The sequence below is a fragment of the Electrophorus electricus genome, chromosome 18 (assembly GCF_013358815.1).
Source record: "Electrophorus electricus isolate fEleEle1 chromosome 18, fEleEle1.pri, whole genome shotgun sequence".
Taxonomy (NCBI): Eukaryota; Metazoa; Chordata; class Actinopteri; order Gymnotiformes; family Gymnotidae; genus Electrophorus; species Electrophorus electricus.
In genome coordinates this window covers 14261564-14333652 of record NC_049552.1, presented here as the reverse complement: position 1 = coordinate 14333652, position 72089 = coordinate 14261564, and the positions used below count along the sequence as shown (strand labels likewise).

Genomic DNA, 72089 nt, shown 5'->3' with positions numbered 1-72089 from the left:
CTGTGGTCTGGATCTGGAATACTGACGATACCACAGCAGATAATCAGTTGTAGACGATCCATTGTACCGGCAGGAGAGGGTAACAGGATTTCCTTGTAGGACGTTTACAGTAGAAGACACTGGTTCTATTCCTTCTCCAGAACTATAACCTGCTGAAAAGCGTGAAAGACAAGAGCAATTTAGTGCAATTTAGGACTAGTTCGATTTAGTAAGTGTAAACCCTTCTTTATTATTTGAACTCTTCCCCAGGATGTTCAGTAGAATGTCCAGTAATCATGTGCATCTTACCTAAAATGAGAAACAGAACCCATTGTCCACCAATATATGCCATGACTGATCTGCAGATTCGGTTTCTGCTACAGTATCTTCTTTTCTTCAGCTTCCCTTAGACCGACCCAGTGTTACATCACCTGCAGTTTCTAGATGAACTCTGCCCTCTTCTGGAGGGTTTACAGAATTAATCTGTATCACGAGCAAACACTGACAAAGACTGGTCTGTATCATTATCTTCACACAGCACAGAACAGTAATTATAGTATCAACTAATTCCACCACAAACAATTGAACACTGAACTGGTAATTAGGAAATCATGAAAACACATAGAAGCTCTGCATATGTGCTAAAATACTGTTGAATACAAATGTGTCAGTCTGTCTCACCAGAGGTGTTGAAATGATTACAGAATGAAAAATAGGTTTATATGACATTTGATACAAAATTGCAGCAGACAGTGCAAGTATGATAAATACAGACAACATGGCAGCACATGCTATAAACTGAACATAATGTTATTAATAAACTATACGCATATCTATACAGTAGATTAAACAATCCCTAAGTACAGGACACATGCCTGATGTTCCAGTGTTTTCTGTATTTATGTTTCAGTCCTCACCGGCTTATTGAGTGTATAGTTGGTCTTTTTGTATGCACTGAGGTCACTACACCTGCATGTCTCTTCTTTGGCTGTATCTGGTTTCCTGAACTCACTGGAGAACCAGGGTTTGTAATTCAGATTAATCTGAATATACACATTATCTTCTAGAGATTCTGCAGTGTTTGGTTGATTTGTATGTATATGCGATGTACACTATAGTTGAACCATATGTAGCGGTTTTAACACTTTAATAAATCACAGTTGATATGGTTCATTGGAGCACCACCCTGATTAACAAGGAAATGCCCTGTTTTTAACTAATTTATTAATGATTAATCATTCTTAACTCATGAAAGTTACCATTTCGATAACGTGACTATTTTTTGTCTACCAAAAACTAAAGCATATGGTCAGGATGTGAATATGGCCCTCATTCACACTCAAAATATATGATATTCATCACTAAAGTAACTTCATGATGCCTGAAAACTTGATACATGTTCTAAAATAAATAATAAACTAAAAATTAATTGTTCTTGGATGCTATAAACAAATAGTTCAGTCAGAAAGGCTGATTGACTGGGCTATGTTGGAAGCCATTCTCAGTATTTGCAAAACTCACTGCCACAATAAATGGATTTTGGATTAATGCAGTCCTTCATTGAATAGACTAATCTTTGTTTGTCACGTTATGGCCCCTCCCTCTCCTGAAACGTCTTCGTGTGTTCGTCTGTTGCCAGGCCCTCTCATGTCGTCCACCTGTTCTGAATTATGTGTAATTGTTTTGTGTGTATATATGTCTCCTGTGTTGTAGTATGCGTTGCTGGTGTTTGAAATATATATAAGTCGAGCGTGTTGTGTTAAACGTATCGCAGGTGTATAAACAATAAATGTCTGTTTGATAAATGTCTGTCGTGCCTCTTCCCCACATCCTATTTGCCTCAAAGCGTCACCTTGTTGTTGTGTTGCTTGGCAAAAAAGGCTTGTTATCAGACTACATTGCCTGGTGCAATAATGGTTTATTGTGAATATTGTTAATAATAAATTAAATCATTTATTGAGGACTGGTGTATTTTGTCAAATGGTTTTGGTGGTTATCTTCATTATCCACTATCTTTTCTGTCTCTCTTTCTCAAGCACACACACACACGCACACACACACACACACATAGGTTCAAATCTGCTAGGCCCAATAGAGGGCCTGGGCCTAAATTTAATTACTTGGATCTTAAATAATTATAGGACAAATAGTGATGATTAAGAAGATTAAGCAGTGATGATTAATATTAATACACAATTAGCTTTTTTTTTTCCAAGAAAGGGAAATATCAAATATAAATATGAAAAGAGGCCCAGGGCCTAAGGCTTAAGTTCTATGCAATAACTCTGCTAGTCCTGAGGCCTAAATCAGGAAAACAGATACAGTAGAACATTATATGCACTCATGCTCACTCACTCACTCACTCACTCACTCACTCTCTCTCTCTCTCTCTCTCTCTCTCTCTCTCTCTCTCTCTCTCACACACACACACACACACCCCACAACAGCACACTCACATAGGCTCAAATCTGCTATGCCCAATATAGGGCCCGGGCCTAAATTTAATTATAAATAATGATAAGAGAAAAGTGATGATCAAACAGATATTAATACACTATGAGGTTTGTTTTCAAGAAAGGGGGAGTTGATAAGAGATGAGAAGGTAAGAAACAGGACCATGATTGGAGGAATGACACTTCCTCCAGATAATAAAATAAGAGAAAATCATCACTGGAGGATAGAACTCCCTGAGGGGGGAGAAAAGAAGGATTAAAGAAGAATTCTAACTTAAGGATTAAGTTGTTCTTGAGGCTCCATTGTTGTATACAAATGGTGTCTGTGAAGTTCATCTGTTTTTCTCTACCATCCTGGCTGACTCTCATTGCCTGCTGAGTTGGATTTAATTTTTTGCATTCTTCACCTCACTAGTGCACCAACTGTAAACTAGTTTGATTAAAAATCTTACAATGCTGGTAGCAATTAGATATTTTTCACACTAGCAAGACTACAGTTTTTCAAAAACCTGAGGATATGACATTGACATTTGGAAAATGGGGAATTGTGTTGGCAGATATGCCCATGAAGATGTTCTTGCTAAAGCTACCAAACAAAAAATTGTATTTAGATTGCTTTGTTAATTACCTGTCAATCAGAAAACAGGCAACTAAATATGATCTTTCATATTTCAAAATTGGGGTTCTTAATCTTCTCACAATGCAAAAAGTTTAACTACCACATCTTCCATCCAAGCAATGACTTCAACATAAAAGTGCTAGAAGCATTCTTTAGTGTGAATGTTTGGTTTGCTCATTCTGGACTAGTGTAAAAAAATGTAGCCAACAGCAACTTCTCTGTGGGAGGATAGAGGAGTACCATTGTACACAAAACCAGGAAGTAATCACAATATTTAAATAATCCTCACCAAAATGATTAAATTGGTATGATTTGTGGACTGAACATAGGCTACTTCCTATTTTAAGCAAATACCAAGGTACATGGTACTTGCAACTTACTCAGATTAAACCTCACCCCAGTGTGCATTCAAAACATTCATATAAACTGCTCTGCACCTGCAAGTGACCTTCTGAATCAAATGCTGATTTAACGGAGAAGAGTTTGGTGTGAGAGATCACACACAAACACACAAACAAACAAACAAACACACACATACATTAAATTCGTGTGTGGAGAGGGGAGGACTGGAACACAGAGAGGTTATGAAATCCACTCACTGTGGGAAACCTCCAGATAGACATCCATATAGATACTCCAGATACACATTCATGTATATACTCCACATACACATCCATCACATCCATACACAGCACTGGGATATTAACAACACCACTGTACTGTAGACTGTTCCTGCAAATATAGTTTAGTTAAGAAAACAAACAAACAAAAAAAAAATTGGCATCACTCTATTAAATACTTTGTCATTGGCTGAATGATGATATAGCAGTAACAATACTGAATATCAATATGAAGATAATCAATAACATTTCGCATGGAACTTAAGAATGAGAGTGAGTTGGGATCTATCAAAATCCTGACCTATCAATGAACACTAGAATTAAGTAGTTTTTTTGTGTTACCACATGCTTGTAATGGGTTTCCTTGTTTGTAACCAGCTGTGGTTTGATGTACAAATACAAAGGAGATTGTGTAGTATTGTTTTCTACAGCCTCTCAGAAACTTTGCATCACTGGGCCCCTACTCTAAGAGCACAGTAGTAAAGAGCTGAATCTGCCAAAGTTTGGTTTTGTAATGGTGAGTTCAGTGGAGGTTCTGGTTGTTGTTGACTGGAACCGAGCAGGTGGGGCAGACCCAGATCCACTCCTTAACCGAGCACCTTTCCGCACTAAAAACTGAGATGCTTGGTGAGGATGTTTTCTGTACCAGTAAAGATAAACATATTCACTGCTTGGTTCATATGTACAGCTAAGTTTTACAGACTCTTCCTATGCAATATTCAAGATTTCTTCTTTTGGTCCAATTTGGTCTTCACAAAATATACCTGTAAATGAAATTTAAAAGATCATATTTTACAGTTCTAACAATTTTCCTTCAATGGATTATATGATTATGTGTTTATGAGTATTTCCTCTTGAACCTTCACATACCTGATACTAAGGTGAGGATGAGGAGTGCTCTCTCCATGATGAATAAAGACCCTCCTGTTTTTCTACTTTGTGTTTTTATTAGGCTCTCTGCAGGGGAAACTGTTATGACCGATGAAATGTATTCATGTAAGGAACTGTTTTTATGATATTGCGTCCTGCAATCACAATGTGCTCTGAAGCAAAGTAATATTTTGTAACACAAAGAGCCTTATTGCCTTTGGACCTTGTATTTGCATATTTACCTTCTATGTGTGTTTGCCCCTGTCACTACCTTCCTGTGTGTGTGTGTGTGTTTATATAAACTATATGGACAAAAGTATTGGGACACCTACATATTACAGCTACAGCCACTTTTATGACATCCCATTCTAAATCCAGACAATAAAATGAAGTCACTGCTTTGCAGCTGTAATAGCATCCACTCTTCTGGGAAGGCTTTCTACAAGATTTTGTAATGTGTCCATGGAAACCTTTGCCCATTTATTCACAAGTATTTAGAGAGTAGTATTTGATTAATTTTACTGTCAACTTTTTAAATGAATGGAGCACATGTGAAAATATGTAATATACTGTAATAACAGTATGTAATATAAAACTGGGACAGATATGGAAGCTGTTTAATAATGTTATTGGTATTCATTAAATTTTGCAGAGCAATGGATATTATTTTTAGGCTACTACAATTTTCAACTGTCAGGTGATGAAGCACAACTGCAGCTAGTAATGTGTGTGTGTGTGTGTGTGTGTGTGTGTGTGTGTGTGTGTGTGTGTGTGTGTGTGTGTGTGTACAAGAATCCTTATTAATGCTTCTTACAAATTAAGTAACAATATACTTTAGTTACTCTTCATCACAAAAGAAAACTAATGTCATTGCATTTTAACAAGAATGTGGGCAGTGAAGTGTGAGCATCAAATATATTTTCGTTGTTTTAGAATAAAAATAAATTAATTAATCTCACCCCCATTCTCCTTTTGGTGCTTTCTGATACATGATTTAAAAATTCATTTTTTGTCAATATTAGACATGCAGAAACTTACAGAGTGCTGCCACCTTTTGACAGGTGGCTTACTTACAATTTAAAGGAATAACACATTCTCAGGCAATAAACACATATAGATGCAAGCTCATAGAATGTATATTATTTTTGTTAAAATAAATATCAGGAAAACTTTATTTGTGTTATCAGTAAGTTTACCCTTTTTAGTTCTATTATGTTTTATTATTTAGTATGTATTAGGTGATTAGTATGATTGAAATTTGACAAACACAAGTGTCTTTTTTTTTTTTTTGAAAATCCTTATTCTCCCTCATTCAATGGCTTTAAATTTCCTCTTGCATTAAAGCAAACCAAGAAATGTATTCACATCTCCACAGGCATCCACAATGAAATATATTCAAACAGATTTTTGTACAGTGAATGATGTTTTCCTGTCACTGTCGGCCGTAGGGTACAGTAGTACAGTGCAGAGTCTGATACTGCAGCAGAGGAGATTTTCAAATCCAAACGCTTGACACTCTTATAAACGTGAGCAGACAAACGAGGATCAGAATCAGCTGTTTGATTTTGTCCATATTCAGTCACTAAAACAATGAACTGAGGCCATGAATTGGAATATTGGCGATACCACAGCAGATTGTTCGCAGACTGAGTGAAGCTGTAGTTACAGGAGAGTGTAACAGTTTGGTCTTCTTTAAAACTGATTACAGTAGATAAAGAGGTGATGCTGTCCTGTGTGCTGTCACCTGAAAATGATCTTCAGTTAGTCACACAAACTGATCCAATGCAGATTTATGATTTCTCCAACAGGTTCATATTGAAGGTAGTAACATAATATTTAACAATACATACATATTTACATGTAAACATTTGTAATATATAAACATGTAAGTAAGGTATATTTTGTAAATGGAAGGAAGTCTTACCTGTGAGTATTATTAAAAGCATAAATAAACAGAGAAACATTGTGTAATACTTTGCCGTCTGTCTTAGAAGTAACTTAGAAGTCTCACATTGACATTCTTTCTGTACATCATACTTCAGCTCCTCCTCCTTTTCCTTTTAGTAACCAATGAGAGAACAGGAAGCCGAGTATAAAACACAGATTATCTAGACCATCCACATGACTCACATTGTTTCCTCCATTTCTGATAATTTAAGATTCAAAGTTTAGATATTTTGTGTAGTAGATTTTAGTTTCCTGAGGACTCCAAAGGGTGCTGGTGAAATCTTTGTTTCCTGTGTTCAATGGTCTAATCTCAAATCATAGAGCAAAGTGATTATTGTTTGTTTTATTTTATTTTGTATCACTACCTGTGATAAATTTCTGTTATGTAGCCTTTAAGTCTCTCTGGTGGCTCCAGTGTTGCACGGAGCAGATATACGGATCACAGGCCTCATCAATGACAGGTTTACATTTAAAATGTTGATGTTGTATGATACACTAAGATCTTTAAATAAATAAATAAATAAATAAACTTTTTGCAGGTTTTCTGGAGGATGTTTCTGCAGAAATGCATGCTTTTTGAGCATGGTATATTGTATTTGATTTATTTGTCTAATCATGGAGGGAATCATGGTGACCATGAGCATATAGAGGGTTAAATGTGTATGTCCAATCATGATCAAACAAATAAAACTTCACAAAAATCCTATTTTTAACATTTTTATTAATTTTGTATTCATGTTTCTCTAAAAGACATTGACATGTTTTCACTTTTCAGATACATATTTAAATCATATACATCATGTATATTATACCTATTTAATCTTATCTGTGTAGTAGGAGGTTTTTGTACATTGTAGCTAGGATTCCTCACACTCTGGGCACCAGGGCACAGTAGTACAGTGCAGAGTCTGATACTGCAGCAGAGGAGATCAGCAAATCTACTTGTTTCAGATTTTTATCAACATTGGCAGATAGACGTGGAGGGAGAGGTTCACTTTTAGTTTCACTTGGAAAGATGTAAAGGAGGAATTCTGGTCTGGATTGTGGATATTGTTGGTACCAGTGGAGATTCTCTACAGTACCACTGAACTCTTTGTAGCTGCAGGATAGAGTAACATTATCACTCTGAAACACAGTTTCATTGGGGAAAATTGGTTCTATTGGATTTGCCATAGGTGTCACCTGCCATAGAGAAGAGAACATAAAGTTAACAGGAAGACAATAAAACAGGCTGATCAAAGAAACAGAGCAAGGAGAGAAACACAAAACAATAATCAGGCAGGGGGAAACAGTCTAGGCTCAGTAGAATAACAAGGTAAGACATCCGACAACAATGTCAGAAGAAACACTTAGGCAGACACGGCGATTAAATACACAGACTAACAAGAACTAAATAAGAAAAAGGAGAAACTAATGAGAAGAGAACTAAAGGAAAACAAGGAAAAAAATCAAAACAAAGTCACGAGACAGGAAACTATAGAAAACAGAACTCGAGTAGTGTGTTTCAGTGTCGAGTGGAGAGTGTAACAGTTTGGTCTTCTTTAAAACTGATTACAGTAGATAAAGAGGTGATGCTGTCCTGTGTGCTGTCACCTGAAAAAGATCTTCAGTTAGTCACACAAACTGATCCAATGCAGATTTATGATTTCTTCAACAGGTTCATATTGAAGGTTGTAACATAATATTTTAACAATACATATTTACATGTAAACATTTGTATTATATAAACATGTAAGTAAGGGATATATTGTAAATGGAACCAAGTCTTACCTGTGAGTACTGTTAAAAGCATAAATAAACAGAGAAACATTGTGTAATACTTTTCCTTCTGTCTTAGAAGTAACTTAGAAATCTCACATTGACATTCTTTCTGTACATCATACTTCAGCTCCTCCTCCTTTTCTTTTAAGTAACGAGTGAGAGAGCAGGAAGTGCAGTACCAAACCTAAATTATCTATACCATCCACATGTAGACTCTGGTTTGTTTAGTCTATTTCTGATTATTTGAAATTCAAAGTTTAGATTTTTTTGTTCATTAGAGTTTAGATTACTGGGGACATTTGATTACAGTTAGGAATATCAGATAACCCACATAATAACTCAAAAATCTGATATTATCAGTATTTAATTTAGAATGATAAAAGTATGCTAATTGCCCAAAAGCAAATAACAGCTAAAACAATCAATGTATTTCTCTAATGCACATCTGATAATAATTTGCAGTTGTATTCAATCCTGTTTCTGATATTTATATTCAAGCCTGTTTACTGATATTAAAGCAGAAACCTCCAGATATACATTCTTGTAGAATATGGAACTTCATGTAGAATATAGAACAGCAATATTAACAATATCACTATAAACTGTTCATTCACAGAGTATAGTTTTAATTAAGTAAAAAAAAACATGGTTGAGGAATTAATTTAACTTTCTCAAAAATGTCTGCCTGAGACTTTGAGGATGACATATTAAATATACATAATAACAATATGAAGAAAATAAATAATACATGTCATGATTAGTCCCGCCCTGTTTTTCCTTGTTTTGTGTATTTTAGTACCATGCCATAGTTTCATTTTCTCCGCCCCTCGTTTGATTTTCCACACCTGTCCCTTCATTTCTAGTCTTGATGAGTTCATGTATTTTAATCCTGTCTTGTGCCTTTGCTCTTGTTGGTTCATTATGTTTCTTTGAATCTGATCTGCAAGTTTATGTTTATTTGCTGGTTGAGTTTGTATTAGGTTCATTGTGTTTGGTTTAATATCTGGATGATTGAAAGCTCATCTGTTTCAAAGCCTTCGTTTGTTAGCCTGTTTTGTTATCTTAGCCTTCATGTTTCCTAGCTTCTGTTATATCTTGTTTTCTCTGTTTGCCTCTGTGTGTTTTGTTCGTTTGATAATGTATCCTTGTCCACTCTGTATAGGCTCTATGACCCTGGACTGCCCTAACGACTCTGATTTCGGATTTGCCCATAATAAATCTCGCTCTTCTCTGCATATGCGTCCGCCTCCTTACCGCTCACAGTTACAACAACAATTGACATTGATGTAACAACAGGCTGGCCCATCAACAAACACCAGAATGAAGTAATTTTTGCAGGTGTTACCATATACTTGTAATGGGCTTTCTTGTTTGTAATCAGCTGTGGTTTGACGTACAAATACAAAGGAGATTGTCTAGTATTGCATCACTGGGCCCCTACTCTAAGAGTACAGTAGTAAAGAGCTGAATCTGCCAAAGTTGGTTTTGTAGCAGTGAGTTTAGTGGAGGTTCTGGTAGTTGCCGACTGGAACCGAGCATGTGGAGAATACAACTCCTGACTCCATGACAGAGTGCTCCATGTCTGCCAAAATGGCTCAGCTATACAGTGTATAATTCATTTGTTCAAGTCCTCTGTGGAAATGTGCAAATGTCAAAGTTTTACAGCTTGGGGAAGGCATCCAAATCTCAGTTGTGTACCTACACTAGTTTATTCTACTAAAGCTTTCTTTGTGTGGGAGGTTTTTGTACAGTGGAGTTGGGTTTCCTGTCACTGTGGGCACCAGGGTACAGTAGTACAGTGCAGAATCTGATACTGCAGCAGAGGAGATCAACAGATCCACTTGTTTCAGATTTTTATCAACACTGGCAGATAGACGCGGTGGGAGAGGTTCACTTTTAGTTCCACTTGGTAAGATATAAAGTAGGAATTCTGGTCTGGATTGTGGATACTGTCGGTACCACTGGAGATTATGTACAGTACCACTGAACTCTTTGTAGTTGCAGGACAGAGTAACATTACCACCCTGAAGCACAGCTTCATTGAGGGAAAGTGGTTCTATTGGCTCTGCTATAGAGTCACCTGTCATAGAGTAGAGACCATAAAGATAACAGGTTTAGTTCATGCCATAGTTACATAAGTCTCTCTATCACGCTGCTCTTTTAAAACAACACATAATTTGACTCATATTCTACACTTACACTGATGTAATTAATATAATTTAAACAATTTAGTCTAAACTCACCCAGTGAAAGCCACACACACAGGAGTGTAATGGTGAACATGAGTGGTCTTGTCAGAGTGATAATCTTCTGAGATATTTCTTTACTCTTATAACCTTTTATCTCTATAAAGCTTTATGAAGCTCCTCCCCACAGCTCTGCGTTAAAAGAGGAGTGAGTGAAAGCCAAAGCTGAAAGGGATTCATGTAGTTTTCTAGTGAGGTAGAGAGCTCCACCCTTACACCACCTCACACTGATAATCACAATATGTTTCTCTCAAGATCCATTTGTTCCCAGTTAGGAATAGCAGGTAACCCACATCCTAACTCAAAAGTATGATATCATCATTATTAAATTTAGAACGACAAAAGCTAATAATACACTAAAATAAATCAATGTACCTCTGTAAAGCACCTCTGATAATAATTTGCACTTAAATTCAAGCTTTTTTTCTGATATTACAGAAGCCTCCAGATATACATTCTTATAGCATAGAGAATATGGAAGAGCAATATTAACAATATCACTGTAGACTGTTCACAGAGTATAGTTTTAATTAAGGAAAAAAGCTGCTGGAATCAATTTATCTTTCTCAAAAAAGTCTCCCTGTAAGAATGATGACATCATAAAAAAATGTGGTCTTCACAAAATATACCTTTAAATGTAATTTAAAAGATTATATCTTAGAGTTCTTCGAACAATTTTCCTTGAATGGATTATATTATTATGTGTTCCTTCTTTAATCATCACATACCTGATAAGGTGATGATGAGCAGTGCTCTATCCATGATGAATAAAGACTCCTGTTTTGTGTTTTTGTGAGGCTCTCAAAGAAAGCCTCAAAGAGCGCCTTATTGGCTTTTGTGCCTCATATTTGCACATTTACCTTCTATGTGTGGTTGTCCCTGTCACTACCTTCCTGTGTGTGCATTTATATAGACTATATGGATAAAAGATCTGGGACAAATACAGATTACAGCAACAGCTACTTTTATGATATCCCATCTTAAATCTATAGCTATTAATATAGAGTTGGTCACTGCTTCGCAACTGTAACAGTATCCACTCTTCTGGGAAGGCTTTCTACAAGATTTAGGTATGTGTCCATGAAATGTATGCCCATTCATCCACAAGTACTTAGATAAAAGTATTCGATTAATTAACTATCAACGTTTTAAATAAATGGCTAGTAACGTGTGTGTGTGTGTGTCTGTGTGTGTATACAGAATCTTCATTCACGCTTGTTACAAATTAAATAACAATATATATTAGTTGCTCTTCATCGGAAAAGAAAACTAATGTCATTGCATTATTACCAAAATGTTTGTAGTGAAGTGTGAGCACCATATACATTTTCATTGTTTTAGAAAAAACAATAAATTAATTAATCTCACCACCATTCTCTTCTGATACAATCCTGATTTAAAACTTCATTTTTTGGCACTATAAGATATGCAGATACCGACAGAGTGCTGCCACCTTATGGCAAGTGGCTTACATACAATTTCAAAGAATTTCAAATTATCAGGGAATAAAAACAAATAGATGCATACTCATGGAATATATATATATATATATATATATATATATATATATATATATATATATATATATATATATATATATATATATATATTTTAATAATTAAAATATCTGAATACATTATTTATGGTATCTGTAAATTTGACATTTTTAGTCCTATTATGTATTATGTCTACATTGAGATTTGACAAACAAGTTTTGTTTTTGGTTTTTTTGGGGGGGGGGGTTTAGAAAAATTTTAGTTCTCTTCATTCAATGGCTTTACATTTCTTCTTGCATTAAAATAAACCATACACATCTATCTATTCACATCTCCAGAGAAATCCACAATGAAGTTTATTTCTACAGGTTTTTGTACAGTGAATGAAGTTTTCCTGTCACTGTGGGCTGCAGGGCACAGTAGTACAGTGCAGAGTCTGATACTGCAGCAGAGGAGGTTTTCAAATCGAAATGCTTGACACTCTTATGATTGTGGGCAGACAGACGAGGATCAGAATCAGCTGTTTGATTTTGTTCATATTCCATCACTAAAACGATGAACTGAGGCTCTGAATTGGAATATTGGCGATACCATTGCAGATTGTCCACAGACCCAGTGAAGCTGTAGTTACAGGAGAGTGTAACTGTTTGGTCCTCTTTAAAACTGACTGCAGATGATAAAGAGGTGATGCTATCCTGTGTAGTGTCACCTGAAGAAGATCTTAAGTTAGTCAGTTAAACAGTGTCACACAAACTGATCCAATACAGATTAATGATTACTCCTTAACTGGTTCATACTGAGAAGAGTAACATAATATTTAACAAAACATAAATATTTCTAACAGGTAAACATATGTAATATATAAAAATGTAAATAATGGATATATGGTAAATGGAACAAAAGTCTTACCTGTGAGTACTGTTAAGAGCATAAATAAACATAGAAACATTGTGTTAAACTTTGCCCTCTGTCTTATAAGTAGCTTAGAATTCTCACTGACAATCTTTGTGTACATCATACTTCAGCTCCTCCTTTTTCCTTTTAGTAACCAGTGAGAGAGCAGGAAGCCCAGCAAAAAAGACAAATTATCTAGAACATCCACATGGCTCACATTGTTTCCTCCATTTCTGATCATTTAAGATTCAAAGTTTAAATTTTTTTTGTGTGGTAGATTTTAGTTTTCTGAAGACTCCAAACGGTACTGGTGAATTATTTGTTTCCTGTGGTCTAATCTCAAATCATAGAGCCATGGTCTAAGTAATCTGGGATTTTTGTTTTGTAGTTGGTCAAACAGACTCATACAGTGCACTATGCACTTTCAAAGTGATTATTGTATGTTTTATTTTATTTTGTATCACTTCCTGTGTTCAGTTTCTGTTATGTAGCCTTTAAGTCTCTCTGGTGGCACCTGTGTTGCATGGGGCAGGATCACAGGCCTCATCACTGACAGGCTTATATGAGGTTGTTAATATTAATATTAACTATTAGTTAATATTTATTTAAAATGTTGATGTTGCATGATACTCTTTGAGCTTAAAAAAACAAAACAAAACAAAAAATTTTTTTTGCAGGTTTTCTGGAGGATGTTCCTGCAGAAATGCATGCTTTTTTTAAGGTAGAACATTATTCTATGTAACGTCTGCCCTCTTCTGGTTGACTGCTGTCTTCACAGTGAGATGGAAGGGAAAAATATTTTGTGTTGATGCATCAAAGTGTTGGAGATGAGCAGACTATTGTCATTTTAAAATGAATAGTGCACGTCTACCCATGATATCGTACAAATAAAACTACACAAAAATCCCATTTTTAACATTTGTACTGCTTTTGTATTCATGTTTCTCTAAAAGACATTGATGTGTTTTATTAGCATATATCACATTATGACACACTATAGTGACTATCAAATATTTCAGTCATCACTTTTCAGATACATATTTAAATCATATACATCATATATATTATACCTATTTAATCTTATCTGTGCCGGTAGGAGGTTTTTGTACAGTGAATTATGTTTTCCTGTCACTGTGGGCTGCAGGGCACAGTAGTACAGTGCAGAGTCTGATACTACAGCAGAGGAGATCAGCAGATCCACACGCTTGACACTCTTATGAACGTGAGTAGACAGACGAGGATCAGAATCAGCTGTTTGATTTTGTCCATATTCAGTCACTAAAACAAGAAACTGAGGCTTTGAATTGGAATACTGGCGATACCACTGCAAATAGGCTGTAGTCCCAGTGTAGCTGTAGTTACAGGAGAGTGTAACAGTTTGGTCTTCTTTAAAACTGATTACAGTAGATAAAGAGGTGATGCTGTCCTGTGTGCTGTCACCTGAAAATGATCTTCAGTTAGTCACACAAACTGATCCAATGCAGATTTATGATTTCTCCAACAGGTTCATATTGAAGGTAGTAACATAATATTTAACAATACATACATATTTACATGTAAACATTTGTAATATATAAACATGTAAGTAAGGTATATTTTGTAAATGGAAGGAAGTCTTACCTGTGAGTATTATTAAAAGCATAAATAAACAGAGAAACATTGTGTAATACTTTGCCGTCTGTCTTAGAAGTAACTTAGAAGTCTCACATTGACATTCTTTCTGTACATCATACTTCAGCTCCTCCTCCTTTTCCTTTTAGTAACCAATGAGAGAACAGGAAGCCGAGTATAAAACACAGATTATCTAGACCATCCACATGACTCACATTGTTTCCTCCATTTCTGATAATTTAAGATTCAAAGTTTAGATATTTTGTGTAGTAGATTTTAGTTTCCTGAGGACTCCAAAGGGTGCTGGTGAAATCTTTGTTTCCTGTGTTCAATGGTCTAATCTCAAATCATAGAGCAAAGTGATTATTGTTTGTTTTATTTTATTTTGTATCACTACCTGTGATAAATTTCTGTTATGTAGCCTTTAAGTCTCTCTGGTGGCTCCAGTGTTGCACGGAGCAGATATACGGATCACAGGCCTCATCAATGACAGGTTTACATTTAAAATGTTGATGTTGTATGATACACTAAGATCTTTAAATAAATAAATAAATAAATAAACTTTTTGCAGGTTTTCTGGAGGATGTTTCTGCAGAAATGCATGCTTTTTGAGCATGGTATATTGTATTTGATTTATTTGTCTAATCATGGAGGGAATCATGGTGACCATGAGCATATAGAGGGTTAAATGTGTATGTCCAATCATGATCAAACAAATAAAACTTCACAAAAATCCTATTTTTAACATTTTTATTAATTTTGTATTCATGTTTCTCTAAAAGACATTGACATGTTTTCACTTTTCAGATACATATTTAAATCATATACATCATGTATATTATACCTATTTAATCTTATCTGTGTAGTAGGAGGTTTTTGTACATTGTAGCTAGGATTCCTCACACTCTGGGCACCAGGGCACAGTAGTACAGTGCAGAGTCTGATACTGCAGCAGAGGAGATCAGCAAATCTACTTGTTTCAGATTTTTATCAACATTGGCAGATAGACGTGGAGGGAGAGGTTCACTTTTAGTTTCACTTGGAAAGATGTAAAGGAGGAATTCTGGTCTGGATTGTGGATATTGTTGGTACCAGTGGAGATTCTCTACAGTACCACTGAACTCTTTGTAGCTGCAGGATAGAGTAACATTATCACTCTGAAACACAGTTTCATTGGGGAAAATTGGTTCTATTGGATTTGCCATAGGTGTCACCTGCCATAGAGAAGAGAACATAAAGTTAACAGGAAGACAATAAAACAGGCTGATCAAAGAAACAGAGCAAGGAGAGAAACACAAAACAATAATCAGGCAGGGGGAAACAGTCTAGGCTCAGTAGAATAACAAGGTAAGACATCCGACAACAATGTCAGAAGAAACACTTAGGCAGACACGGCGATTAAATACACAGACTAACAAGAACTAAATAAGAAAAAGGAGAAACTAATGAGAAGAGAACTAAAGGAAAACAAGGAAAAAAATCAAAACAAAGTCACGAGACAGGAAACTATAGAAAACAGAACTCGAGTAGTGTGTTTCAGTGTCGAGTGGTTATTTTTTTCCTTTGTCCTGGTCCTGGGTTTCACGTTTTATGCACCTGCATCAACGCACTGCAGTACATGTATAGTAGTCGAGACCAATTTTGTTCCCTCACAAAAAGTATAACATGACAAATACACAATGCAAATACACAAATACACAATGCACAGCACTGCACACAGAAGGGTCATTAGCAGGACATGAGAGACACCTATAAATCTTCAAAGGAATCATGTAACTTGAGTGGTCTTCTGTGTATTCTGTGTCTTACTGTGTCATCTGTCTTATTCAGTTAGTGTTGAGGCCTGCTATCTAGCAAGCTAATCTGCTACATAGTATGGCAAAATATTAGTCTACTTTGTGCTTTGAAATTGTTAGATAGCCACAGCTTGCAATAAATTATTAGCATTGCTAGATTAATAACAGTAAACTTCCTCATGATCAAAATTTGAATAGTGTCCTGGCCAGTGACTCAAACTTTCCAACACCTCATCTACAGATGGATACCAACCAACAATAGCAGTTTTCCTAATTACAGTCTTTATTGCACCAACTAACTGAGTTGGGCTTGACTTTACTTGACAAACCCAGATATATTCATGAATCATTTTTAGCTTTATCAGTTATATTTTAATTTTCTTCATAATGTGAATGCTGAATATCTAATAATGTCATACTGTCACGGTCTACCTGGCATCCCTGCCCAGGGACATGCCGACTCACACACACACTCACACACACACACACACACACACACCGCCCAGTCCCTCAGCACACACACACACACACACACACACTGCACTTGTACCATTCACAATATGCTGATTACTGATCATGTTCAACTTTTTCTTCTTTGTTCCCTCTCCCTGTATAAAGCCCACAGGTTCTCTCCGCATTACTCATCTGCTGCACCACTAGACTGTCTGCTGCTTTGCCATGTCTAAAGCATTCAGAGTTCGTTCTCCCAGCTGTTATATTGCTTTTTTGTTGTGAACGCTTGCTGCAGTGCATTTCTGTTTTGTTATCATGGAGACAAAAAGAAACTCCATATCCACACTTGCAACTCACACCCATCCAGCATCACACATACAAAATAAGTTGTTACTTAACGAAATGTAAATGGAATAGAGTAAATGCATTTAAAGTGGATAGAGACATCCCATAGCCTTCACACTAGATGTGTCAGTGTATACAATAGAAATTCAGCATGTCTGTGTTTTATTTTCAAGCCTCAGATAAGAATACAGATAATATCACCACAAGCCTTTTAACTCCCCACGCAGTTTTTGTAAAGCATTGCTGGGTTTTTTGTCACTGTGGGCCATAAAGCACAGTAGTACAGTGCAGAGTCTGATACTGAAGCAGAGGAGATCAGCAGATCCACTTTTTTGTTATTTTTATGAAGTTTGATAGACAAATATGGGTAAGGTGGTTCAGCTTTTACAGTATATCTGTCATCTTCGTCAATAAGCAGTAGAAACTCTGGTCTTGATCCAGGTTTTTGTCGATACCAGAGGAGACTAAAAGGTGATCCATCATATGTGCAGGACAGTGTGGTGCTGTGTTTCTCATTTGTAGACATGGTGGGTTGGTCTGGTCTGATAGTTTCCAGACCTGTGACTAAAAGCAAAATAATTAATAATCTCCTTGAAAAGTAATAACCTCTTTTGAAATCATTAAATGCAATAATAAAAGTGCTCAACCCTCGAAAATATGAATAGCAAAAAAATAAAAAATTGTCACTTTAAGTCCTGTGTAAGTGCATTACTTACCCAAATTGGAGAGAGCAATGAAGACACAATAGAAGAGTATCATGTTTATTTGGACTGTGAATTCAGATTTCTAGCATTACATGTAAATGCCAGGCTGTTACTGTCACGAATGGCCACCCTCCTGGCATCACTGTTTCTTCAGTTTCCCTGTCATGTCTGGTTTCCTTTACTTCACTGTTCCGTTCCTTGGTTTCGTTTTTTCTGCCCCCGTCTGTTCCACATTCCACTCCTTGTTTTAGTTTTCACTGTTCGCATGTTCACCTGTATCTGTTTAATGCCTGATTGTTTTGGTTATTTAAGCCCTGTGTTTTGTTCCCTAGGTTGTTGGTTATTTTGGTAAGTTAGGTTCTGTTGTGTCTTGATTACGCTCACCATTGTTGTCGTCGCCCTTGCTTTTCCATTTGCTCTGTTTTTGTAGTGTTTTTGCCCCAGTGTTTCCCCCTTGCCTCGGTTTATTTTACCCTCCGTATTTTGTTACCCTCACTTATTAAACCACCTCCTGCATTTGCATTCTGCCTCTTGCCTGTTCCTGCTGAAGCGTAACAGTTATAGACACATAGTTACACATTAGCACATATAGCTCCACCTATTCAAATCTCCTCACTGGCAGAAAACCAAAAGCAGACAAACTTCTCATGTCACATATTCAGTGCAAATTATCACAGAACTGTTATGATGCTTAATAGTAATGTTTAATAGTGGGATCTTTAAAAAGGGCATAACTAACACGAGTAGACAGGCTAGATTATGGTTTTATTATCATTGCCCAGAAGTATTATAGTGTTTGGTATTATCACAGTAAATATACTGATGTAACAGGATGGGCAGAAGGAGGTAAAGAGCTGCCTATCAGAGAGAATGAGAAGGGAGGACTGAAACACAGAGAGGTTTACAGTATCAATGGAGACTGTTCATTCACAAAGTCACTTTATCATTCTCATGAAAGTCTCCCTGAATGATGAAATAAGAAAATATACATAATAACAGTTTGAATATAATAAATAAATAACAATTGACATGGCTGTACCAAAAGCCTGGTCTATCAAAGAACACCAGAATTAAATATTTTTTTTTTCAATTTTTGCAGGTGTTACCACATGCTTGTAATGGGTTTCCTTGTTTGTAACCAGCTGTCGTTTGATGTACAAATACAAAGGGAATTATCTAATATTGTTTTTGTACAACCTCTCAGAAACTTTGCATCACTGGGCCCCTACTCTAAGAGCACAGTAGTAAAGAGCTGAATCTGCCAATGTTGGTTTTGTAATAGTGAGTTCAGTGGAGGTTCTGGAAGTTGTTGACTGGAACCGAACATGTGGAGAATACGCATCCTGACTCCATGCCCGAGAACCTTTCCACACTAAAAACTGAGGTGCTTTGTTAGGATGTTCTCTGTACCAGTGAAGTTCAACATATTCACTGCTTGATTCATATGAACAACTGAGTTTTACAGTCTCCTCCTCTGCAATATTCAAGACGGCTTCTTTAGGTACAATTTGACAAAATATACCTGGAAACGAAATTTCAAGGATCATATTTTGAATGTATTTTATAATGATGTGTTTATGTGTATTTCTTCCTTAACCATTGCATTGAACATTGTTTGTGTTGCTGTGAATCCATCTGGTGAAAACTGCTGTAATGAGAGATTGAAGAATAGATTTGTACTCCTGTAAGGATCTATTTTTGTGACATCATAGCCTGCAGTCACAATATTCTTTGAAGTAAAGTAGTTTTCTATAACACCAGGAGCTCCTTTTTGGCTCTTGGTGCCTTGTATTTACCTTTCACATGTGTGTTTGTCCTTGTTACTACCTTCAAGTGTGTGTGTGTGTGTGTGTGTGTGTGTGTGTGTGTGTGTGTGTGTGTGTGTGTGTCTGTGTGTAAGTGAGTGAGAGTGAGTGCGTGAAAGAATGTGATCCTGTATTTTTCCCATGTCTTTGTGTCCCAGGCAAATTGTTCACCTGTGAGTGCGAGTAACCTGTAACAGAATTCTCAGAATCCTTTGGTCCAGTTCCTCCTCATGTGACCTTCCCATAGTGATTTTACGTTGGTGGTTTTGTGTAGCCAGTTGATGCTGTATCTCCTGGAAGTTGAGGAAAATACCTGTGTAATATTACAGCCAGATCTCTAGATATCTTAACATTTAACTTAAATATTCCTGAAGTTGTAATACCCAAAAATTCTGATTTGCCCTTCTCTGTTTGAAATGTCTCATGAGATACTGTTGACTCATGAGGTCTATTTTTTGCACCTGCAGGTGTTGCCACTAACTTTATCTGTTTTTGAGTAACAGATTGGTAGGTGTAATAAAGAAATAACTTTAATCTTCTGTGGTTTAATTAATTTTATCTCTTTCAATGTTTTTGTACAGCTTGTGTGAGACTTTGTATCACTGGGCCAACTACTCTGAGAGCACAGTAGTACAGAGCTGTATCTGTGAGCAGTAGTCCACTGGTAGTAAGTTCAGTAGAGCTTTCTGTTGTTGTTGCCTCAAGCCAGTGGTCAGCAGGAGTGCTCTTCTGACCCTTGTAGGACTTTGCACCTTGATGCAGTAAATATTGTGGTGCTATGTTACCTGTCCTGTCCTGTCTGTACCAGTACAGAGAAATGTAAGTGCTGGTTGACTCATATGAACATGTGAAAGTCACAGTTTTAGTTTCTTACTTTACAATGTTTGTGTCTTCCTTGCTCGGCCCAATCGTATCTGCATACACACCTGTATTATGGAAGAGTGGAAAGAAAAATGTATGAAAAAACTATATTTAAACAGATTTAGAAGGTAAATAAAGACATTACCATCTTCATGTTCAATGACATGAATATTAGTTTTGCGATAACCATGAATGACCTGATGCCACAGTGACTGTCAGTAGTATGTATCTCCACATGTGCAGTAGGCTGTATAGTTGAGCCATTTTGGAGCACAGCTCTGTGAGGATTCTCTGTGTAATAGTGATGTATGTTCTGAGCACTTCACCTGAGGAAATACGTCCCTGGAAACCCACACAGGATGTGTATCTGTTACACCACGACTTTCTCATTTTAGACCAGCCACAGTAAATGTAAACTGAACCCCAGTATACTGTTTTTCACTGAGCCACTGAAGGTCAATGAGATAATGACACTTGTCCTTGCATGTATATATAAGCCATCATATAGACATGAAGACTGTGTGGATTTATAAGACTCTATTTTGTGGCTCTCATATTTTCATTATGGCATTTTATATTATTCAAGAATTGTGAGGTCGTATTGCTCAGATGGACATTGAAGTAAAGGATGTTTTCTCCTGTGAAAGTGCTAAAGATTTGTGGTTCATACACTGACTAATCCAGCTAGGCTTAGTGATTCCTCTGTTTGATGTTTCAAAGTGGACATCAGAGCACAGTAGTACACAGCAGTCAATCACATGCATCTTCTGAATCCTCAAAGGAACAGAACTGGATTTGGAATCCAGATTTTCACTAAATTTTGCTTTAATCTCAAGTTCGGTGTGCCCTTGTCCAAATGTTAAGTTCATTAGAACAAACTTTGGAAATCCATGCCTCTGTTGCTTGTACCAGAGGAGACATGGTGATTGATCTTCAGTGTTGTACTCACACTTTAAAACTGCTGCATCTCCTTCAATGGCAGTCATTAATTCCTCAGATTGTTAAATATAGTCACATCCCCTGCAGACTGAAAAACTAAGAAGTGTTAACTGCAGCAAAAGAATGACTACAGTAATGCAATTTGTCTTCTTTTCTAACCATTCACTCCAGTGTTCAACTCTCTTACCAGAAAGAAAATTGTACTAAAGTGTACTGCTTTTAGTCCAGTATTATATTGCTAAGAATATGAAAATTAGCTCAGTGTTTTTGCTCTGAAAACGTTGTCTTGATTTGCACTGTTTCTTAGGAGCCCGACCTCTGAGCTAATAGTCAGCTGCCCTCCTGTAATTCTCAATTCACTATTGCCCTCTTGTGTTGATCAAGCACATTCTCCTAGTTCAACAAATTTGGACAGACCATTATACAATTGTAGAAAGTATTGAATTTCTTTAACATTTTGGAGCTTCCAAATATATCATCAGACACATATGTCACACATGTAGACATTCAGAGATTCAGGCTTCTGAACAGCATTCACAGTACAGTAGTACACTGCAGAGTTTCTGGATCTTCAGTGACTTGATGAGGAATTAAATTAATTTGATGAGGTGTCAACATGAGTATCAAATCTTTCTCTGCTAAATCTTTTTGACTTTTACCAACACTGAATCTTTACAGTGTGATCTGAAAGACATTGTCATGTTTTTGTTCAAAAGTATTTCTCTACATCTAAAGCATAAATACAGTTTGAATGGCTACATTTTCTTCATCAGACATCACTTATGCTTCTTTATGTTCTACAGAATTTTCATTCAAACGTTACAAACTAGATAAATAACAACATAACAATATAACAACATTAGTTGCTCTTCTTCAAGAATATTTGCAGTGAAGTGTGAGCAGGATATACATTTTAAAGGGTTCATGCATAAACTATAAATTTTTAAATAAACTAATTAATATATCATATCTTTCTAATTCTTAATGAAAGTTCTTATTGAACTTTCTAACACAGTACTGATTTAAAAATTAATTCTATTAGAATATATGTATTTATTATTTTTAATAGTTAACTAAAAATAGTTAAATAGTTTAAACATCTGAATATATTATTTGTGGTATCTGTAAGTTTAACGTTTAAATTTGACAAAAACAACTTTCTTTTTTTAGAAAATCCTTAGTTCTCTTCATACAATGGCTTTAATTTTCTTCTTGCATTAAAGCAAATCAATACATTTATTCACATCTCCACAGGTTTTTGTATAGTGTAGCTGGGTTTCCTCTCACTGTGGGCTGCAGGGCACAGTAGTACAGTGCAGAGTCTGATACTGCAGCAGAGGAGATCTGCAGATCCACACGCTTGACACTCTTATGAAGGTGACCAGACAGACGAGGATCAGAATCAGATGTTTGATTTTCTCGATATTCCGCCACTAAAACAATGAACTGAGGCTTTGAATTGGAATATTGACGATACCACAGCAGAGAGGCTGTATTGGCAGTGTAGCTGTAGTTACAGGAGAGTCTAACTGCTTGGTCCTCTTTAAAACTGACTGTAGTAGATAAAGAGGTGATGCTGTCCTGTGTGCTGTCACCTGAAAAAGGTCTTCAGTTAGTCATATGGACTGATTCAAATCAGATTAATGATTAATCCAACATGTTCAGACTGAAAGTAGTAACATAATATTTAACAATACATAATATTTACAACATGTAAACAAATGTAACATGTTAACATGTAAATAAGGACAATATGTTAAATGGAAGCAGAGTCTTACCTGTGAGTACCGTTAAAAGCATAAATAAACAGAGAAACATTGTGTTGCACTTTGCCCTCTGTCTCAGAAGTAACTTAAATGTCTCACATTGACATTCTTTCTGTACACCATAGTTCAGCTGCTCCTCCTTTTCCATTTAGTAACCAATGAGAGAGCAGGAAGCCCAGAATAAAACCCCAATTATCTAGATCATCCACATGACTCTGTAGAGTCTGTTTAGTTTGTTTGTTTAGTGTATTTCTGATCAAAAGTTTAGATTTTTTGTCAAGTAGAGTTAGACTCTTGGGGACTCCAGCAGGTGCCAGTTAATTCTTTCTTTCCTGTGTTTAATGATATGATGGATTTCATAGTACCATTTGAATGATGTAGATCATTTGTTTGTTGCTTTCTGTAGTGGCTCAAACAACAGACTCATACAGTGCACTATGCACTTTCAAAGTGAATTCTTATGTATCACTACCTGTGTTTAATTTCTCTTATGCAGTCTTTAAGTCTTTTTGGTGGCTCCTGTGTTAAACTGGATCACAGAAAAGCCTAATCACAAACAGGCTTTGTAACTTTATAGTTGTTTATGCTGTAAACATTACATTAATAGAACATTTCTTACTTGCAAATTATTTCCACCATGTTTTAAAATATGTAATTCCTCTCCTGTTGCATTCATACAAGCCAATTGTGATGGCCCAATTGCCACAGGGTAAGGAGTAGGATGCAGAGACCTCTCTCGACGCAGACAGACATGTATTAATGTAATAATCAAACGATGAACAATAAACATTAACAGCACTCACATGTAACAGTCCAGTGCAGCATGAACATGGGCACAGGCAACGAACATGAACAGCTACCCTGTACCATCTACACAAACAATGACCAACAACAAATTACACACATACAGGGGTTTAAATACATACATAAAACAACAAACCAAGTGCAAAAACAGAAATGAACCATCAACAGTGAACTCCCACTGCACATGGCAGGCTGTACCATGTGATCAGTGGGAAGGGGTGCATACCGTATTTCCATCCCATTTTGTGACTGTGTGCTCAAACCTAAATATTTTGCAGGAACAGGGTTAGTGTTTGGGCCACAGGGTTGACAGCAGCATTATGGTTACTGACATGACCATTTGTTTACAGTATTAATCCTTAAACTGGATTAGGGTTGGATTGAGAGGGAGAGAGAGAGAGAGAGAGAGAGAGAGAGAGAGAGAAAATGACCATAAGTCTCCCTGCAGCTTGTAAATTAGGTTATAAATTAGTATTTAATATGTTGTTTATTTTCCATTTTCATTTGAGTGAGTTTTGTTATTATTTTGCTATCACTTTGTTTTGTTAAACTATTTGAAATCGAGTACGGCATCAAAGAGAATGAGAGCAGATGCCACCTGGAGGAAGGATGCAACAAGTGCTATTCCAGTCCTCTGCCTAAAGGGACCAGCCAGCTGAGAGTGAGCTGGTTGGCTGGGGTAGAGGGTGAGGAGAGCAGAGTAAAGAGGCTTGGCAATGGAGTCTGGTTTTTCCTAGTGAGGGAGAGATCACGGCAATGGCAGAGACAACATGAGTCTGGTTATAAGGTTACAATGGCAAAGGTGTTTGTGTGCCACACTCCATACAGATGTTACTGCATTAGAACTGGACAGCAGCTTTCACTGTGATGCACTCGTATCTGTGAGCAGTAAATATGTATCAAATGTACAGCAGCAAGGTAAATGTTTCTGGTACAGTGGGAGGTAAATGTACATCTATGTTCCATCTCTTAAGACAATGTGTCAACATTATTATTATCATTATTATATAGGCTTAAGTTCAAAGCAATAATTCTGGTAGTCCGGAGGCCTAAATCAGGGAAATAGATAATATATCACTATACACACTTGCGTTCTGACACACACACATACACACAGAGGTTCAAATCTGCTAGGCCCAATAAAGGGCCTGGGCCTAAATTTAATAACTTAGATGGTAGAAATTATGAACAGATATGAATACACAATGAAGTTTGTTTCCAAGAAAGGGGAGGTCGATAAGAGAATGAGAAGTTAAGAAAGAAGACCAAGACTGGAGGAATCACACTTCTTAAGAGATAATAAAATAAGAGAAAACCATCACTGCAGGATGGCAAAAAGAAGGATAAAAGAAGACCTCAAACTTAAGGACTCTGTTGTTCTTGAGGCTCCTTTGTTGTATTCAAATGGTGTCAGTGAAGTTCAACTTCTGTTTTTCTCTACCATCCTAAACACCAACTCTTTACCTGCTGAGTGATCAAAAACCTGAGGACATGACCTCCAATCCTGAGGACATGACACTGACATTTGGAAAATGGGTACTTGTGTTGGTAAATATGCCCATGAAGATGTTCTAGCTAAAGGTACCAAACAAAACATTATATTTAGATTGCTTTGCTAATTAAATGTCCATCAGAAAACATTCAACTAAATATAATCTCCCATTTTTCAAAATCGGGGTTCTTAATCTTCTCACAATACAAAAAGTTTAAATACCACATCTTCTATCCAAGCAACCATTTCAACATAAAAGTGCAAGAAGCATTCTCTAAAGTGAATGTTTGGTTTGTCCATTCTGGATTACTGTAAATAAAAATGCAGCCAACATGGTGGTATCTGCTGGAAGACAACATGCTCCATATGTAGATATTAAGAACTCATTAAAAGAAAAACAATTATTCATACTTACAGATGGTTATACAATAATGAAAACTTGTTTTGTATATTTCATTCCTGGTAATAGATCCCCCTAAATCTTACACACTGTCCTTTTAACTATATATATATATATATATATATATATATATATATATATATATATATATATATATATATATATATATATATATAGATATATATATATAGTCTTATGCTGGTAAATTCACTTACACCTATTTAATTCAAATAATAAGCATGTCATACAAAAATATGTTTGTTCAAAGATCTTTTTATCTTCTTTAACCACTATACCACCAGAATCCTTTTTTTCCAGATGTTACTACATTCAGTAACACCACTGTGGTTTAGATGCTCTCAGGTTCAAAGCAAATATTGTGTATCAGTTTTTTTAAAGCCTCTCAGAGACTTTATATCACTGGGTGCACAGAGCACAATAGTAGAGAGCTGTCTCTGCCAGAGTTAGTCCACTAATAGTGAGCTGAGTGGATCTTTCAAAGGTAGCTGATGAAAAACGTCGGTCTGATGTGTGTTCATCACTTCGGGATCGGGCACCTTTATACAGTAAATACTGTGGTGCTTTGTTCGGATACTGTCTGTACCAGTACAGATAAACATTTCGACTACTTGAGTCATATGAACATTCCAGTGTAACAGGTTGCCCCTCATGGTGAAAAACCTCAGTATCCTGATTCTGTTTTGGACCAATTTGATCAGCACAAAACACACCTGTAAGAAAAATGTGAGAGAAAAAAACAGCCAATTAAAATATTTTAGAAACTGTCCATCTCTATAAAAGGTTCAACCAAATTCATAGCCAGTACCTGATACCATAATGTAAGTAATTAGGAAGAATGTTTCCATTGTGAATATGATCAAACTGAATCAGTATTGTGTTTAAGCTGTTATTGCTCTAATGTTGATATGTGCTACTGTGAGTCTCTGCTCTGAGTGCAGTTATGAAAAACTACAACAGGAACTTCCTGTCTTGGAGACCAACTCTGTTGGACTTTCTGACAAACATTAAAGCAATAATGAGGTAGAAATTAAATTTTCATAGCTCACATGGGTAATATGTTTATGTGCTATGATACACTATGACCATAAAAAACTTTTTGCAGTTTTTCTGGAGGGTGTTTCTGCATAAAAGCATGCTTTTTGAGCATGGTATATTGTTTTTGCTTTTATCAGAGAAACGTGTTTGTCTAATCATGGAGGGAATCATGTTGACCATGAGCCCTGGTGGTGGGGGGTCTGAGCCCAGAACATAAATTCTGCCATGTGCCTGTACATGATGTGTGGATACTCTTGGTCTCCTGGTAGTGGGGCTCTGATGTGTGGATACTCTTGAACTCTTGAGCAACAAGGAGCAGGTAAAGAATAATGATTCTGATATCACTCTTCTGTAAATTAGACACCATGACACTGAATGTGGATACATATACTGTATATAGGGTTAACATTATGTATTTAAACTGAAATTATTTCACTTGGTTTGAGCTAACTGATTCTGTAGCAGATAGTTTAGAATTAGTAATGAAAATCTATGAGTTTGTGTTTTTACCTGCAGGAAATGGCGAAGATCAAAATTGTTGATTATTCATAGTAGGGTGTTAAACACCTATTTATGATATCACATTTGTAAGGAAATGAGCAATTCAAAAGCATTAGATTTATCATTCAATAATAATCATGTTTATAAGTTTTTTTTTGTTTTACTGATACTCTTCTGTTAAGAATTTGTCAGCTGTAGTTATTAAAGTCAAATAGCCCCCTCTATTGATTAAAGCAACACTGTCATATGAACCACTTTTTGTACAGTGTAGCTGCATTTCCTGTCACTGTGGGATCCATGGCACAGTAGTACAGTGCAGAGTCTGATACTGAAGCAGGGGAGATCAGCAGATTCACTTTATTATCCTTTTTGTGAAGTTTGACAGCCAGTTGTGGGTGAGGTGGTTCAGCTTTAGTTACATGCTCTGTTGTTACCATAATCAGCAGCAGAAACTCTGGTCTTGATCCAGGCTTCTGTTTATACCAGTGTAGACTATAAGGTGATCCATCATATGTACAGGACAGTGTGCTATAGCTGCCCTCAGTTATAGATATGGTGTGGTTTTCTGGTCTAATGCCACTGTCTGCAGGTTCAGCTGTAAAAACAGAAATGTTGCTTTTATTAGCTTATTAAAATTCCAAATGCTATTAGTTTTGTGTACTAATTATGACTTACCAATACTGGGGAAAGGTATGAAAACATAGAAGAGTAGTACGATGTTCATCTTGAATGTAAGTTCAGATCTCGAGCTTTACACAAAAGTGGCAGCTTCTCCTGAAACATACAATACTCTACATGGTCTACTCTCACCATATCAAGCTCCCCCCACTCATACAGTAGTCAATGCAATGACTGACAAACCCATGTGTTGTGTGATCTGCTTGGTAACTAGTATTTTGGATATAGGTTGTGCTAAATCTAAGAAATTTAATTTTCAGTCATGACTCATTTAATCATTGTTCAACTATAATGATCCACAAAACTATGTAAATTATGATGTCATAAGTGAATTGTTTTTATTTATTAGACAGATGGAATGCTTATCTGATCATTTCCAGATTTACAGGCTGATCTTCATGATTACACATGATTAATTTATTTTTTTTTGTTTAATGCCTTTAATACATTTATTGAACAAGATCATTGAATCAAGATAATATTTCATTGTTTTTTACATTATGTACCATCCATGTAGCCAGTTCAGTGTAAATGTGGGTGTCTCAGCTACTCCCAGTGGGTCTCTGGAGTCTGTTGAAATAATTTTGAGGGACATGGAGAGTGTAATATTTCAGGAACAGCTGCCAAATAAGCAGTTGTTAATTTGTAAGACATGAATGGGGTGGTTGGTGGCACGAATGGCCACCCTCCTGGCATCCCTGTTTCCGTGGTCTCCCTGTCGTGACTGTTTTCCTTTACTTCCTCGCTCTGTTCCTTGGTTTAGTTTTCTCCGCCCCTCGTCTGTTCCTTTATTCCAGTCCGTGTCTTGGTTCTCCCTGTTCCTATGTTCACCTGAGTCTGTTTAGTGCCTAATTGTCCTGGTTATTTAAGCCCTGTGTTTGGTTTCCCATGTTGTTGGTTACTGTGGTAAGTTTAGTGTGTTTGGTCGTGTTCAGGTGCTCTCACTCTTTCTTTTCCTCAGTGTTTTCCCCGTGTCTCATTAAATTAATTATTTAAAACAATGCAACTTATTTTTAAGCTGCTGCAATTTTCAATGGTCAGGTGATAATGTGCAACTGCAGCCAGTAGCATGTGTGTGTGTGTGTGTGTGTACAGAATCTTCATTCACGCTTCTTACAAATTAAATAACAATATATATTAGTTGCTCTTCATCAGAAAAGAAAACTAACGTCATTTCATTTTTATCAAGGATGTTTGCAGTAGTGTAAGCATCATATACATTATCATTGTTTTAGAATAAACAATAAATTAATTAATACCACCCCCATTCTCCTTATGGAGCTTTCCTTCTGATACAGTCCTGATTTAAAACTTTTTGGCAATAGTAGACAAGCAGAACGTTACAGAGTGCTGCCACCTTCTGGCAGGTGGCTTACTTACAATTTTACAGAATTTCAAATTATCCGGGAATAAACACAGATATAGATGCATGCTCATAGAATGTTGACTTCTTTTTGTTAAAATAAATGAAATATCTGAATACATTACTTATGGTAGCTGTAAGTTTAACCTCTTTAATTCTATTATGTATCATTATTATTTAGTATGTATTATCTAATTAGTATTATTGATATTTGATAAACAATTTTTTTAAACAAAATCCTTAGTTCTCTTCATTCAATGGCTGTACATTTCTTCTTGCATTAAAGGAAACCAAGAAATGTATTCACATATTCACATACATCTGCAATTAAGTTTATTTCCACAGGTTTTTGTACAGTGAATGTTTTCCTGTCACTGTGGGCTGCAGGGCATAGTAGTACAGTGCAGAGTCTGATACTGCAGCAGAGGAGATTTTCAAATCCAAACGCTTGACATTCTTATGAACATGAGCAGACAGACGAGGATCAGAATCAGCTGTTTGATTTTGTTCATATTCCAACACTAAAACAATGAACTGAGGCTCTGAATTGGAATATTGGCGATACCACAGCAGTCTGTCCGCAGACCCAGTGTTGCTGTAGTTACAGGAGACTGTCACTGTTTGGTCCTCTTTAAAACTGACTGCAGTAGATAAAGAGGTGATGCTGTCCTGTGTGCTGTCACCTGAAAAAGATCTTCAGTTAGTCACAAACTGATCCAGTGCAGATTAATGATTAATCCAACATGTTCATACTGAAGGTAGTAACATAATATTTAACAATACATAATATTTACAACATGTAAACATATGTAACATGTTAACATGCAAATAAGGACAAAATGTTAAATGGAAGCAAAGTCTTACCTGTAAGTACCCTTAAAAGCATAAATAAACAGAGAAACATTGTGTTGCACTTTGCCCTCTGTCTTAGAAGTAACTTAAAAGTCTCGCATTGGCATTCTTTCTGTACATCATACTTCAGCTCCTCCTCCTTTTCCGTTTAGTAACCAATGAGAAAGCAGGAAGCCCAGTATTAAAACCAAATTATCTAGATCATCCACATGACTCTGTAGAGTCTGTTTAGTTTGTTTGTTTAGTGTATTTCTGATAAAAGGTTTAGATTTTTTTGTCAAGTAGAGTTAGACTCTTGGGGACTCCAGCAGGTGCCAGTTAATTCTTTGTTTCCTGTTTTTAATGATATGATGGATTTCATAGTACCATTTGAATGATGTAGATCATTTGTTTGTTGCTTTCTGTAGTGGCTCAAACAACAGACTCATACAGTGCACTATGCACTTTCAAAGTGAATTCTTATGTATCACTATCTGTGTTTAATTTCTGTTATGCAGTCTTTAAGTCTTTTTGGTGGTTCCTGTGTTAAACTGGATCACAGAAAAGCCTAATCACAAACAGGCTTTGTAACTTTATAGTTGTTTATGTTGTAAACATTACATTTATAGAACATTTCTTACTTGCAAGTTATCTTCCCTTTAGTCCAAAATAATTTGTTTTATAATGTTCTTTTTCTATCAACAATGTTATCAGAATTGTGTGAACCCCTTTAAGGTTTACTTTTCTATTAGGCAAAACTGATATTATTTAAATTATTTGTACAATGTTTTAAAATATGTAATTCCTCTCCTGTTGCATTCATACAAGCCAATTGTGATGGCCCAATTGCCACAGGGTAAGGAGTAGGATGCAGAGACCTCTCTCGACGCAGACAGACGTGTATTAATGTAATAATCAAATGATGAACAATAAACATTAACAGCACTCACATGTAACAGTCCAGTGCAGCATGAACATGGGCACAGGCAATGAACATGAACAGCTACCATGTACCAGCTACACAAACAATGACCAACAACAAATTACACACATACAGGGGTTTAAATACATACATAAAACAACAAACCAGGTGTAGGTGTGTGCTAACAAGGGGGGGCATGGTTACAATTGCGATAAAATGAACCATCAACAGTGAACTCCCACTGCACATGGCAGGCTGTACCATGTGATCAGTGGGAATGGGCGCATACCGTATTTCCATCCCATTTTGTGACTGTGTGCTCAAACCTAAATATTTTGCAGGAACAGGGTTAGTGTTTGGGCCACAGGGTTGACAGCAGCATTATGGTTACTGACATGACCATTTGTTTACAGTATTAACCCTTAAACTGGATTAGGGTTGGATTGAGAGAGAGAGAGAGAGAGAGAGAGAGAGAGAGAGAGAGAGAGAGAGAGAGAGAGAGAGAGAGAGAGAAAATGACCATAAGTCTCGCTTGCAGCTTGTAAATTAGGTTATAAATTAGTATTTAATATGTTGTTTATTTTCCATTTTCATTTGAGTGAGTTTTGTTATTATTTTGCTATCACTTTGTTTTGTTAAATATATGAAATCGAGTACGGCATCAAAGAGAATGAGAGCAGATGCCACCTGGAGGAAGGATGCAACAAGTGCTATTCCAGTCCTCTGCCTAAAGGGACCAGCCAGCTGAGAGTGAGCTGGTTGGCTGGGGTAGAGGGTGAGGAGAGCAGAGTAAAGAGGCTTGGCAATGGAGTCTGGTTTTTCCTAGTGAGGGAGAGATCACGGCAATGGCAGAGACAACATGAGTCTGGTTATAAGGTTACAATGGCAAAGGTGTTTGTGTGCCACACTCCATACAGATGTTACTGCATTAGAACTGGACAGCAGCTCTCACTGTGATGCACTCGTATCTGTGAGCAGTAAATATGTATCAAATGTACAGCAGCAAGGTAAATGTTTCTGGTACAGTGGGAGGTAAATGTACATCTATGTTCCATCTCTTAAGACAATGTGTCAACATTATTTCATCTATTCGTCCAAATCTCATCTGTGTACCTGCACTAGTTTATTCTGCTAAAGCTCTCTTTGTGTGGGAATAGGTTTTTGTGGATTGTATCTGGATTCCCTTTCACTGTGGGCTCCATGGCACAGTAGTACAGTGCAGAGTCTGATACTGCAGCAGAGGAGATCTTAAGATGTAAATGTCTTCTGCTGTTTTCAATTACAGACAATAATCAAGGAAGATGAAAGGCCCTACTATAAATAAGTGGAGAAATTAAAGCTATAAACGCTTGTCTAGAGTTGGGATACAGGTGATACCAGTCCAGAGCATTATTTGTTTCACGTAATAATAAATTCATCCCTCATTGAGACATGCTTTTCTGGTGCAAGTGGATCAATTGTCTCTGCTGAGATCTCCTGGGAAAATATTTTAAAAATTCAATAAAATATCTGTTGATATTTTGGAATTTGCCGTATTCAGCATACATTTTCATTGAGATAAATAAATATTCAACATAAATTGACAAATTGCTTATTTATTCAAACTTGTACTCAAGATAAACTCACCTAAAAGGAGTGACACTATGAGAGAAGTTACAGAGCAAAATGATGATGGTGAGTGAAAAGTCAAAGCTGAATGGGATTCGTGAAGTTTTCTACTGAGGTACAGAGCTCTACCCTTACACCACCTCACACTGCTCATCACAATGCGATTCTCTCAAGTCCCGACATGTTCGGCTTCTGTCACACTGAAAGACAGATCAGATGCTCGCAGATTGATCCATTGACATGTAAAGAGATGTACAGATGTGTGTGTGTGTGTGTGTGTGTGTGTGTGTGTGTGTGTGTGTATTGAGGTTGGAGAAATGCAGCTCAAGAGAATCACACGTCTAAGGACTTTTAATAAACATTCATTCTACATTAATTCCGTGGTGTTTGGATGTATTATGAACTGCACATTCAATGCTTTCACTAAATAAGTATTTTTTGATGAGTCCAATTAATCCTGAACCAGGACGACAGAGCATATCAGTACAACACTTCTGAAAAGTTTCTAAAATGAAGGCTTTACTGCAGCAATATTCCTGTTACCAGCTTCCATGAAAGTGTTGTAAGTGTCTTAGTATAAGTAGTAGCTCAGTGGTTAAGGTTCATGATTTGTAACTGGAAGGTTGTTTGTACAAGTCCCAGCACAACCAGGTTGCCCCTGAGCAAGACCCTTAACCCTTAATTGCTCAAGTTGCATTGGATAAAGGTCTCAGCTAAATGCCGTAAATGTATTGGGCTTCGGTGCTTGGTGGATTAAATGGTAGAGTTTCCATGCAAGATGTAATGATTCAAAGTAAAAAATATCTTGAAACAGAATCTTACATATTCAAATACTGTATGAATTGAATAAATTGGTTGAGAATATTTTCATGTAAAGTATGACAAGATGATTAATAACTTCTGTTATACAATAAGATTTTGTTGAGGCTGTTGAGTTTTAACTGAGAGTAGTAACATGATATTTATCAATACATTTCTCTCAAGTCACATAGCTAAGAATAAGCCCCTCATGTTAACCAAAATAAAAGATGATCAGCCTGCATACAGAGACACTTATGTGCTGTCGAGTTATGTAAAGATATTATGTTCTGATGTATATGCGTTGGATTATATGTTATATACATGGTGTAAAACCTTTTATGTATGTTATATGACTGGCCCTTGATGTTTTTCGTGCTATTTCCCTGTCTCTGTCTCTGTCTGTCTCTCTCTCTCTCTCTCTCTCTCTCTCTCTCTCTCTCTCTCTCTCTCTCTCTCTCGCTCCTGGAGCAAGTCAAAGTGTGCCATATAATTGATATATGGCCAGAGTTACTGTGAGGTGGGTGGAGCTTCCCCTTTGATCTCAGTCATTTTTTCAGTTTCACCAATCCAAGCTAGAGTGGTGCAATTGTTGCCATGACAGCAGTGCAAGACTTGGAGTGGAAGCTCCCATGCTGGAGTCTCCATGATAAATGCAACAGTCAGTGACTGGACCTTTACCTTCACCCCAGAGTAGTGTGTTTGGTAACGATGGTCATGCAGTCACATGGTGTTTAGACACTGGAATTGGTGGGTTAATCACAGGACATAATAAACATAGTTAAAAGGTGTCATCTACATTCGTTATCTTCTAGAAGCTTTACATAACCAGTGATTGGTAAAGGTGTCAGCATTATACACAAAGGTACAATTTACAATGTCATGTTATAATTGAGCAAACGCGGGAGGTTTAAAAATATTTCATCATCAGGTTTCTGGTTTTGTGCAGTTTCTGTGCAGTGTGACATATCTTCCTTTCAATAGTGTCTGTAGGAAAGTAGCACGACACAGAAACTGATTCTGCAGAAGACAGTTTAGAATTATTTTAGAAAATTTGTGAATTTGGTGTTTGACTTGCAATGCAACACCCAAAGGCTGGACTGTAATGTTATATGACTTAAACCCTGCTGAAGTTTACTTTGTAAATTTAAAATCCTTCAAATCTGGTTCTCTTTCTTACTGTCCAGTTTCAGTACCAGTTCAAATCTACATAAAGTAATTGATCTAAGAGCTATACATCTGAACATGATATCATACAGACATGTTTTCTTCCTGAAAAGAAGCAAAATAGCTGATTATTCACTGACACTGTACTTGCAGGAGAGAGTAACAGGATCACCCTCGAGACACGTTTTACTGTTTCTAGTGGATCAATTTTCTGTGTTGAGATCTCTCCTGGGTAAAATAAAAATGCAAAGAGAAATCTTTTGTAGTCTTTAAAATAAACATTCAACAAAATTGTCACACAAAATAATTTGAATTTATTTGGAATTATTTCTTGATTTCTGTACATGTATAATGTTAAAAAGACTCACCTAAAAGAGTCATTAGGTGAGAAGATACAAAGAACAGCATGATGATGGAGATGTGAAGTGCGTGAAAGCAAAAGCTGAATGGGATTCATGTACTTTTCTACTGAGGTACAGAACTCCACCCTTATGCATCCTCACGCTGCTCATCACAATGTGTTTCTCTCAAGTGCCATTTGATCATTTTTTATATTGGTTATCCTTCACTTTGCAAAATATACTAGTCAGAATAATGATGAAGAGAACTTTATAATCACCTTATAAAGCAGAGATAATGAAGATATACTGTAGAACTATGTAAATACACTGTATGCATTTACTGATTTACATGGGATCATAAATATGAGGGATGTTGCATTTGGTACATTTGTTGCATTTTTGGTTATTTTTGAATTCATGCATCGTCCAGGCACTTTAATCTCTTTTGGGAAGTTGATCTTGAGCACATTTTAATTAAATTAAATCTGAAAGCATTTATGTCATTGACAAAGCCAAGCAGCAGAATGGCTAAACAGCTTGAGACAACACATAAATTAATCTCTAGTCAGACAGTGTGTTGTAGTGCAGAACCCTTATTATTTATTTCACAAAAGATTTGTAGACTTTACAATTTACTACTTTTAAAGTTACTGCTTTAACTTGTGTGTCAACACTGATCCTGATTTGCTTATTTAAAGTAATATGCAACCCACTGAAAAAGGTCTGTTCAGTTTTTTTTTTTATGATGTTAAATATAGTCTGTTCATTTAGATTATTTTTGTTTTTCTATTTTTTTAAGTGAACAGTGCTTTGCTGTCAATTACTTCACTTGATAAAATTTTTAAAGTAATAAGTGTGTCATACAAAAATGTATCTGTTCAAAGGCCTTTTTATCTTAACCCCCCAACCACAAGAAGCCTTTTTTCCAGGTGTTACTACATTCAATAACACCACTGTGGTTTAGATGCTCCTCAGGATCAAAGCAATTATTATGTGTATCAGTTTTTGTAAAGCCTCTCAGAGACTTTATATCACTGGGTGTGAAGAGCACAATAGTAGAGAGCTGTGTCTGCCAGAGTTAGTCCACTAATAGTGAGCTGAGTGGATGTGTCAGAGGTGACTGATGAAAAATGTTGGTCTGATGTGTGTTGATAATTACTAGCTGATCGAGCACCTTTATACAGTAAATACTGTGGTGCTTTGTTAGGATACTGTCTGTACCAGTAAAGATCAACATATTGATTAGTTGAATCATATGAACATTCCAGTGTAACAGGTTTTCCCTCATGGTGAAAAACCTCAATGTCCTGATTCTGTTTTGGACCAATTTGATCAGCACAAAACACACCTGTAAGAAAAATGTGAGAAAAAAACAGCCAATTAAAATATTTTAGAAATTGTCGATCTCTATAAAAAGTTCAACCAAATTCATAGCCAGTACCTGATACTACAATGTAAGTAATTAGGAAGAATCTTTCCATTGTGAATATGATCAAACTAAATCAGTAGTGTGTTGAAGCTGTTATTGCTCTAATGTTGATATGTGCTACTGTGAGTCTCTCTGCTCTGAGTGCAGTTATGAAAACTACAACAGGAACTTCCTGTCCTGGAGAACAGCTCCGCTGGGCGTTCTGACAAACATTAAAACAATAATGAGATAGAAATTCAATTTTCATAGCTGACATTTCTACAATTATGTAAATGACACATTATCCAAAGATCGAACTAATGCAAAACCTGTTTTAAAGACAAATAGCATGATGTTTTGTTTGTTCATAGACTCTTTAATTCTAAAATATTATTAATCATTTAATTTGCTAATTTCTGTATAATAGAGTGTTTAGTACCAATTAGTTGTTAAGGGGATAAAAGTTTAATTGGTCTCCAGAAGAAAGAAATCGAGGAGAAAATTGTATACTGTTATGGAGATGTGTGTGTCTGTGTGTGTGTGTGTGTGTGTGTGGGTGTGTGTGGGTGTGTTTGTGTGCATGTGTGTGTGTGTGTGTGTGTGTGTGTGTGTGTGTGTAGGTATATTAAGTTTGGGGTTATACAAAGCAACAGTATCAAATATGTCACGTTTGGAGATGTACAAGGATGCGGGGAGGAGGCACAATGAAACAGATGTTTATTTAACATGTAACACTTAGCACACCTGTTATCTTCCAAACACTGATGAGACTTATATACATATGACAGTTACATACAACAAGTATCAGCTGAATGACACGAGAGGGCATGACAACAGACACACACACACGTACAGACGGAGAGGTTTGCGGGGGGCGGGGGGGAGGCGTACCATGACAAAACACCTCTAGTGATAACAAAAACTCTGACTGAATCATTAGTATAAGATTATATTCTTGTAAAGCATGAAACAATAATGAATATTCCATATTATGGGTGACACTCACAAAGTCACATTTGTGTGTATGCACCTTATCTATTCTTATATTTCTGCTTTTTTATTTTTAATTAAACTTAATTTTTAATGTTAACTACAAATTCATATTAACCAAAAACCTGATGTGTTTTACATTCATTCAGTAGTGTTTGAATGAATTCTGCACTCAATATGTAGCCATTTTCATTTAAAGCACTATGCACTTTTAAAATGCAAGACTAATCACCAACAGGCTTACATGAGGTTGTTAGTTTATCATTTATTTAGTATGTATTTATGTACTATGACACACTATGACCATGCCAAACTCAGCTTTTGAAGTTTGCCTGAAGGGAGTCTGAGTAGATAAACATGTTTTGATCATGGTATATTATTCTTCCTTTTATCAGAGGAGCCTTTTTGCCTCACCAGCATGGTGTCCAGATCCCCTGGTTTCTATCCACTCTGGTCACTATAGATCACAGAATAAATGCAGATACACAGCACTGATACACTGTGAAGGTTATTCTTAATCCTATCCTGCATGACTGTTAATACTGATAAAACATGTATGTTAAACCATTAGGCTTCATAATGGAACAGCTTTGCAGTCACTCAGAGTTTGTTAGTGGAATTCTAGGAAGAATAATGATAAATTAAACCACAGGTCTGAGAACAGCACATTAACTTTGTAGCTCTGATAACATGTAGTATTACAGCTTAGGCACTGAGAAGATAAATATATTCCTGAAAATGAAATGTACTGTATTCCTGAAAAGAAAGGAGGACTGTATTCATGCTATGTTTATGTGTTATGATACACTTTGACCATAAAAAAAACAAAAAACAAACTTTGCAGTTTTTCTGGAGGGTGTTTCTGAATAAAAGCATGCTTTTTGAGCATGGTATATTTTTTTCCTTTTATCAAGAGAAACTTGTGTGCTTAATCATGGAGGGAATCATGGTGGCCATGAGCCCTGGTGGTGGAGGGTCTGAGCCCAGAACATAAATTCTGCCTTGTGCCTGTACATGATGTGTGGATACTCTGGATCTCCTGGTAGTGGGGCTCTGATGTGTGGATACTCTTTAACTCTTGAACAGGTAAAGTTTAATGATTCTGATATTACTCTACTGTAAATTAATTAGACACCATAACACTGAATTTGGATACATATACTGTATATAAGGTTAAAATTATCAATTTAAACTGAAATTATTTCATTGGTTTGAGCTAAGTGTAAAAATTATTTTTCTCAAGTTTCTTGATTTTGAATAGTGTCCTGCCTTATTGACACTAGTGTTTTTAAGCAGTGTGGTACAGTGTAGAAAATGACATGTTTTATTTGAACTCGTCAAGTTCAAAGCAAATATTAATTGTATCAGTTTTTGTAAAGCCTCTCAGAGACTTTATATCACTGGGTGTGAAGAGCACAATAGTAGAGAGCTGTGTCTGCCAGAGTTAGTCCACTAATAGTGAGCTGAGTGGATGTGTCAGCGGTAGTTGATGAAAAACGTCGGTCTAATATGTGCCCAGTACTCGGACTTGATCGAGCAGGTTTATACAGTAAATACTGTGGTGCTTTGTTAGGATGCTATCTGTACCAGTAAAGATCAACATATTGATTAGTTGAATCATATGAACATTCCAGTGTAACTGATTGTCCCTCTTCATGAAAAACCTCAGTATCCTGATCCTGGTTTGGTCCAATTTGATCAGCACAAAACACACCTGTAAGAAAATGCAATAAACATATTTAATTGAATTTTGAATCTGTGGTTCTCAAACAAATTGTTCAAATTAATAGGCAATACCTGATGCCATAATGTAAACCAGGAGGAATTGTGTCTCCATTGTGAATTTGTTCAAACTGAATCAGCAGTGGGTAGAAGCTGTTGTTTTAATGAGGATCATTTTAATGGCATTACACTTGCGCTTGGCATCAACATTGGAGTGTGATTTACAAATATTGGGCGTGTCCATCATGAGTTATTTTACACTAAACCAGGAAGTATACAGAATCTTCAAATATCCCTCACCATAAATTCACCAAAATGGGTATGATGTGTAGATTGAGCATAGGCTACTTTCCGTTTTAATCAAATGCCCAGCTACAAACAACTACAACTAGCCTGATTAAGCCTCACCTTACATCATTGTGCATTCATATAAACTGCTTTACACCTGCACTTGACCATGCTGATTTAACAGAATTGTGTGTGAGGGATAATTTTTATTTTTTACTAGTTCAAAGACACAGGGACTGCATCCAATAATTTAAAAAATGGCAAACCACTAGATATTATTAAAGAATTCACAGCTATGATAAAAGTCATTCTTCATGTTATCAATGGTGCATCATTAGTGCATCTCTTACATGTCACATACCTGTAAAGTTTTCTTTTACTTTATCTACACATTTTCTTCATCTTCTGAATACATGAACACTACTGTGTACAGCAAATCATACACCCACTACTGAATGAACTGATCTCAGCAAGTTCACGACTCTTTGAACTGACATGAATACATGTCTGTCACAAGAACAATTAGAAATATTTTGCTAATATTTACATATACTGATAATTATAAATATTTGTTAAAATTTGTTACTTACTTGTCAATTGCAAAAAACAGCAGTTTGTACTAGAAACACAGAAATCTGAAACTCACAATACATTCTAAACTATGTTGAAACAAACATCAGTTTCAAATATAAAAATCTCAAAAGTACATCATTGTTTTTACCTCAAATCAAAAAAAGTCAGGTGTGCGTTAGCCATTGGCTGGAGGAAGACTAAGGGGTTATTATCTTATTGCTTTTATACAAAAGTATTGCTCTACATCCAAACCATAAAGGCAATTTAGAATGACTACCTTTTATTCAACAGACTTCATTTATGTTTCATTATGTTTTATAGAATCTTCATTAACATTTATTACAAATTAAATAAACAACAATATACATTAGTTGGTCTTCATCAGAACAGAAAACTAAAATCATTACATTTCTATTTTTTTTACCAAAAATGTGTGCTGTGAAGAGATATGTGAGCATTATATAGATTTTCATTGTTTTTAGCATAAACAATTAATTAATCAGTTCTCCTGTTCCTGTTCCCCTTATGGTGGATTGATTCTGGTACAGTACTGATTTAAAACTTCACTTTCTGGCAACATTAGAGATGCTGAAACTTATAGACTACTGCCACCTTATGACAGGTGTCTTACTTACAATTTAACATTTTACAATTTCATATTCTCACTGAATAAATATCGGTGCATGCTATTAGAATATATGTATTTATTATTTAAATAGCTTATATAGAAATAGTTAAATAGTTAAAAAATCTGAATATATTATTTGTGGTATCTGTAAGTTTGACATTTACATTTAATTTTTTTTTTAAATCCTTAGTTCTCTTCATTCAATGGCTTTAATTGTATTCTTGCATTAAAGCAAACAAAGACATTTATTCACATCTCCACAGGCATCCACAATAAAGTTTATTCACATCTCCACAGGTTTTTATACAGTGAATGATGTTTTCCTGTCACTGTGGGCTGCAGGGCACAGTAGTACAGTGCAGAGTCTGATACTGCAGCAGAGGAGATCAGCAGATCCGCACGCTTGACACTAATATGAACGTGAGCAGACAGACGAGGATCAGAATCAGCTGTTTGATTTTGTCCATATTCCGTCACTATAACAAGGAACTGAGGCCATGAATTGGAGTATTGGCGATACCACAGCAGACTGGCTGTATTCCCAGTGTAGCTGTAGTTACAGGAGAGTGTAACTGTTTGGTGCTCTTTAAAACTGACTGCAGAAGATAAAGAGGTGATGCTGTCCTGTGTGCTGTCACCTGAAAAAGATCTTCAGTTAATCACAAAAACTGATCCAATACAGATTTATGATTTCTTCAACAGGTTTATACTGAAGGTAGTAACATAATATTAACAATACATAAATATTTACAACATGTAAACATATGTAATATATGAACATGCAAATAAAGAATATATGTTAAATGGAACAAAAGTCTTACCTGTGAGTACCGTTAAAAGCATAAATAAACAGAGAAACATTGTGTTGCACTTTGCCCTCTGTCTCAGAAGTAACTTAGATGTCTCTCATTCTTTCTGTACACCATAGTTCAGCTGCTCCTCCTTTTCCATTTAGTAACCAATGAGAGAGCAGGAAGCCGAGAATAAAACCCCAATTATCTAGATCATCCACATGACTCTGTAGAGTCTGTTTAGTTTGTTTGTTTAGTGTATTTCTGATCAAAAGTTTAGATTTTTTGTCAAGTAGAGTTAGACTCTTGGGGACTCCAGCGGGTGCCAGTTAATTCTTTGTTTCCTGTGTTTAATGATATGATGGATTTCATAGTGCCATTTGAATGATGTAGATCCTTTGTTTGTTGCTTTCTGTGGGGCTCAAACAACAGACTCATACAGTGCTTTCAAAGTGAATTCTTATGTATCACTATCTGTGTTTAATTTCTATTATGCAGTCTTTAAGTCTTTTTGGTGGTTCTTGGGTTAAACTGGATCACAGAAAAGCCTAATCACAAACAGGCTTTGTAACTTTATAGTTGTTTATGTTGTAAACATTACATTTAAAGAACATTTCTTACTTGCAAGTTATCTTCCCTTTAGTCCAAAATAATTTGTTTTATAATGTTCTTTTTCCATCAACAAAGTTATCAGAATTGTGTGAACCCCTTTACGGTTTACCTTTCTATTAAGCAGAACTGATATTATTTAAATTATTTCCACCATGTTTTAAAATATGTAATTCCTCTCCTGTTGCATTCATACAAGCCAATTGTGATGACCCAAGTGCCGCAGCGCAAGGAGTAGGATGCAGAGACCTCTCTCGACGCAGACAGACATGTATTAATGTAATAATCAAACGATGAACAATCGTTCGATGAACAATGGCAGAGACAACATGAGTCTGGTTATACGGTTACAATGGCAAAGGTGTTTGTGTGCCACACTCCATACAGATGTTACTGCATTAGAACTGGACAGCAGCTCTCACTGTGATGCACTCGTATCTGTGAGCAGTAAATATGTATCAAATGTACAGCAGCAAGGTAAATGTTTCTGGTACAGTGGGAGGTAAATGTACATCTATGTTCCATCTCTTAAGACAATGTGTCAACATTATTTCATCTATTCGTCCAAATCTCATCTGTGTACCTGCACTAGTTTATTCTGCTAAAGCTCTCTTTGTGTGGGAAGAGGTTTTTGTGGATTGTATCTAGATTCCCTTTCACTGTGGGCTCCATGGACCTGTAGTACAGTGCAGAGACCGATACTGCAGCAGAGGAGATCTTAAGATGTAAATGTATTTTGCTGTTTTCAATTACACCGAATAATCAAGGAAGATGAGAGGCCGTACTATAAATAAGTGGAGAAATTAAAACTATAAACCCTGTTCTAGATCTGGGATACAGGCGATACCACTCCAGAGCATTATTTGTTTCACTGTATTTGCACGTAAAATAACCATCCCTCTCTGAGACATGCTTTTCTGCTGAGTCTCTGCTGAGATCTCTCCTGGGAAAAGATTTTAAAAATTCAATAAAATATTTGTTGATATTTTGGAATTTGCAGTATTCAGCATACATTTTCATTGAGATAAATAAATATTCAACATAAATTGACAAATTACTTAATTATTAAAACTTGCACTCAAGATAAACTCACCTAAAAGGAGTGACACTATGAGAAAAGTTACAGAGCCGCATGATGATGGTGACTGAAAAACCAAAGCTGAATGGGATTCGTGAAGTTTTCTACTGAGGTAAAGAGCTTCACCCTTACACCACCTTGCATTGCTCATCACAATATGATTCTCTCAAGTCCTGACATGTTCGGCTTCTGTCACACTGAAAGACAGATCAGATGCTCGCAGATTGATCCAGGCAAACAAATCTAAAAGGACAAATCCAATCCATAGTCGAGGGGCAGGCATGGGTAATACAACAGGAACAAATAGAAATATCCAAGAAAAGCAAAAATCCAAGATAGAAGAAGACACGAGCAATTGTCAAAACACAGAAGTCAGGAAAATAATGCTCGATATGCATTAAGAACTACTTGGCAATACTTAAAGAGAAAAGGACGACGAAGTGTATAAATAGGCTACATAAATGGGCAACAGGTGCAGGTACTAATATTCCAGGGATGAGCATCTCCATGGAGGATTCTGGAACATGTAGTTCATGAAGGTTCTGACGGGCTGCATGACAGTTTCACGTGTTAGCAATACAATTTTTATATGTTATGTGGTTTTAGAATACTGCCATAATCCTTTCTCACACACAAATAACAATTTCCTCTGCTTTTCTGCTTTTTGTTTTTCTGATGTACTTTGCTGTTGATTTCTGGGCTTCTTCTTGCTCATTTTGTTCTTTTTTTGTGTGTCCAGTATCATCTAGAGAAGGATGGGCTTCCCCGTTGAGTCTTGATCCCTCTCCAGATTTCCTCCTCACACTCTTAAGGAGTTTTTCCTGCAACAGCAGCCTTTGTCTTGTGTACTGCAATCTTGGACACAGACATTTGTGAAGCTGATTTGTGAAAACTCCTGTTTTGAAAAACACTACATAAGTATATTTTGATTGATTGATGTGATTGATTGCATGTTAGGAACTACACTCATTTTCAACAGTGCAACACACAGTACCACTACCATGTCAGTGCTACATCTACTGAGAGTAGTGGCTTGTAAACTGAGCACAGCATCACATATAATTACAAGTGGCCAGTGTGGGTGTAGGGTGGTTGTTTCTAATGAAGTTTAACACTCACCCTACACCTTGTATTGGGTGACTGTATATTTAGCAATCTAAAATAAATTCTCCCTCTTACTTATAGTCTAAGTTTATTTAGATTATTTCTGCTTTTCCTTAAATGAACAGTACTATGCTTCTCCTGCTGTTTTATTTCTACCGATGTATTTCTAACATAACCAATTTGTATACTATAGTCCATTCCTAGCAATAGATCCCCCTTATAAGCTGTCCATTTAACAATATAAAATAATTCTGTTTTAACAGTATTAACAGTCTAACTTTATTTACAATATTTCTTTCCTTAGTGAACAATGTTATGCTTCCACTGTTGTCTTCTGCTGGCAACTTCACTGACAGAATTTTATTTCTTCAAAGAAGTGACTCATATAAAAACATGTCTGTTTGAACATCTTTTTATCTTATTTAACCACCAGAACCCTTTTTTTCCCAGGTGTTTAATACATTCAGTAACACCACTGTGGTTTAGATGCTCGTCAAGTTCAAAGCAAATATTAATTGTATCAGTTTTTGTAAAGCCTCTCAGAGACTTTATATCACTGAGTGTGAAGAGCACAATAGTAGAGAGCTGTGTCTGCCAGAGTTAGTCCATTAATAGTGAGCTGAGTGGATGTGTCAGAGGTAGTTGATGAAAAACGTCGGTCTGATATGTGCCCGGGACTTAGACTTGATCGAGCAGGTTTATGCAGTAAATACTGTGGTGCTTTGTTAGGATGCTGTCTGTACCAGTAAAGATCAACATATTGATTAGTTGAATCATATGAACATTCCAGTGTAACTGATTTTCCCTCTTCATGAAAAACCTCAGTATCCTGATCCTGGTTTGGTCCAATTTGATCAGCACAAAACACACCTGTAAGATAATGCAATAAACATATTTAATTGAATTTTGAATCTGTGGTTCTCAAACAAATTGTTCAAATTCATAGGCAGTACCTGATACCATAATGTAAACCAAGAGGATTTGTGTCTCCATTGTGAATTTGTTCAAACTGAATCAGCAGTGGGTATAAGCTGTTGTTTTAATGAGGATCATTTTAATGGCATTACACTTGCGCTTGGCATCAACATTGGAGTGTGATTTACAAATATTGGGCGTGTCCATCATGAGTTATTTTACACTAAACCAGTAAGTATACAGAATCTTCAAATATCCCTCACCATAAATTCACCAAAATGGGTATGATGTGTAGATTGAGCATAGGAAGTATACTGTGTGTGTATACATTATATGGACAAATGTATTGGAACACCTACACGTTACAACTACAGCCACTTTTATGACATCCCATTCTAAATCTATAGATATTAATAAGGAGTATGTCCCTGTTTTGCACCTGTAACAGCATCCACTCTTCTGGGAAGGATTTCTACAAGATTTTGGAATGTGTGCATGGGAATTTTTGCCAATTGATCCACAAATATTTATATAAAAGTATTTGATTAAATTTATTCTCAGCTTTTTAAATGAATGGGCCACATGGTACTGTAATGATATACAATCTAAAACTGTGGCAAAGATTTGGAAGCTGTTTAAAAATGACATTGTTATTCCTTAAAATAATTTTGAAGAACAATGGACAATATTTTTAAACTGTTATGTCGGGTGATAAAGCATAGCTGCAGCCAGTAATGTGTGTGTGTGTGTGTGTGTGTGTGTGTGTGTGTGTGTGTGTGTGTGTGTACAAAAACCCTCATTCATGCTTCTTACAAATTAAATAACAATATACATTAGTTGCTCTTCATCAGAAAAGAAAACTAATGTAATTTAATTTTTATCAAGAATGTTTGCAGTGACGTGTGAGCATCATATACATTTTCATTGTTTTAGAATAAACAATAAATTAATTAATAGCACCCCCATTCTCCTTATGGAGCTTTCCTTCTGATACAGTCCTGATTTAAAACTTCACTTTTTGGTGATATTAGACAAGCAGAACCTTACAGAGTGCTGCCACTCTGGTTTTCTGAAGGATGTTTTTGCAGAAATGCATGTTTTTTGAGCATGGGTATATTGTATTTGATTTATTTGTCTAATCATGGAGGGAATCATGGTGACCATGAGCCCTGGTTGTGGAGGTCTGATGATACTCTGGGACTCTTTAACAACAAGGAACAGGTAAAGTGTATTTAACTATACATCATACAATTGTATTTGGATACATATATTATATAGAGGGTTAAAATGTGTATGTCGACCTATGATATCATACAAATAAAACTTCACAAAAATCCTATTTTTAACATTTTTATTGATTTTGTATTCATGCTTCTCTAAAAGACATTGATGTGTTTTATTAGAATATATCACATTATGACATACTATAGTGACTATCAAACATTTCAGTCCTCACTTTTCAGATACATATTTAAATCATATACATCATGTATATTGTACCTATTTAATCTTATCTGTGTAGTAGGAGGTTTTTGTACAGTGTAGCTAGGATTCCTCACACTGTGGGCACCAGGGCACAGTAGTACAGTGCAGAGTCTGATACTGCAGCAGAGGAGATCAGCAAATCCACTTGTTTCAGATTTTTATCAACATTGGCAGATAGACGTGGTGGGAGAGGTTCACTTTTAGTTCCACTTGGAAAGATGTAAAGGAGGAATTCTGGTTTGGATTGTGGATATTGTTGGTACCAGTGGAGATTCTCTATAGTACCACTGAACTCTTTATAGTTGCAGGACAGAGTAACATTATCACCCTGAAACACAGCTTCACTGGGGAAAAGTGGTTCTATTGGCTCTGCCATAGAGTCACCTGCCATAGAGAAGAGAACATAAAGTTAACAGGTTTAATTCATGGCATAGTTACATAAGTCTGACTATCACGCTGCTCTAACAAGTAACAAGTCTAACACACACTCTGCTCTTTTACCACACAGAATGATTTATCAATCATTCTGCACAGTGATGTAATTCATATAATTTAAACAGTTCAGTCTAAACTCACCCAGTGAAAGCCACACACACAGGAGTGTAATGGTGAACATGATGAGTGGTCTTGTCAGAGTGATAATATTCTGAGATCTTTCTCCACTCTTTTATCCTTTTAGCTCTATGAAGCTTTATGAAGCTCCTCCCCACAACTTTGCATTACAGTCACAACATTTGAGCACCTTTTCTGCTGAATTCTCTAATTCCTTTAGGTGATCTTCATCTAATTAGTACATCAACCGTAAACTAGTTTGATACCAAGTAGCAATTAGATATTTTTAAACATTGACAAAGGCATCTAAGCTTGATCTTCCATTTGTCAAAAGTTTGTCTTTTTATTGGGGGGAGGGGGGCATTTTGAGCATATCTGAATTTTGCGAGGACGTTTACCAAAATGTACTGTGACTACAGCCTTTATGCACCTTTACTGATGAATTCTTGAATTCTTTTTGTGTCCTGGCAAGTGTTTTTGTGGGGGGAATGTTTGTTTATGGGATGTTTTCTTTAAATCATTTGACACTTAACTCATACTTGTACAGTGTAGTTTGCCTACACTATTTGTATACACTAGGTGAAACCAGGTCTGAACAAACATTAAATACAAATAATAAAAGAGGTCAGGGCCTAAGGCTTAAGTTCAAAGCAATAACTCTGCTAGTACTGAGGCCTAAATCAGGGAAACGGATACAATAGATTGTTACGTGCAGTCGCGTTCACACCCTCTGTGTCTATCACTTTCTCACACACACACACACTCATATGCTCAAATCCGCTAGGCCCAACAGAGGACCTGGGCCTACATTTTTTCGTAAATTATTATAGGATAAACAGTGTTGATCAAACAGATATTAATACATAATGAGGTTTGTTTCCAAAAAAAAAGGGGGGGGGGGGGGTTGATAAGAGATGAGAAGGTAAGAAAGAGGACATGGTACTTACAGCCTCAGCTTACATCAGTGTGCTTTCAACACATTCATATGAACTGCACTGCACCAGTGATCCTTTACTGTATCTACACATTTTCTTAATCTGAATACATGAACACTACAGTGTACAGCAGATCATAGGACTATTACTGAATGAACTGATCTCATCATGTTCACCACACTTTGAACTGACATGGTTATTTGTCTGGGACAAGAATGCTATTAAAAGAAACTTCAGTTTCAAATCCAAAACCACAAGGTCACATCATGTTCCTTAACTCAAATCAAAAGGTCAGATGTGTGTGTTGTCATGGAGACATGTAAAGGTTCCCTACCGGTGTCAGTGTGTGTGTTGAGGTTGAAGAAATAAAAAAACTTGCTTTTTGACATTGTTTAGATTATGTGAAAATATTATATTATGATGCCTCGGTTTTGCAACATAAAGAATAAAAATGGATACACAGAACTGCAGTAGGTTTTCAATTAGTTTTATCATCAGAATTTAAGAAGCAAATCACAAATAAATAAACAAATTTGGAGCATAATATCAGGGTGGATTTAATCCAACATAACAAACAAAACAAACAAACCAACCTCTGACATTTACTTCCCTAAAATAAATAAATAAAACAAAGAACATCACAACACAACTTCACTAACGCCCTAACAAGGTAAAAACAAGAGAAAAGGCATAAGAACCCACAATGTTTCTCATAGTGATCTTCACATACCTGTATCAAGACTGCTCATGATTCCAGCTCTAAGAACCCACAAATGTAATGACTCAAGGCTTCATGCATGTGTCAAATACAAGCCAAAAATGGGCCCATCAAAGAACCTCCTACAAATAGTGTTGAATACAAAGACTTACAGTCCCATCTAAAACAACTAAGTAGAAATGGTGTTAAGTACAAGCTCATAAGCCAAACCTTGCAGCTAACATGACCACCTGGAGTCTACCACTCACGACACCAGTGCGTACTCGACATGAGTATTTATCTAATAGCTGACAAATCTGCTGACTAGTCACAACTCTCAGTCCTAAGTGACAGGAATCAGCCTCTTGTCACCATTCCTGTCAAAACACCACCTCCTGGACAACCTGAAAAAAATAAGACTGAGAATGCAAAAATACACAGAACAGACTCAATATGGCAGTGGCTGTAATATCCATATTGTATGGCTTTCAGTAAATGAAACTTGATCATAAGTCCAAATATTCTTGAATCAAGACAATAGGAGGTAAGGACACATCAGGACAGGATTGGTGGACAGGTTTGCTAAATGAAGACTTTACTGCAGGAATATTCCTGCTACCAGCTTCCATAAAACCATTTAAGTGTCTGGTGCTTCAATGCAGCGTGCCTGGTGTTTAAATGGTGGATCTTCCATGCAGGATATAACAATTAAGACCAATAAAAGTGAAATAACTTATGAAATAACTTAAGAAACAGAATCTTAAATATTCAAACACTGAATTAATTGAAGAAATTGGTTAAGAATATTTTCATGTAGCGTATGGCACGATATATGACATGAGAAAATTTTGATACTTTTGAGACTGAGACTTCAGCACTGGAAATCAACAGATCTGCACAATTGTCCCCTTCCTTTAGTACTGCTTACACTCCTGGTACTGGGGATTACATTTACAGCATTTAGCTGACACTTTTATCCAAAGCAACTTACAATAATAATTTAGTAATTAGTTCAAATTTAGCCTCATCAACAAAGTAATGAAACTGTGGTCTGGATCTGGAATACTGACGATACCACAGCAGAGAAACAGTTGCAGCAGAGCCATTGTACAGCCAGGAGAGGGTAACAGGATTTCCTTGTAGGACGTTTACAGTAGAAGACACTGGTCCTATTCCCTCTCCATTGACCGCTACTCATTTTGTCTACTCATTTTGTATTTGTCCTGTCCTGTATTTATTATTGTTTATTTAATGACATTTTGCACTATATTGGACTGTTTGCACTTGTGTAGCATGTCTCTTGCACTGTTGTTTTTGTGTTGCACCATGGTCCTGGAGGAACATTGTCTCGTTTTTGTTGTGTAGTTGTATATAGCTGAAATGACAATAAAACCTCTTTGAACTTTGAACTTTGAACTAAGACATACAATGACTAAACTGCAGACTCAGTTTCTACTACAGTTTCTTCTTGTCTTCAGCTTCCTTTAGAGCAACCCAGTGTCACATCACCTGCAGTTTCAGGGTTTCTAGATGAACTCTGCCCTCTTCTGGAGGATATACAGAATTACTGTCTATCAAAAGAGAAACCATTTATCTTCACACAGTGCATAATACACTGCCCACAGCATTGCTCTGAATTGCTAAATAGAGTCATATTATCACAGTTGCTCAGTCCTCGCTTCCATGGTTTCCCTGTCTTGTGTATTTTAGTTTCGTTTTCTCCACCCCTCGTTTGGTTTTCCACACCTGTTCCTTATTTCTAGTCTTGTTAAGTTCATCTATTTAAACCCTGTCTCATTCCCTGTGTTTTAGCTGTTCACTGTATGTTTGTAAGTAGAGCTGATTTGTGTGAATCTAAGCCCATGTGTTAAGTCTAGCCTTTGTATGTAATATCGTAGCCCTTGGATGTTATTCCTATTTATTTGTGTATCCTAGCCTCTTTGTTATAGCCTGCTTCCACTGTTTGCCTTTGTGTGCTTTTGGTTTATCATGTATCCCCGTAATCTCCATGTTGGTATACTGACCCTAGACTGCTCTGACGACTACAACTTTGGATTTGCCCCTAATAAATCTCGTTCTTCTACGCACATGCGTCTGCCTCCTTACCACTCACCGTTACACATATGATTAGACATATGATAAAATGAATATGTAAGTAATAATTAGAATGTAGAAATCCTTTTATTACAATTGTAATTACGTATAACATGAAGTCAACAGTTGCACTAACACTTAGTGCTGGGTTAAAGTTTAATTGTTTCTCTTTAACAAGCATCAATAATCTATATATTCTTAATAAAGTGACCAGTAAATATAGAGCAAATGTATGCAGCAAGGTAAATGTTACTAATAGTAAGTGTATGTATATGTTCCACATGTTAATGACAAATTACTTTAACAATGTGTCAATGATGTTTCATACATTCATCAAATCTTAGTTGTGTCCCTGCACTACTAAAGCTCTCTTTGTGTGGGAAGAGGTTTTTGTACAGTGTAGCTGTGTTTCCCGTCACCGTGGGCCGCAGGGCACAGTAGTACATTGCAGAGTCTGATACTGCGGCAGAGGAGATGTTCAGCTGTAAATGGCTTTTGCTTCTTTCAATAACAGCATACAGACGAGGAAGATGAGAGGCTTTACTTTCTTCATGAAGCTGGATAGAAACTATAAACTCTGGTCTAGATGTGGGATACTGACGATACCACTGAAGAACATCACCAGTACTTGCACGGTAACTGCAGGAGAGAGTAACAAGATCACCCTCTGACACATGCTTTACTGGTTCAAGAGGCTTAATTTCCTGTGTTGACACTTCAGCTGGGAATGAAAAGGAAAATAAAGAATAGCATGTATAAAATCAGTTGATCTGTTTCAAACTGGAACATAGAACGTTTTACCCAAATGTGAATAAATTTAAATCAAATGATGACTGTTTCTTATGTTTAATCAAAATGAAACTATGAAGATAAACTCACCTAAAAGTGTCACTAAGATAGAAAGTACAAAGAGCAACATGATTATGGAGATGTGAAGTGAATTAAAGCCAAAGCTGAATGGGATTCGTGATTTTCTACTTTGGTACAGAGCTCCACCCTTACACCACCTAGGATTGCTCATCACAATGTGATTCTCTCAAGTCCTGTCATGTTTCATTTCTCTCACATTGAAATAAAGCATGATGCTTTATGTGGAATCTTCCTAGCATGTGCTGCATTACAGTTGAAAACTTCACAAGGACATAAAGTGACTTTGAATATTTCAACCTTAATTTTTCAGATGGACAGCCAAATATTCTGAATATATCATACTTATTTAAACTTATGTCTGAAGTAGAAGGTTTTTGTAAAGTGTAGCTGGGTATCCTGTCACTGCAGGCTGCAGGGCACAGTAGTACAGTGCAGAGTCCGATACTGCAGCAGGGGAGACCAGCAGATGCACTATTTTGTGTTTTATCTTCACTTCAGCATCCGGATGTGGTAATCGGGGGGATCCATGTATTACAGTACTGTTCTCTGAGGGAAAGATCATCAACAAGTATTCTGGTCTGGATCCAGAATTCTGAAGATTTACCACTGAAGATTTTGTACATTGCCATCATACTTGTAGGAGAGAATAACTGGTTCAAATTCAAGTGCATGAACTCTTATTCTGTTGTTCAGTGGCGTCACTGACTGAGACAAACCAGCTATAAAGACATTAAAAAAATTATTGCATTTAAAAATGTATTAATCACAAATCAGTGAAAAAGAATTTCCACTAAATCTAATTTATTTCTGGCATATTCAAATACATCTTTGCAAAGTCCATCACCTACAGATGCATGCATAAAACACAGCAAAATATTTTTGAGAGACCAATTTAGCTACACATACTTGTGATAAACAGAGCCAGAGAGCAGAGCAATGTACGTCATGGTGTTGATAGTGTAGACATAATGAGAGATGGGGATGGTGCTTTTCACCCAAGTACACCAGTCTCCTCCTACAGGTGTAAACTACTAGAAATAGAAAGGGAGGAAACTCTGGATTTATAATATTCCAGTTTTTTTGGAATGCACTGAATTGTCCTTTTTTCCCCTCATGAAAATTGTAATCTACTCAGGGAGAGAACTCATAACTTTATTATTTAGTGTTATTTAGTACATGTAAACAAATCATGAAAACACCGACTGCCCAGAGTTCATCATTTCATCAGTTCATCAATTCTTAGCTGATCTGTGCACAGGAGCTTGCAGATACGGTTCTTCCCTGCAGCAGTGTGTGTGTGTGTGTGTGTGTGTGTGTGTGTGTGTGTGTGTGTGTGTGTGTAAGGGCTCTTTACTTTCATTTTAGCAAATCAAGTATGTTTATAAATATATGATTAGATGATGAGCAAAGCACATTCACATGCTAAGAAATTTATAGATAAAGAGTAAAAAAAAATTCATAGATGCTTTGGTAATAATGACTCCATACTGAGAGCACTCCTGCTCTGATTTCTGTAATTACTTTGTGACTGCATATTCTGCGTTATGATATCAGGTTCAAATGACAAAAGTGTGAAAAACCTCCTTTTGTCTAGACAAACCATTTACAATTACAAACTGACTGTTCTCAGCAATTACTTAGGAGCTGAACTAAGAAAAGGCTTTTCCTCTGAACCCAAAAAAGGTTTCAAACCTGTTTTGTAGAAGAGTGTGAGCTATAGTATCAAATGCTGCAGTCAGATCAACCAGAAGCATCAAAGAAACGTAACCTTGATCAGAGGATAATATAAAAGATAATTTGATAATTTTCAATAATGTTGTCTCTGTACCACCATGTGTATCTTTGACATAATTAATAACTGACATCATATCATTTTCCATTTGGCAGACACTCTTAATCGGAGGGACTTACAATTTCAACCATGATACATAGGTAGGCAAATGTCACATGAGGAATCTTGCCTGAGGGCTCTTATAGGTACAGTATGATGTGACTGCACCTCATTCCCCACAGGAAAGGTGACCAAATATATTGTACTTACATATATTACAGCAATTAAAAGCGTTTTTAGGAGAGAACAATTCAATTATGTTTAAAACACTGTAGGACCTCCTGCATCAGAGCTCCTATTCTCTCTAGATCGCTGGATTATAATTGTGATTAAAACTTTTGAGTGATGCACGTGGCTACGTGTGACAGGAGTAATGATGAGGCCAAAGACCAATGATGTTGGTCTTTGGTTTAAGAAGATCTTTTGTACGCCTCAAAATTAATTCTGTGCACAACACCAGCCTTGTTACATGTGCATACCTGCCCAGCCAGCCCTGCTTTCATATGCCTTTGGCTTTATTCTCTAGTGCTAAATGAAATGCATTGAAGCAGTATTTAGTTTTCATGCTACACACAACACAATGTTCCCCAAATGTAGATATTTTTCCAGATTAAATTTAGATTAAACCTTGTCTGCTGTCCTTTAGTGTAGCATTGCAGATTGTTGTTTTAATACAGTTTGAATTAATTTTATTTTAATCCAGTGTTCTGGTCTTATTTTTATGTCGTTATCTTCTTTAGTTTTTTTTCTTTCCTGTGTAAAGCACATTTAATGCTCTCTAATATGAAAATGTGCAATACTAACAGAGTATTGCCTTACAGTATCTCATTGCTGACATTGGAACAGCATTGACAGACCTGTTTATAGTTGTTGAAATATCACCGCTGTTGGTGTACTGTATTATGACATCTGTTATTTGAGTTTTCTGAGATTTGTGACATTAGCTGGATTCACCTTGTAAAATGGGTAATATTTATCTTACTGTTACTAACGTTACTCATTCAGATGTGCGAGGAGTACATTGTGCGCATTGTGCATAATTTATGTGCTACTGATGTACAATTTGTTTATTTGCAACATAAAATATATAGGCAACATAAACATTTGTAATGCATAATGTTAATTCAAAAAAGAAAACCAATGTTTCTGCAACATCTTTGCAAGTTTAAGAATGGTAGCTAATTTGAAAAAAATTCTTATACAAAATGGATTGCTTTTTGTACAACAAACTTAAGCTTCCTGTCACTGTGGGCTGCATGGCACAGTAGTACAGTGCAGAGTCTGATACTGCAGTGGAAGAGATGTTCAGGTGCACACTGGTAGATTCTTTTCTGTGTGTGACAGATATTCCTGGAACTGGAGGGTTTGCCTCTGATATGGACCCTGAATATTCCAATATAAGGAACTGAGGAGGTAACCTCAAATACTGCCGATACCAGTGAAGACTGCTCACATAACTGCTGTAATTACAAGACAGTATAACATTGTCACCCACATTGGCAGTCACTACAGCACCGTATGGGGTGATTTCATCTGAGCCATGGTAACCTGCCAGAGAAAATAATATTATAAATTAGTGATGTATGTCTAACCCTGTGCTTTACACAAAAGTCTTACAAAATGTTACAAAAGTATTTAAATTGTTCAAATGTGCTCAATTTATGTGTTTTACTAATGACCAGGTTACAACTTACCTTCAATTGATGACAATAATATCAATATAAACTCCAGCATGTTCTCAGGTGCATGCATATTGGTAGATAAATGCAGTTCCAGGAGCTTGTGAGAGAGCATGTGTCAGACGGATTCCTGCTTCAGTTGGGCTGTACAATGCTAAACCCCTCCTTTAACATCATAAATGACAGCTCAGAAAATCCTTTTCATTCCCTCTATATGTCTGTAGACCAAAAGGAAGAGCTTTAGTATGTTTCTATTTGGAAGCTGCACAACGGAAGTTTAGTATGAAATGCTTTTCAAATTAGTTCATGTTTGATTATTACATGCACAAGAGAAAGTCTATTTGAACTCTTTGAAATGGCATTAACCACAGAGACTGACTGTTTTTCTTAACTCTACCTATTAATATGAACCCTGACCTTGCAATGTGACTGAAGTTATTGCAGTGACTTGCAGTGTCTTGAAGGCTGTTCTAGAGCATTATAGTGCTCTTCAGTTTTGATTCCAAATGTGGGAAAACAATTGCAATTGAGTTCATTTCAAGAGTTAATTCCAAGCAAAACAACAACAAAATGCATTCACGATGCTGCTAGCTAGCTAAAGTTCACTTCAATTGTATGCCTGCCGTAATGACTTAAGAGTGTCAGGACTCTCTATAGACGTGGACTGGACTGGTAGTGCAGAGTCAAAACACATATGAGGGATGTTGCATTTTGGTACATTTGTTGCATTTTTGGTTATTTTTGAATTCATGCATCGTCCAGGCACTTTTTTGGGAAGTTGATCTTGAGCACATTTTAATTAAATTAAATCTGAAAGCATTTATGTCATTGACAAGGCCAAGCAGCAGAATGGCTAAACACCTTGAGACATCACATAAATTAATCCCTAGTCAGACAGTGTGTTGTAGTGCAGGACCCCTATCATTTATTTCAAAATAGACTTTACAATTTACTACTTTTAAAGTTACTGCTTTAACTTCTGTGTCAATACTGATCGTGTTTTGCTTATTTAAAGTAATATGTGACCCTTTGAAAAAGGTCTGTTCAATTTCTTTTATGATGTTAAATATACAGTGTGTTTATTTAGATTATTTTGTTTTTCTATTTTTTTAAGTGAACAGTGTTTTGCTGTCAATGACTTCACTTGATTTGACATTTTTAAAGTAATAAGTATGTCATACAAAAATGTGTCTGTTCAAAGGTCTTTTTATCTTAACCCCCCAACCACAAGAAGCCTTTTTTCCAGCTGTTAATACATTCAGTAACACCACTGTGGTTTAGATGCTCGTCAAGTTCAAAGCAAACATGAATTGTATCAGTTTTTGTAAAGCCTCTCAGAGACTTTATATCACTGGGTGTGAAGAGCACAATAGTAGAGAGCTGTGTCTGCCAGAGTTAGTCCACTAATAGTGAGCTGAGTGGATCTTTCAGAGGTAACTGATGAAAAACGTGGGTCTGATGTGCGTTGATTATTACTAGCTAATCGAGCACCTTTATACAGTAAATACTGTGGTGCTTTTTTAGGATACTGTCTGTACCAGTAAAGAGCAACATGTTGATTAGTTGAATCATATGAACATTCCAGAGTAACAGGTTGTCCCTCTTTGCGAAAAACCTCAGTATCCTGATCCTGTTTTGGACCAATTTGATCAGCGCAAAACACACCTGTAAGAACAATGTGAGAAAAAAAACAAAAACAGCCAATTAAAATATTTTAGAAACTGTCGATCTCTATAAAAAGTTCAACCAAATTCATAGCCAGTACCTGATACCATAATGTAAGTAATTAGGAAGAATCTTTCCATTGTGAACATGATCAAACTGAATCAGTAGTCTGTTTAAGCTGTTATTGCTCTAATGTTGATATGTGCTACTGTGAGTCTCTCTGCTCTGAGTGCAGTTATGAAAACTACAACAGGAACTTCCTGTCCTGGAGAACAGCTCCACTGGGCGTTCTGACAAACATTAAAACAATAATGAGATAGAAATTCAATTTTCATAGCTGACATTTCTACATTTATGTAAATGACACATTATCCAAAGATCAAACTAATGCAAAACCTGTTTTAATGACAAATAGCATGATGTTTTGTCTGTTCATAGACTCTTTAATTCTAAAATATTATTACTCATTTAATTTGCTAATTTGTGTATAATAGAGTGTTTAGTACCAATTAGTTGTTAATGGAATAAACATTTATTGGGCTCCAGAAGAAAGAAATCGAGGAGAAAATTGTATACTGTTATGGAGATGTGTGTGTGCGTATGTGTGTGTGTGTGTGTGTGTGGATGTGTGTAGGTATATTAAGGTTGGGGCTATACAACGCAACGGTATCAAATATGTCACATTTGGAAATGTACAAGGATACGGGGAGGAGGCACAATGAAACAGATGTTTATTTAACAGGTAACACTTAGCACACCTGCTATCTTCCAAACACAGACAAATCAACAATAATACCTGAGACTTATATACATATGACAGTTACATACAACAAGTATCAGGTGAATGACACGAGAGGGCGTGACAACAGACACACACACACACCTACAGACGGAGAGTTTTGCAGGGGGCGGCGTACCATGACAAAACACCTCTAGTGATAACAAAACATCTGACTGAATCATTAGTATAAGATTATATTCTTGTAAAGCATGAAACAATAATGAATATTCCATTTTAAGGGTGACACTCACAAAGTCATATTTGTGTTTATGCACCCTATCTATTTTTATATTTGTGCTTTATTTTTAATTAAATTTTGTTTTTAATGTTAGTCTTCAAATTCATATTAACCAAAAACCTGATGTGTTTTACATCCATTCAATAGTGTTTGAATGAATTCTGCACTCAATATGTAGCCATTTTCATTTAAAGTAGGCTTACATGAGATTGTTAGTTTATCATTTATTTAGTATGTATTTATGTACTATGACCCACTATGACCATGCCAAACTCAGCTTTTGCAGTTTGTCTGGAGGGAGTCTGAGTAGACAAACATGTTTTGATCATGGTATATTATTTTTCCTTTTATCAGAGGAGCCTTTTTGCCTCACCAGCACGATGTCCAGATCCCCTGGTTTCTATCCACTCTGGTCACTATAGGTCACAGAATAAATGTAGATACACAGCACTGATACACTGGGAAGGTTATTCTTAATCCTAGCCTGCATGACTGTTAATACTGATAAAACATGTATGTTAAACCATTAGGCTTCATAATGGAACATCTTTGCAGTCACTCAGAGTTTGTTAGTGGAATTCTAGGAAGAAGAATGATAAATTAAACCACAGGTCTGAGAACAGCACATTAGCTTTGTAGCTCTGATAACAGGTAATATTACAGCTTAGGCACTGAGAAGAGAAATATATTCCTGAAAAAGAAATAGGAGGACTGTATGTCTGCTATGTTTATGTGCTATGATATACTATAACCATAAAAACAACTTGCAGTTTTTCGGGAGGGTGTTTCTTAATAAAAGCATGCTTTTTGAGCATGGTATATTGTTTTTACTTTTATCAGACAAACTTGTGTGTCTAATCATGGAGGGAATCATGGTGGCCATGAACCCTGCAGGTGGAGAGTCTGAGCCCAGAACATAAATTCTGCCTTGTGCCTGTACATGATGTGTGGATACTCTGGGTCTACTGGTAGTGGGGGCTCTGATGTGTGGATACTCTTTAACTCTTGAACAGGTAAAGATTAATGATTCTGATATTACTCTACTGTAAATTAATTAGACACCATAACACTGAATGTGGATACATATACTGTATATAGGGTTAAAATTATCTATTTAAATTGAAATGATTTCATTGGTTTGAGCTAAGTGTAAAAATTATTTTTCTCAAGTTTCTTGATTTTGAGTAGTGTCCTACCTTATTGACACTACTGTTTTTAGCCAGTGTGTTACAGTGTAGAAAATTATTCTGTGTAAAGTCTGCCCTCCTCTGGGAGACTGCTGTCATCACAGTGTGATGAAGAGGAATAATATTTTATGTTGATGCTTCAGAGTGTTGCAGAGGAACAGACTACTGTCATTATGTTAAAATGAATAGTGCATGTCTACCCATGATATCATAAAAATACATTGTCCTGAAAGCAATGTTAAATGGTTTTGTGTAATATAGTGACACAAAAGAGTCAAAATTTTAAAAACATTTTAACACCATTACCAATTCAACACCCTACCAACAATGTTACTGACTCTGATATTTTCACAATTTTTTATTTAGATTATTTTAAAAATGTCATTAAAGTCCCAATTAAAAAAAAAAGTCCCTTTTTTTCTTTTGTTTGGTTTTCATGTTTCTCTAAATCACACTGACATGTTTTATTAGAACAAATCACATTATGACACATTACAGTGACTATAAAACATTTCAGTCATCACTTTTCAGATACATATTTAAATATGGGATACCTATTTAAACTTATCTGTGTAGTAGGAGGTTTTTGTACAGTGTAGCTGGGTTTCCTGTCACTGTGGGCTGCAGGGCACAGTAGTACAGTGCAGAGTCTGATACTGCAGCAGAGGAGATCAGCAGATCCACACGGCTTTGGTCTTTATCAACCCTTACAGAAACACCAGGAAGATCAGACTCTTTTTCAGTGTCATGTTCGTAGATTAAAACTATAAAGTCTGGTCTAGAAGTTGGATACTGGCGATACCACTGTAGAACATCAATGCTCCCACTGTAATTACAGGAGAGATTAACAGAATCGCCCTCTGACACATGCTTTACTGTCTCAAGTGGATAAATTTTCTGTGTTGAGATCTTGCCTAAAAAAAGACAGACATTTGTACTTGTATAAGAATAAAAAGATTGCCAAATGAATTTTTGATTTGTTATAAATTATGGGAAATGGCTTTTGACATGAAGATAAACTCACCTAAAATTGTGACTAGGAGAGAAAATGCAAAGAGCAGCATGATGATGGAGATGTGAAGTGAGTGAAAGCCAAAGCTGAATGGGATTCATGAAGTTTTCTACTGAGGTTCAGAGCTCCACCCTTACAGCACCTCATACTGCTCATCACAATGAGATTCTATCAAGCCCTGACATGTTTTGTTTCTGTCACACTGAAAGACAGATCAGATGCTTGCAGATTGTTGATAACAAACCAGTTTATTATCAGCACAGTCCAGGCAAACAAATCCAAAAGGACAAATCCAATCCATGGCCGAGGAGCAGGCATGGATAATGCAACATGGACAAATAGGAATATCCAAGATAGAAGAAGACACAAGCAATTGTCAAAACACAGAAGTTAGGAAAATAATGCTCAATATGCACTAGGAGCTACTTGACAAGACTTAACAAAGAGAAAAGGAGTATGAAGTGTATAAATAGGCTACATAAATGGGCAACAGGTGCAGGCACTAATATTCTGGGGATGATCATCTCCCTGGAGGATTCTGGAGCATGTAGTTCATGGAGGTTCTGACGGGCTGCATGACAGTTTCACATGTTAGCAATACAATTTTTATGTTATGTGGTTTTAGAATACTGCCATAATCCTTTCTGACACACAAATAACAATATCCTCTGCTTTTCTGCTTTTTGTTTTTCTGATGTACTTTGCTGTTGATTTTCTGGGTTTCTTCTTGCTCATTTTGTTCTTTTTTTGTGTGTCCAGTATCATCCAGAGAAGGATGGGCTTTCCTGTTGAGTCTTGATCCCTCTCCAGATTTCCTCCTCACACTCTTAAGGAGTTTTTCCTGCCACAGCAGCCTTTGGCTTGTGTACTGCAGTCTTGGACACAGATATTTGTGAAGCTGATTTGTGAAAACTCCTGTTGTGAAAAACACTACATAAATATATTTTGATTGATTGATGTGATTGATTGCATGTTAGGAACTACACTCATTTTCAACAGTGCAACACACAGTAACACTACCATGTCAGTGCTACATCTACTGAGAGTAGTGGCTTGTAAACTGAGCACAGCATCACATATAATTACAAGTGGCCAGTGTGGGTGTAGGGTGGTTGTTTCTAATGAAGTTTAACACTCACCCTACACCTTGTATTGGGTGACTGTATGTTTAGCAATCTAAAATAAATTCACTCTCTTACATATAGTCTAGGTTTATTTAGAATATTTCTGCTTTTCCTTAAATGAACAGTACTATGCTTCTCCTGCTGTATTATTTCTACCAATGAATTTCTAACATAACCAATTTGTATACTATAGTCCATTCCTAGCAATAGATCCCCCTTATAAGCTGTCCATTTAACAATATATACTAATTCTGTTTTAACAGTATTAATAGTCTAACTTTATTTACAATATTTCTTTCCTTAGTGAACAATGTTATGCTTCCACTGTTGTCTTCTGCTGACAGAATTTTATTTCTTCAAAGAAGTGACTCATATAAAAACATGTCTGTTTGAACATTTTTTTATCTTGTTTAACCACCAGAACCCTTTTTTTTTCCCCAGGTGTTTAATACATTCAGTAACACCACTGTGGTTTAGATGCTCGTCAAGTTCAAAGCAAACATGAATTGTATCAGTTTTTGTAAAGCCTCTCAGAGACTTTATATCACTGGGTGTGAAGAGCACAATAGTAGAGAGCTGTGTCTGCCAGAGTTAGTCCACTAATAGTGAGCTGAGTGGATGTGTCAGAGTTAGTTGATGAAAAACGTCGGTCTGATATGTGCCCAGTACTCAGACTTGATCGAGCAGGTTTATACAATAAATACTGTGGTGCTTTGTTAGGATGCTGTCTGTACCAGTAAAGATCAATATATTGATTAGTTGAATCATATGAACATTCCAGTGTAACTGATTGTCCCTCTTCATGAAAAACCTCAGTATCCTGATCCTGGTTTGGTCCAATTTGATCAGCACAAAAAACACCTGTAAGAAAATGCAATAAACATATTTAATTGAATTTTGAATCTGTGGTTCTCAAACAAATTGTTCAAATTAATAGGCAGTACCTGATACCATAATGTAAACCAAGAGGATTTGTGTCTCCATTGTGAATTTGTTCAAACTGAATCAGCAGTGGGTATAAGCTGTTGTTTTAATGAGGATCATTTTAATGGCATTACACTTGTGCTTGGCATCAACATTGGAGTGTGATTTACAAATATTGGGCGTGTCCATCATGAGTTATTTTACACTAAACCAGGAAGTATACAGAATCTTCAAATATCCCTCACCATAAATTCACCAAAATGGGTATGATGTGTAGATTGAGCATAGGCTACTTTCTGTTTTAATCAAATGCCCAGGTACAAATAACTACAACTAGCCTGATTAAGCCTCACCTTACATCATTGTGCATTCAAAACATTCATATAAACTGCTTTACACCTGCACTTGACCATTGAATCAAATGCTGATTTAACAGAGAAGAATTGTGTGTGAGGGATAATTTTTACTTTTTACTAGTTCAAAGACACAGGGACAGCATCTAATAATTTAAAAAATGGCAAACCACTAGATATTATTTAAAGAATTCACAGCTATGATAAAAGTCATTCTTCAAGTTATCAATGGTGCATCATTAGTGCATTTCTTACATGTCACATACCTGTAAAGTTTTCTTTTACTTTATCTACACATTTTCTTCATCTTCTGAATACACGAACACTACTGTGTACAGCAAATCATACACCTACTACTGAATGAACTAATCTCAGCATGTTCACGACTCTTTGAACTGAAATGAATACATGTCTGTCACAAGAACAATTAGAAATATTTTGCTAATATTTACATATACTGATAATTATAAATATTTGTTAAAATGTGTTACTTACTTGTCAAATGCAAAAAACAGCAGTTTGTACTAGAAACACAGAAATCTGAAACTCACAATACATTCTAAACTATGTTGAAACAAACATCAGTTTCAAATATAAAAAACTCAAAAGTACATCATTGTTTTTTCCTCAAATCAAAAAAGTCGGGTGTGTGTTCTGTTAAGTAGACATGTAAAGACTCCACCTGTAGTGTGTGTGTGTGTGTGTGTGTGTGTGCGTGCGTGTCTGTGTGTGTTTGCATGCACATGTGTGTTGAGGTTGTAGAAATTAAGTTCTTAATCAACAAACACGCTTTATTTTACATTCATTTTGTGGTGTTTGAATGTATTAAGAACTGGATTCATTGCTTTCACTATACAAGTGAAACACATTTAGTGCTTTCACTGAATAAGTATATTGTGATGAGTCCAAATAATCCTGAACAAAGACACCAGGACAACAGGGTGCATCATGACAAGACTGGTGGAAAGGTTTCCAAAATGAAGTCTTTACTGCGGCAACCATTTCACTGCGAGTTATACTGTGTATGACTGTGTATGACTTGAATATTCCTGCTACCAGCTTCCATAAAACCCTCTTGTCTAGTGCTTCATTGTACTTCAGTGCAGCGTGCTTGGTCTTTAAATGGGAGAGCGTCCATGGAGGATTTAACAATTAAGCTATAAAAGTGAAATATATCTTGAAACTGAATCCTAAATATTCACAAACACTGTATTGAATTGAACAAAATGGTTGAGAATATTTTCATGTAAAATATAACAATGATTAATAACTTCTGTTTTTCAATAAGATTTTGTTGAGATTGTTGAGTTTTAACTGAGAGTAGTAACATTATTTAACAATATATTTCTCTCAAGTAACATTTGATCAGAATTAAGAATATGCCCCTCATACTAACCAAAATATAAGATGATCAGTCTGTATGCAGAGACAGTTTAACTATCAGGGTATGTAAAGACACTGTATGTTCTGATTTATATGCATTGGATTATATGTTATATAAAAATTCTAAAACCTTTTATGTATGTTATATGACTGGCCCTTGATGTTTTTCGCTCTCTCTCTCTCTCTCTCCCGCTCCTAGTGCAGGTCAAAGTGTATCATGTAATTGATATATGGCCAGAGTTACTATGACTGGCCCTTGATGTTTTTCTTTCTATTTCTCTCTCTCTCTCTCTCTCTCTCTCTCTCTCTCTCTCTCTCTCTCTTGCTCCTGGAGCAGGTCAAAGTGTGTCATGTAATTGATTGCAATTGTTGCCATGACAGCAGTGCAAGACTTGGAGTGGAGGCTCCCACGCTGGAGTCTCCATGATAAATGCAACAGTCAGTGACTGGACCTTTACCTTCACCCCAGAGTAGTGTATTTGGTAAAGGTGGTCATGCAGTCATATGGTGTTTAGACACTGGAATTGGTGGGTTAATCACAGGACATAATAAACATAGTTAAAAGGTTGTCATCTACATTCATTATCTTCTAGAAGTTTTACATAACCAGTGATTGGTAAAGGTGTCAGCATTATACAGAAGGGTACAATTTAAACTGTCATGTTATAATTGAGGAAACTCAGTAGGTTTAAAAATATTTCATCATCAGCTTTATGGTATTGTGCAGTTTCTGTGCAGTTTGGCATATCTTCCTTTCAATAGTGTCTTTAGGAAAGTAGCATGACACAGAAACTGATTCTGCAGCAGACAGTTTAGAATTATTTTAGAAAATTAGTAAATTTGGTGTTTGACTTGCAATGCAACAGCCAAAGGCTGGACTGCAATGTTATATGACTTAAACACTGCTGGAGTTTACTGTGCAAGTTTAAAACCCTTCAAATCTGGTTCTCTTTCTAACTGCCCACTTCAGTTTCACTAACTCTGCAAATCTACATAAAGTCTGCCCTCTATTGGTAGATTTCTGTCATCAGCAAGTTGATAGGAAACAATATTTTAAAATATTTTATCAAAATATTTATTAGATCTGCCAAATATTTTCATGATTATATTAATGTAAGACCTACATATCTGAACATGATGTCATACAGACATATTTTCTCCTGAACAGAAAGGTAAATAGAATCAGGGAAAAGAGTAGCACAAAATAGCTGATTATTCATAGCTATGGAGTGACTACAATAAAATCACATCTGCAAGGAAATCAGCAATAGTGTAAGGAAAAATTATCTAACAAATACCAAAGCTTTAAATTTATGATTTAGATTTTGTGTTATTTATGACATCTCTTTGAAATTCTCTAAGCAACTATATGACCCAACAACTACAGAGCTTTAATTTATGAGCATGTAATCATACCTTCACGGTGGGAGGTTTTTTTGTACAGCATTGCTGGGTTTCCTGTTACTGTGGGCGCCAGGGCACAGTAGTACAGTGCGGAGTTTGATATTGTAGCAAAGGAGATCAGCAGATCCACACGGCTTTGGTTTTTATCAAGGTTTACAGACATACCAGGAAGAACAGAGTCTCTGTCAGTTTGACTAGGGAGGATATAATCTATAAACGCTGGTCTAGATCTGGAATATTGGAGATACCACTGAAGAGCATAATTATTACCACTGACACTGTACTTGCAGGAGAGAGTAACAGGATCACCCTCTGAGACACGTTTTACTGTTTCTAGTGCATCGATTTTCTGTGTTGAGATCTCCCCTGGGTAAAATAAAAATAAAAATATTTTGTAGTCTTTTAAATCAATATTCAACAAAATTGTCACACAAATTAATTTAAATTTATGTTGAATTATTTTTCGATTTCTGTACATGTATTATGTTAAAAAAGATACAAATCTGTATATAAATACACATAAATGTAAATCAAATGATAGGTAAACTCACCTAAAAGTGTCAGTAGGAGAGAAAGTGCAAAGAGCAGCATGATGATGGACATGTGAAGTGAGTGAAAGACAAAGATGAATGAAATTCATGTATTTTTCCAAGCGGTACAGAGCTCCACCCTTACACCACCTCATACTGCTCATCACAAAATGTTTCTCTTGAAATCCACTTGTTCTCAGTTAGGAATATCAGTTAACCCACATCCTAACTCAAAAGTGCAATATCATCATTATTAAATTTAGAATGACAAAATAAGGTAAATTCACAAAAGCTAATAATTGTAAGGAGTTTCTGCTATCCTGGTGTCCCTCGTTGGTATCATGGTTTCCCTGTCCTCTGTTTACCTGCACTTCCTGGTTTCGTTCCTTAGATTAGTTTTTGCCACCCCTCGTCTGTTCCTTCGTTCCGGTCCATGTTTTGGAATCGTTACAATAATATACTAAAATAAATCAATGTACCTGAGTTTTACAGACTCTTCCTCTCAATATTCAAGACTTCTTCTTTGGGTCCAATTTGGTCTTCACAAAATATACCTGTAAATGAAATTTAACAGATCACATTTTACAGTTCTTCTAACAATTTTCCTTGAATGGATTATATGATTTTGTTTATGGCAATTTTCTCTTTAACCTTCACGTAACTGATTCTAAGGAGATGATGAGGTGTGCTCTCTCCATGATGAAAAAAGACCCTCCTGTTTTTCTACTTTGTGTTTTTGTGAGGCTCTCTGCAGTGGAAACTGTAATGACTGAGAAAAACTACTCCTGTAAGGATCTGTTATCTGATATGATATCATGTCCTGCAGTCACAATATGCTTTGAAGTAAAGTAATATTTTGAAACACAAAGAGCAGTTTATTGGCTCTCGTGCCTCGTATTTGCATAATTACCTTCTATGTGTGTGTTTGTCCCTGTCACTACCTTCCTGTGTGTGTGTGTTTATATAAACTATATGGACAAAAGTATTGAGACACCTACACATTCCAGCTACAGCCACTTTTATGACATTCCCTTCTAAATCCATAGACATTAAAATGCAGTTGGTCACTTTGCAGCTATAATAGCATCCACTCTCCTGGGAAGGCTTTCTACAAGATTTTGGAATGTCTCAATGGAAATTCATCTACAAGTAATTAGAATGTAGTATTTTATTAATTTTAGAGCTTTTTTTACAACTAATTTTTCAACTTTTTAAATTAATGGAGCACACGGTACTGTAATAATATGCAATATAAAACTGTGGGAAGGATTTGGAAGCTGTCTAATAATTACATTGTTATTCATTAAATTAATTATTGTGAACAATGGAACTGCTTTTTAAGATGCTACAATTTTCAACAGTCAGGTGAAAAAGCACAACTGGAGCCAGTAGCATGTGTGTGTGTGTGTGTGTGTGTGTGTGTGTGCGTGTGTGTGTGCAGAATCTTCATTCACACGTCTTCCAAATTAAATAACAATATACAATAGTTGCTCTTCATCATCATTGCATTTTACCAAGAATGTTTGCAGGGAAGTGTGAGCATTATATACATTATCATTATTTTAGAATAAACAATTAATTAATTGATATCACCCCCTTTCTTCTTATGGTGCCTTCATTCTAACACGGTCATGATTTAAAACTTCACTTTTTGGCAATATTAGACATGCAGAAACTTACAGAGTGCTGCCACCTTATGACAGGTGGCTTACTTACAATTTTACAGAATTTCAAATTCTCAGGGAATAAACACATATAGTTGCATGCTCATAGAATATATATTTCTTTTTCTAAATAATTAAAATATCTGAATACATTATTTGTGGTATCTAAATTGAACCTTTTTAGTTCCATTATGTATTATTATTATTATTTAGTATGTATTATGTGTACATTGAAGTTTGAGAAATACAAGTTTTGTTTGTTTTTTTGGGGTTTTTTTTAGAAATCCTTAGTTCTCTTCATTCAGTGGCTTTAAATTTATTCTTGCATTAAAGCAAACCAAGAATTCGCATCTATTTATTCACATCTCCACAGGCATCCACAATGAAGTTTATTCAAACAGGTTTTTGTACAGTGAATGATGTTTTCCTGTCACTGTGGGCTGCAGGGCACAGTAGTACAGTGCAGAGTCTGATACTGCAGCAGACGAGATTTTCAAATCCAAACGCTTGACACTCTTATAAACGTGAGCAGACAGACGAGGATCAGAATCAGCTGTTTGATTTTGTCCATATTCCGTCACTAAAACAAGGAACTGAGGCCATGAATTGGAATATTGGCGATACCACTGCAGATTTTCCGAAGACCCAGTGTAGCTGTAGTTACAGGAGAGTGTAACTGCTTGGTCCTCTTTAAAACTGACTACAGAAGATAAAGAGGTGATGCTGTCCTGTGTGCTGTCACCTGAAAAAATATCTTCAGTTAGTCACACAAACTGATCCATTGCAGATTTATGATTTCTCCAACAGGTTCATACTGAAGGTAGTAACATAATATTTAACAATACATACATATTTACATGTAAACATTAGTAATATATAAACATGCAAATAAAGAATATATGTTAAATGGAACAAATGTCTTACCTGTGAGTACTGTTAAAAGCATAAATAAACAGAGAAACATTGTGTGGTATTTTGCCTTCTGTCTTAGAAGTAACTTAGAAGTCTCATATTGACATTCTTTCTGTATATCATAGTTCAGCTCCTCCTCCATTTCCTTTTAGTAACCAATGAGAGCAGGCAGCCCAGTACAAATGCTCAACAGTTGCTCTACTTGCTGTCAAATCACAAAATTATCAAACTGACCTCCACATGAAAGTGGCGAAAGGTTTCAGTTCCTTTAATATTTGATGAATTATCAGTTTGTTATGATGCAGTGCAAGCCTTAGCTCACTCACTGTACCTGTAAGTGTGAGTGTTAGGACAGAAAGAACAGAGAGCAGCATGACACAGCTCTGCTCTCACATTACCTGATTAAAATGATGACAGGGCTGTTAAAATAAAATGTTAAAAAGTTTATTGATTTATTGATTTGTTTTATTGATTTGATTTATTCTTATCAGATATTTTGCTAGCTTGCAAAATGTATTACTAATTATAAGAAAATGTGGAAATATATAAATATATTGTATGCACTGAGTGGTTTGCATGGGATTACATATATGCAAAATTTGAAACCATTATCTTTTATTATCTTTTATATGTGGAGTATTACCCCTTATATGCAGAGCATGTCATGCATTTTTTGTGGGTGCACACTCAGAGGTTGGCTTAACTACATTCTACCTGGAAATCAGCAATTTCCACTAGACATTGAAGACTACTCTACCATCAAAAACTACATCGAAAGAACTACATTAAAATGTAAGGTCTTAGACAAGCATCTGTTCTCTGTCAGTCACATAGGAGCTAACGATATATGCCTTCGCCGGTCAGAGTTTACTAAGAATAATTTTGCAGAGGTATGTCAGTTAGTGAAGACAATGTCTGATGCTGTAGTATGCTCTGGTCCCAGTGTGGCACAGCGATATATAGGGCCACCAGGACCCTATTCAGAATTTATTAACGAGTCTGCAGATTTCTTCTGTAATATAGTCACTGTAGAAAAAGAGCCAACAACATTATTGTTGATGATTTGAATATTCACTTTCATAGTGCCCAAGATCCTCTGAGATTGGCCTGTTGTATGTTAGAATCAATTGGTTTCACCCAACATATAAGAGAACTCACACACATGGTGGATATGCGTTTGATTTAGTACAGACATACGGTGTAGACATAGAGCACACAGTCATAGTCAACAACCAATATCAAGGTGTGCAATTTGATCTTCACAAAATATACCTGGAAATGAAATTTCAAAATCATATTTTACAGTTATTCTAATCATTTACATTGAGTTGATTAAATGATTGTGTTTGTGTATTTCTTCTTTAAGTTTGTATTTCAAACCTAATACTAGGGTGAGAATGAGTAGTGCTCTCGCCATGTTGAGTAAAACTCAACACTTTTTTTTTTTAACTTTGTGTTGCTGTAAGTCTCTAATGAGAGACTGTAATGAGAGACTGTAGAAATGTACTCCTGTAAGGACCTTTTTTTGTGACATCATATCCTGCAGTCACAATATGCTTTGAAGTAAAGTAGTATTCTATAACACCAAGAGCTCTTTATTGGCTCTTGGTACCTTGAATTTGCATGCATGCTTTTGTTTGTTTGTATGATTGTTTGTTTGTTTGCATTGATATAAATAGTATGACATGTAGGAGCCTGTTTTGTACATGTTTACATAAACATACATTTCTTTGTTTTCATGAGTAATGCATCTATGGTGTTTGAGGTTGACTGATGTAGGATATGCACCCTCGAGACTGAGATTCATGTGAATAAGCATCCTTGGAATACCATCAGAATTTCTCTATTTGTCGCCTACTGTACACCGTGGGCTCTGATGTCTTGTTCTGCTTCCTCATAGCCTAGAGTGTATTTGATGTAAAGAGCGTTACAGTGTGTGTGTAGAGATATTCATCAGATTTCAGATAGATTTTCCTTTGTGCTTTGGCCAATCAAACATTGCACCAAGATTAATCAAAACTCCGCTCCGTTCAGTGCCAGATCCCTGCGTCGCCCGCCTGCTCTACAAAAAAAAAAAAAAATAAAAATAAAAAACTAACAAAAAAAAAAAACTCTTCCAGACGAGATTGGTAGGACAGGACAGGCTGAGGCTGAGACAGGTGGAGGATGATCTTGTTCGTGATTGTTTGTGTTGTGTTCGGTTTAGCATTCATTCATGTGTAATTACTTTAAGAACTTGTGTATGACCTTGTATTTGCCTTATTACGTCGGCTGATGTTATATATATATATATATAAATTGGTATGTATTCGTAAATAGTGCCCAGTATATGTTGGTATGGATCCTAATGAAGGTAGGGAGTGTCTGCCATTTTTATTGGGTGTGGGTTTTGTCCTGTGTTTATGTGTTAGGAAGTCAGTGTGAAACGGTTTGTGCTTCTTTTGTACATGATTAGCTAGTGGGTTCTTTCTTTTAAAGGGTTTTGTTTTATTTTGTTCTGGGGCACTCCTGATGCTAATTCCATTAGCTGTTCCATTTGTATCACTCCTGCTTTATGTTCAAATCAGCAACAAATGAGTTTTTTTACCTCGTTTCCTCATTTCCATTGTTCATTCCATTGTCCATTTGTTCTGCGATATAATCACTCTTTGCCTTACTGCCTAGATGTGGCCATAACACTTGTTTTGTTACTAAATGAAAGGTAAATGGAACTGGGGTGAATATGCAAACTGAAACATTTAATGAGAGGAACGAAAACGAAACTGAACATAAAAATGCACTAAAACAAAGCAAGCCAACGTAACATACAATGACCATTAAAATGGTCTAAAAATGTGAATACTGCTGAATATAATTCAGAATTATTGAATAAAAAATGTTACCAATATAATTTAATACTGTCACTGATGCTGTTCTTGCGCTCATCTCATAAAAGGGCAGGCACGTTTTTGTGGAAATTTGACCCGAAAAACACGATGTCTTCAGCGTGCAATTTCTGGCGAACGGATACATGTAGACGGCTGAAGATCGGTAAGTAGGAACTTGTATTAGTCCTAAGAAATGTTATATTGATAAATGTACTGTTCGATTTTATCAAGTAATTTATTTGAGTATGCCCGTTTGCGGAACCGCTAGGGGGCGTTGGCGCATATAAGGGATAAACAATAAATTAATCTGTTCTCCTTATGGTGCCTTGATTTTGATAAAGTACTGATTTAAAATATCACTTTTTGGCAATATTAAAGGTGCTGAAACTTATAGAGCACTGCCATCTTATGGCAGGTGTCTTACTTACAATTTCACATTTCAGAATTTTATATTCTCAGTGAATAAATGTAGGTGCATGCTATTAGAATATATTTATTTATTATTTAAATAGTTAAAATAGTTTAAATAAAAATAATTAAATAGTAAAATATCTGAATATATTATGTGTGGTATCTGTACTTTTAACCTTTAAATTATACATGTGACCTTTTTTTTTTTTTTTTTAGAAAATCCTTAGTTCTCTTCATTCAATGGCTTTAATTTTCTTGT

At 36.1% G+C, this 72089-nt stretch overlaps 4 gene segments (V, D, J or C); all 4 read right to left on the bottom strand.

Moving 5' to 3' along the window:
* LOC113568864 overlaps positions 1–378 on the bottom strand; it is a 2272-nt gene extending 1894 nt beyond the window's left edge. Inside the window, 2 exon segments of the V gene segment in view lie at positions 1–152; positions 289–378. The exon segment at positions 1–152 is cut by the window's left edge and continues 172 nt beyond it. Of these exon segments, the coding sequence occupies positions 1–152; positions 289–331 (195 nt within the window).
* A 27345-nt stretch (positions 379–27723) lies between these two features.
* On the bottom strand, positions 27724–28162 carry LOC118242952 (the record flags this gene model as incomplete). The annotated part of the segment is given in 2 exon segments: positions 27724–28013; positions 28094–28162. Coding segments are annotated over 2 exon segments (339 nt in total), but the record flags the coding sequence as incomplete, so codon positions are not given.
* An 18579-nt stretch (positions 28163–46741) lies between these two features.
* On the bottom strand, positions 46742–47358 carry LOC118242951. The segment is given in 2 exon segments: positions 46742–47101; positions 47294–47358. Coding segments are annotated over 2 exon segments (354 nt in total).
* A 13727-nt stretch (positions 47359–61085) lies between these two features.
* On the bottom strand, positions 61086–65805 carry LOC118242982. The segment is given in 3 exon segments: positions 61086–61156; positions 61950–62243; positions 65459–65805. Coding segments are annotated over 3 exon segments (516 nt in total).
* Positions 65806–72089: the final 6284 nt, after the last annotated feature.